We start from the raw sequence: 72,089 nt of genomic DNA on the forward strand, positions 1-72,089 counted from the left end.
ATGATTTATTTAAAGTTATACTTTAAAGAATGCAAATAATTTGTGGTAGCTCAATATATTCAAGAAACAATCAGGAGCTCCTACTCAATATTACAAAAACACATTTGGGTCATTCTTCAAAAGGGTATTTTTTCTGTCACACGCCTTTTACAGTAAAAACTTTAAGGAACAATTCATTTAACAATGCTTTTTAATTTCATCAAAAATATATCTATTTAAACCTGCCAACAACTTTTTAATAATAATTTTTATTTTAGTATATTTTTGGTTCACAACATGTGAATTCTCACCTCTGTGGCATGTCACACACATTGTGTGACTGTTTATCTTGTTTAACAGCTTGCTTAATTAAAAGTATATACTAATTTATTTATTATTCCTTTCACAAGTGTCTCAAATACTAATTGTTTAAGCGTATTTAATTTTTTAATACTGTGTTTTAGTATGTTTTAGAAGGATAAGGAATCATGTCACACAATAAATTCTCACCTCCGTTGCTCAAACATAAAATACCATTCCTCATTAACACATGGCAGTAATGACATCAAATTTTATTTTCCATGATACAAGGGTTTTTTTCAAGTTTATTTTCAGCCATAAAGAAGTTGTGAGGTTTTTGTCGAAAAACAAGAAGATAGATTTTGCTTTAAAAACTAAGTGTGGTTATTGTGACTTCTCACCTCTGTGAACTTGAATTTCAGGGATATAAATTAATGTAAAAAAAGAAGTGAACATGTTTTCATATGCTTGCCATCTGCAGATTGTATTAAAGACAAAAAAAAAATATTTCCCTGAAAAATGTATCCATTAGGCCTATATTAATGGAAAATTCCTCACCTCCGTGACAAACCTTATAAATGGCATTATTTCTAAGGTGAAAATAAATGATGAAGGGGGAATACATCAATCTTAGGCACTCTACCGAAATTATAAATTGCCAGTATATTCTCAAATTTACTAAATACTATTTTTTAAACAAACACACATTTGAACTAAAAAGATAATTACTAACTAAGCCACACTTTAATTAAGACAGCTTAATATTAGATTCCCACTCATCATTAAAGTGGCTCATTGTTTGCACTATTAACAAAATTATTTATGGTTGCTTCTAGTAGGTAACTTTCATGAAAGAATGAAGAAAAAGGAAACCAAAAAGTTTTGAAATTGAAAAATATTTGCGTTCAAAAGTTATTTTCTAGAGAATGACCCATTTAGGACTTTTATAGAAGTTATTATGGGGGGGGGGGATGGAAAGTTTCAATAGTTTTATAAAATGAGAAATGAGTTTCTTAATAAGCTACTTTGCTGATTATATCTAGTGTGCAATAAATTTTAACAATTTAAGTAGTCTCAAAGCAGTAGATGAATGAATACATTGTTAATAAATAAATACTAAATCATAACTTTAAAAAATATATACAAAATTAAACCATAAACAATGTTTTCGATCAATGACAGCAAATGATTTTCTGATCCTTTGGCATAAAATTTGCACACAACTTTGATGAATGCGACGCTATATTTTTAAAATTTCTTCCCCCCAAGTGGAGTTTTGTTTATGTATCAAAATTAAGTGCATCTATATAAATTCAATAAAAGTCAATTTGAAATCAGTACAAGGTATGTCTCAATTCTTTCCGGGGTTAGGAAAGCTTATTAAAACAAGCACATTAAAAACAGAAACAACCTTGGTTTTACTGGAAAAAGAAACTGTACACATTTTGTTTCATAAAGAATTGATATGTCAAAATTTTGTAATGAGGCAGATATCAAATATTCTTGGTTCACTAGCTGTAACATGTCACGATCAATGACAGCAAATGATTTTGTAATCCTTTGGCATAAATCTACAGTTAGGGCAAAACTAACCTGGCACCATTGTAAAAGCTATGCAGATCCTAATCACAGCATTTCGATGCTGCTAGTTTAGGTTTGTCCCAACTATAGTGAATACTGTGGCACATGGAGTACAAACACACGATCTTTAATATAACACCAGAAAAAACTCGCATGGAGTAAGGTCTAGAGAGCACGGGGGCCAAGGAAGAGAGCAATTGCCATCATCAGAACCTCATCCAACCCAAAGAGACAGAAGCTCATTATTGAGGAAATGGTATCTCTCAGATAATGGATGGGGGGGGGGGGCATCCTGTTAGGAAATGACTGATCATTGATCATGACATGTTATTACAGCAAGTGGAACAATAATTGGACTTCAGACATGATGAGTTTCTTCCTCCAGTAAATTCAACATTGTTGCTGTATTGGTAATATGTTTATTCCAATAAGTCCTCCAAGCCCAAGAGGGAACTGTGGCACACCCTGTATGACTATTTTTAAATACATTCTAATAACTAGCATTTTATGTGCTCAATTTGTCACACCGACTTGTATAACATGTAAAAATCTGGATTATTGCGTCTAACAGTAAATTCTAAATTTATTTCTTCTACTGTAATTATAACAATGTTAATGTACAGGGTTTATAAACAGGGTTGGCAAAAACCCGGGTTTTTTTTTTTAAAGCCCATGGATCCAGGGTTTTTTGGGTTTTTTTAAATAAAACCCAAAAAAAACCAACTGAAGCTGGGTTTTTTAAAAGAAATGTGGGGGGGGGTTGTCTTTTTTTGGGGGGGAAATGTGTGGTACTTTTAGCATATGGTAGCAAAAGTATATGGACAAAGCACAAAAATTGTCTTGGGGTAAAAAAAGCTGGAAAACTAGTTAAAATTCAGTGTTTTCTGAAGAAAAGTATAAAAGACGACGAAACCCAAGAATGGTGAAGTTTTAGATTTTTTAGTTTCCATGATTACCAAGTTAAGGCATTAAGGCAAAGTTACCTTCTTGAGTGATAAAATCTATTGTTCGTTTTTGATTACTACTTTTTTTTTTTTTTTTTTTTTTTTTGCATTTTACTTTATTGTATTTCATTTTATTATGCAAAACTACTGTAGAACCTTAAGTAGTTTAAATCCCTATTTACTGAATTCCAGCTTAATCAAGACATTTCTGTGTATTTTATGTTGCCTGTTTTTCTATTTTTGTGTACAGAGTAAGAAATATTAAACTTTTTCGTAAGATAATGAAAATACTGGACATCCTATTCTGTTTTCTGTCCAACCATTTGTAAAAACCTGTTAATTTCTAAAAAATATACCTTGTTTATTCAAGATTTGTGACGTGTTAGGTTGCAGAAGATAATTCACATGAAAGCCTTTTAGCTAGAGTAGTTTTCTCTGTACAATCTACAAATATTGAGAAAATCAGACGTGACAGGACTTAGTCAAGATAATTTGAGTTATTTATTGACCAGTTAAAGAAAAATGTTAAATATATATTTTTAAAATCTTTGAAGTATTTTTTTAATACCGTTAAGAGTTAAGAAATACTATTAAAGTTCAAAATTCATTTTTTATGTCCATTGTCTGTGGTAAAGAACAAATAAAACAGTTTAAATTGTAAAAGTATTTAAATTAATTATTTTTTAAAAAAACTTCTCAGAAAATTTTAAAAAACCCAAAAGTGGGCTAAATAATGAATGGGGTTTTTTAAATGGGTTTTTCAAAAAAAAACCAATTGGGTTCAATCCGGCCAACCCTGTTTATAAAACATCTTTTATTTGAGGTTTGAATTTCAAATAGACTATTACAAATTGAAAGTTATCAATCCTTGAATATATGTAGCACTTGAGTACTAGTATTATGCTTATAATTATCACTTGAATATTAGAATATTTTGAACAAACTAAATTGCTACATCTGAAATCGATACAAAACCAGACTTTCACAGAGTTGGAAAGGAAAACTAATTTTATACCACACTTCTCTACAATATTCAACAAATCACACGAAATCATATCATGGGAAGTTATTGAGCACTTGGATCATACTTAAGAGGGCACTTGAGTTAAAATATCAATGAAATTCATTTGAACAAATGATGTGCTATATAGCATATTTCTTTTATTTAATTTTTCATAACTTTAAAACCAAGAAATATACTCACATCTGTTAGCTTTTGCAACAGCTTTCCTAAAGCCAGTGGATTCAGCATTAGTTTATTCTCAGAAGCATTAATATTTGCAATTAATACATCTAAGTAAGAAGCAACAGCCTGCTGTAACTCTTCGAGGCACCTAAATACACATGGAGAATTTGCAATACATTTAAGTATATATAGGAAACAAATGCCTTATAATATAAATAAATATAAATTGATTTTAATAAAATTAATTTAACAACATTAATAGTTCCTGCAGATTGTTCAAGTTTCATATTGAAATATTAGTTATTGAAAGTAAATATTTTTGTTTGAATACATTCATTAATTTTTGAGACATAGCATTCATGCCTAATGAAGAAGGCAGTTGATTGCTCCCTCCCCCCTCCCAAAGAGGAATTGGTATCAAAAACAAATCAGGCACAATTAACATGGGGAAAGTAAGTGGACCAAATTTCATTTGATTTTGCTCAGTAATTTTTGAGCAAGAGAAGCCACAAATAGGCTCCTATACTCAACTCATACACACAGGCATAGTCCAAAAATGGTCAAAATGGCCTTCACTTATCTCAAAAGGTATAATTCACTAACATTTGAATTTAAAAATTTTCCAGGAATATAATACTTTCTTCAAAATATAAGCTGTAGAAGAAAGTAAAAATGATTGATTACTCAAAAAAATAATTTTCCAAGCTCCAGAATAATTTTTCATCAATCAAATAGAAGGTTTCTGAACAACCTTTTGCCTAATCAGTGTTAGGTTTCTTCAGAGCACAAATGAGACAGTGAGAAGTAAAGGGATCTAAGTGGTCATTTTCCAAGTTTTAGTAAAACGCGTTTAAAGATAAGGTCCTAGGTAGGCTTTCATTTTTTTTTTTTAAATCATGCTGTACAGCAGCACCTACCATGGCTACTAGTGCTACCTCTTGCCCCAAGACAGAAGACAGGTTCCCCTACTATTTTTACTGGTTATCTCCAATTTTTTAATTTTGCCACTTACATCCCTTTACTTCTCACTGCCTCAAATGAGTTTAAATCTCCTTTGAATTTACTTGTGCTCAGAAGTTTGTACATACCAAACAAAACATCATCCTGAATTTCCTAAATTAAACACAGCCTATAAGCTAAGTCAAATACTGTGGACACTTTAATTCTCTAAATTACTTACTCGGGTAAAGGCTCTGAGACATCACAGCAGAAAATTATCATGGCTTGAAGACAGCTGAACATGTACTGGATTAAAGGTGAAGGGAACATAAGATAATGTACATTAACCAGGGATGCCAGAGCCACTAAAGAAACCTTCCAACAAAATGTAATGTAGTATTATTGTACAATTTAGAAAAAATAATCAAATTGAAAAAAAAATTTGAAAAACATTTTCAGTTATGTTAAGAAGTTCTTTGAATCACCAAGAAAATAAACATCAAACTTAAACAGATAAGAAAAAAAAAAAGCTGCTGAGAACCAACAATTGAAAACTGCAGAACTTTGTACCGCAGAACTTTGTTACACAATGTCTTGGTCATATAATATTATATACATTTTTTGCATCTTTTAATTTGATAAATTTATGACTGTTTTAGTTTAATAGTCTAGCTTGACGTTCCAGCACTTTATGTTTTTATTCTGTTATAATGTGTATTGATGTGATTCCAATGAAACAAAATAGAGAATGAATGCTTCACTTGAAAAGTACAGGAACAGGAGATAAGGTGTATTCAAGATAAGGCTAGGAATTGTTGTTGTCACACCTCCCCCCTCCCTCCTTCCCAAATAATAATATCCCCAAAAGCACCTATTTTAGAAATTTCTCATCTTATTTCAAAATCATATGCATTGTTTAGCTGAGCATTTTTGATTTGAGATAGTAAATAATGATTTTACTTCTTTTGTTTCTCAGCAATCTCATGCTCGAAAGCATTCTTTCTTCCTAAATTTGAAGCTACTAGTTTCTGTTGATTTGGGCAACAACTTGGTTGTTGCCCAACTTCCAAGAAAACTATGTTATTGTGTTAAGTGAGATCTTTATTTATTTTAAAAAGTATTGCACACTACAGAGAAAATCCAATTACAGTGACAAATAACTTAAAATTAGCAATTAAAACAAATTATACACTTAAAACATTAAAACATCTAGACTTAAAATTATAAAATGACGTGTTGAAAATATCCAAACCACGACAATAAATGTTAAAAAGTTTGTAACATTTAAAAAGGCAAAAATTATCAACATAGTTAAATTTAGTAAAAATATTTTTAAAACATGAATTTACATACATGTCTCAACATGCAGATTTCTAATCATTTAAAAACATTTAACTTTTTTAAACCCTGAAATTCCAGGATTCATTCATTTAAAAATCCAGAATTTTAGAGATGCTCTGGAAAAGCTACTTGTTTTTAATTCATAAACAAACAATAAATATATTTTTGAAAAACATGATGTGAAAACTACTGAATTCTTACCTGTTTCAATTTTAAATCACCCAGCTCAATCTGCATGCAAAATATTTTACAAAGGCGATCAGTTCCAGAAGGCAAAAACTGTGTAACATCCAATATCATTTCTTTCAAAATAGATCTAAACAAAAATTCAAAAAACTCAGAATAACAAGGAAATGCTTATAGTTACATTCAATAATTATTTATTTTATTAGAACTACTTCACATAAAACACTTTTGTGAAAAAATAATAAATACATATCTGCTTATTTTAAAAATCTTGGAATCAAAGCATGTGATTATAAGAACTTGCAGCTTATTTATATGCCTATCAAGGGTACTAAAAAATTCATGTTTCAAAACAAAAAATAAATAAATAAATTACTAATGAAAAAACTTTACTTAGAAAACAGAAACAGACAGCTATAAAAAAAAAACTAAATAAATAACAATTCAAATACAAATGTGAGGAAGAGCATCAGGCTCTAGGGCGAGCTAGGCTGTTCCTAGTCAGTTTATCTGTCCCCAATGAAGATAAATCTCTTAAAACTATTCACTGCCCTGCTCATTACAGCTTCTTATGGTAAGCTGCTCCAAATGCCCCATACATACTAAACACTTTTCAGGTTTTACAGCTGCTCACAAAACATTGATTGCAGTTATAGTAAACTTGGCTAAACAACTCACAATACATGTTTTCTTTATGTTTGCATTTTTGAAGCACTTAAATGTTCTTCATATTCCTGAGTCCTATGGTAGTTGCCTCGACCCTATCAGATCAAGTCTGGAGAAGACTGGAGGTGTCTGAGGACATGCACACAGTTTTTAATTTATGTAGATGCTTATGAAAACAAAATCAGTATACCTATTTTTAAGTTAAATTTGAGCTTTGCACACAAAAAGTTACAAAATCTCCTACATTTTATGCAGTTTTCAAATCAAACACAATAAAAACTCCCAAATAGAAAAGCTTTTGACACATACGTTACTTTTTCTTGTAATTTTTCACATTCATCTAGACTGGAGAAAGTGACTGGAATATCTATTAAGTTCAACTCTTGGCCTTCCTGTAAAAATTTGGAAAGAGCTTTCAACCCACTTGAATTGAGATATCTTCTTATAACATTTAGATAGCAAATTTGAAACATTTATGCTTTTAGAGAACAAATTGCCTTAAAATTTCACAAAATGACTTTAAAAAAATAATCTATATTTCACTAAAGACAGGTTTTCTTATAGTAAGGTAATTTCTTGAGATTTTAAAACGTCGATATACAGGGTGTTCCGTTTTAACCTGCAAGACCTTTATTTACGCAACTGTTAGTCCTAGATGTATACTTCCAATTGCAAAAACGTTCAAAATCAGATGCAGAGTTAAGATATTGAAGCCGCAATAAATTTGAAAAACTACGCTCTATGCACACATATAATTTTAAACCCTTGTTAATGTCTATATTTTCCCACCAAAAGGTGTTATTGACAGCGAGTGAAAAGTGGTGTAGGTCACAAAACGCTGCATTTCACATCTTGGTGAATATTGATCATTACTGATTTCAAACTTTTTGGTTGGAATTATTTTTCAATGGAGATTATTTCCCTAAATATAAGTTAGGGGATCTAGAGCCAGGATAAAAAGTTAAATTTTGTGTTTTTTGACTAATTTTAATTTTTACTTCAAACTTTCAATATCTTAACTTTGCATTTGTTTTTGAACATTTTTGCAATTGGAAGTAAACATCTAGGACTAACGGTTGCAAAAATAAAGGTCTTGCAGGTTAAAACGGAACACCCTGTATACACATACCAGTGATGAATTGGTGCCAGAATGCACCAGAATTCCATTCCGTTAGTGCTTTGATAATAAATAAAAAATAATTCGCCTTTCTCATCAAATTGATCATGATTCACTCAGGATTCAATTATTTCTTATTGGCATTCTGGTACTGGAAAATTTATGAATTCAACCCTTATAAGTACTGAAGAAAAAATTTTAAACTAGATTAAATTTTTTAATTGAATAATCATTAAATAATTTCTCATAAGTTCTTATGATAAAAACTTTAAAAAATGACAAAGACTGAATACATTTTTTTAGATAGCTATAAACATTGTCATATTTCTTAAAAATTCTGAGATTTTTTTCAATATGGTTGCTAAGAAACAATAACCAAGTTTAAACCACTCTTTTAATGAAACAATTGAATATTTATTTTCTTCTATCTCTAAATTGCTCTTGGTGAAGCAACAAACCTTTTTGGGTTTTAAGCTACCTTATATTTCAAATTTCATTAAATAGAGCAAAACTTCTAACTTAACTTAGGTCTTAAACTTAAACTGGTGGTTCGAATTTGAACTGATAGTTCAACATACATTGCACAATAAAAAACATTTCTCAAAATGCAACTGACACAATTCTTACTGATCCTAACATAAAATGATCTTCTGAACCCAAAAATGATTGCCCCCCCCCCCCCCCCATCATTTACCACCTTTTTGGAGTTAGCGCCTCTCTTTTTTTTTCAAGCTTTCAATAGTTTCATGTCCATTAATTTATTTAGAGTAGAAATTAACATTATAATAACCTTTCTTTTTTTTTGGGGGGGGGGGGGGGGGTTGAGAGCTGCAGTAACTCTGTCCTTAAAATATTTTTTAAACCATCAAATAAATATCATTTTTCCTGAACTCATTTTTTTGGTGTAAAACCAGAGCACTGGCCCTCCATCTATGAGCCCCATTTCCGAACAAATTTTCACATGGTGAAAAAAATGTTTTGAAAATATTGAAAGCAATGCATGTTGCATACAAGTTGCTTCAGAGATCTTCAGTAAAGAACCTTCTTGTATTGCTTATATTTATTCAATTTACATTCACAGAAAAAATAAAGACTAAAAATGAAATTAAATACTCTTCAAATATAGCATTAGTATATATTTATGCTTCTGGGGTTGCACATCCCCCATTGTTTATCACTTCTTGATATAGTAATAAATCATAAGGGCAATAAAAAATGCACAAAAAGTTGACTACAAACCAAACAAAAGAATATCAAACATACCATGGAATTTAACGATTTTTCAGTCTGAAAAAAATTTTTTATTGTTAAAGTTCCATTTCCAACTTCACATAGTCTATCAATAAAGGCACTAAGATCTAATAAGCAAAAAAAGACAATAATATATTGATTAAAATAGAAGTACACATTAAATTGCCATTTTTATTGTACATTTAGAAAAACATCGGACATTCATTTTATATGTGGTAAAAAATTAAAGACATAACAATTTTAAGTATTACGTCTTTTAATTCTTCTTTTCCTTGGTTATTAACAAATTAATTAATTTACTTATTGTAAGATATGTTAGAATCATGTAGACTGAAAATATCTTTCATGTTCTTTAATTTTACAAGACTAAAAGAATAAAAAGGAAGAAAGAACAGCAAACACACTACTAATAGGCAAACATATTGGTCATCAAAAACAGGAATATAGAACTTAAGAAGTTCAATGTTTTTCACAGAGACTGAAATGCAATTCTTTATACATGAAAAGCACATCCTGGTTTACTTATTTTCCAACATAAAATTTAAGACGCTTCAAAATACAGTGGAACTTCAGAAATTCACCCTCCCCCCTAGGGGGATTCCAAATAATCCGAACAGCTTGGGAAGTGAAGGCCTAAAAATAGATTTGAAAAAAGGAAAATAACTAGGATTCTAAAGGTAAGTTAATTTTTTATTGACAGCTAGTTTTAACAAACATTTGAATTCAATGTAAAATATAGTTACATGTACCTTATCATGTAGCACTAAATTCAGTAATAATTCGTTGACATAAAATGAATGTTTGATGACTCTGTGTTGCACCAGCAATATTCCTGCTACTATAACATAGATAACATATTAAGCACTCATGCTTTATCAAGGGTAAAATTGCTTCATCTCTACAAAGTATAAAATGAAGTCCCCAAAAAGCGTCTGTGTGTTTGAACTCGCAAAACTCGAGAACTACCTGGCTGATTGCGCTGAAATTTTCAGTTTGTTCCTATAAGTCCTGAAAAGGTTTGCAGATCAGTTCCAATAAAATTTGATGAATAGTTCTTTTTTTATTCCAATAACATTTCACATAAATTCTCAAATATGGAGGTGAAAAATTACTTGCACATATTAATATTACATATCGTTAGAAAGGGTAGAATTTTCCGCGTTCTACGTAATTTGTTTCAATACTCTAACTGTATTACGGCGGGAGTTACTTGCGTTTTTGGCTCAAATTTTTTTAGGCTTAGCTGAAATTTAGGCACAACTTTCTTCATTAAATAAATCAATAAAAAGCGAAGGAATTGTGCCACAGCTTTCTTTTTGATGCCAGTGGAAAAAGTGACCTTTTTTACTCCAGAACTAACTCGACTTATGGTCCAAAAAATAAGCTTTTACCTTGAAAGGAAAAAAAGTTACAAGCCTTTTTAAATCAAGTTTAAGAAATCTCGATTTCATTCAAACTGCGAACCATTTTCTTTCGCATTTTAATTCCTTAAACTTATTTTATTTTGTGTTTCCATGGTTATGCATTTTAAATCCAGCTTTCTGGATTTAATTTTTTAAAAGTATTTTAATATCTGTCGTCATTGTTTGGAAGAGAAATCATGATGTTTTTTTTTATTTATTTTTTATGCCTGATTGTTGAATATACGTCACTTGACACAATTTTTATTTTCAAGGTGGACCGGCAAAGCCGGGCAACGCAGCTAGTTATTAACATAAAGCAAACATTTCCAGATCACTATTGAGCTAATAACAAGAAATGAAATAGGCCATACGATAAATCCAAACTCTAAGGAATCCAAACAAGAAACAACCCAGGACTATTTCAGATTCCTGAGATTCCACTGTAGTTTTTAAGGCATAAAATAGAAAAATTAAAGAGTTCTTTAAACATTAGCCTTTAATAGATAAGTTGAAAAAACAAATTATTACACCATGTGTATCTTTGAATGCTCTTTATTTCCTTAATTCATTTTTTTAAAACTAATTATTAATCTGTTTTAAAACAGAGAACATTTGAATAACAACATTATTCTAGCATTGAAAATAAGGTTTGAAAAAAAAAAAAAACATACAATATAAAGGCCACTGCAAGAACAATTTAAGAATATAGTTATAAAGTAAAAATAAAAAGTTACAAACCTTCCAATAGAGACATTAGATGTAAAATATACATTTTGAAATTTTGAATCCTGTGCAATTTTATAAACTGCAACAAAGATACAAATAAATTTTTGCACTGGTTATGCACAATAGATGCTCCTTCCTCTTTCATGACCTTTAGCAACCACATCATGGTCCACTCCGTAAAGGCTACAGAAAAGTGTTTTGTGAAATATTACAAAATTAAAACTCTATTAATTAGGATTTCTATACACAAGAACATTTCGTGAAAAATAATAATAGTAATAAAATATAAAATATGTGGCAAAAATTTAAGTAACAGGATGTTTCATGAGAAACTTGATACAGCAAACATGTACCTGAGTTTGGTAACAGTGAATCGTGTTCATAGTGGCAACCCGTTTTCAACGTCAACATCTTCCAGTCCTTTCAGCCATTCCTAGACCTCAATGTTGAAGATCTAGATCAGTACTTCTCAACCTTTTTTCAACTTTCAGATGGGCAGAGCTTTTTAAAAAAAACTTGCCAACCGGTGATGTATTTTTCTTTTTTATGATTTTTTTACGCCCTGGTGAAGTTTCCCCCTCCTCCCCCTATCTTTTGAGGGGGAAAAAACTTTCGTTTAGTAAAAAAATTTTGCAAACGGCTGAGAGGTTTTGTCTTTTTTTACAAAATAAGAAAAACAAAGGGCAAAAAAAAATTCTTTTGAGTGCAGAGTTTAAGAACTGATTGTACTTAGATTTAGAAATGCTGAAATATTTGAAGCGCTATATTCGAGGAGCTGCTTGATTTTGGAACAAGAAAATTGTTTTTCTTTATCAGCTCTATATTTTCAGATCAGCGCTGCTGTAATACCTATAATGGGCAGTTTTATTTCCATTTTGTGCAATTTTAAAGCAAGTATAGGCTTCTGAAACAATTATTGCTTCTGGCATATTTGCTCTATTTTCAATCAATCTACTTAAAGGAAAATTCCCTAGATGGTGCAAGAATGTGGCAAGTTTAGCAACAATGCTTCAACAAGTCAAAGTCAATTTGTGAGTTCTTGCCTTGAATATATTTGCTTCATGCGATGCATGCAGGGTTGGCTTTTTCCCGTCCAAAACTTGTTTTTCCCATCCCGCCGGGAAAAAGTGGTAAATACCGGGATAAAGTGGTAAAAACTTCCTAATAACTACATGTAAGAAATATTTTGGCTTTCTGAATCTGATGTGTAAAATACATGTTAGAAATAAATAATTATTAATTAATCTTGGGTTTTAAATTATTCTGTAGGAAAGGAATATAAATAAATAAGAATTATTGCACAAAACATAATGTTTGCCCACAAAAGTTTTTAACAATAAATAATTTCCTAAATAAATATTTTAGATCACAATAAAATAAAATCATTAAACCTTAAAATACCAGGGTCATCAAGAGAAGCAATAAATAATGCGTTTAAATTCAATAAAATTTTTATTACATTTTTTTAGTAGACCTATTAAACAGAGATTTTGGTTTTGTGTGATATTTACACGAAATGTTCTTTTGCATCATCAGTAACAGTTGTTGCCAGATTCTAGTTCAATCAAATGGAATTTTTGAAAAATCAGTCGAAACATTATTCTCTGAAGGCATTACAAAAGCACTATGGTGGAAGAGTTCAAATAAAATTTCTGCAATTATTGGAACATCTTAAAAGATGTCTGTCCTGCATCATCAGCATCTCCCAAACGTATTTTTTCTAATTTTTCACTCATCCGAAACAATATTAGAAATAGACTGGGTTTGCAAAAAGCCTCTAAATTAGTGTTTTGTTACATGATGCTAAAATTCAATGTGGAAGTAGAAGATGAAGAATATGAATAGGATTATGATTTGTAAACTGTATTGCGCACATATTTATTAATAAATCCACTTCCATTTTTGTGAACTTTCCTCTTTTTTTCAATCTTTTAAACTATTATTTTAGATCTCAATTTTGATATTTTTAAAGACTATTTTGAAGTTATATTTTAAAAATCAGTTTTTCCCATGTGGGAAAAACATAGTATTTCTATCGGGCAAAGGTATCGGGGGACTCTAGATCAAACTTTTTTTTTTTTTTTTTTTTTGAGGCCCTTTGTAGTGAAACCCTATAAACAAACATTTACTAAGAACCAAGAGTGACAATTTCAGGGGTGTTGAGTTGGTCAACCATTCGTCCAAAATATTTGTTCGAGCTCAAGAAATCCCACACCTTAAGTACACATAAGAAAATGTAAATAAATAAAGGATAAAACCTTTTAATTTCCCTTTTTTTTTTTAACTTTAGAATAGAGAAATTTTAGACATTTTGAGGCCATTAAGAATTGGAGGCCCCAAGGCAACAGTCTAGTTAGTCTGTTCGGTAATCAGGCTCCGAATTTTTGTTTATTATAATACTGTTACAAAAATTCGGTGCAAATTCAAACTTTCTTCGAAATGACAATTCCAATCTTGATAAAAACACAATTAATTTATTTACAAATATTAACAATAGAGCAGGTAACAATTGCAAACATCCAGTAATTAATCGAATATCGTTGTTAAACACTGTGCATTATTCATTACACCACGCATTCAAATTCAAAATACGTAAAAAGAACCAAATTTGAAAATCACAGCAAAAGCGCTAATACATTCACACACAGCAGTGAAAAAACGAGAAAACAGTTAGAAAGCAAAACTGATTCTCCACTCATTCACAAGACGCCCGCCAGGCGTTTTATACCTAGTAAAGAAATATCCAGAAAATTCTAAAACGTTCTACCAATTACTCATATTTTCTTTTTATTCCATTCACAAATTTTATCATTCAGAAATGGAGGGACCATATACTTCATTCCAATGTAAGGGGTTGAATCAAGAAACTATTTATAGGTTAAGTTCTTACGATAATTTTAGATGAAAATTAATGAAATAACCGTCAAATTTAGCCAGATTACAATAAATTAATCATAAAAACAATTACTATTTATAAAATGTGTAACAATACTAGTAAAAATTCTATGTTTTGTGCTCTGTTTCATCTATGAACTTAATACTAAGTATTTCACAAAAATTTTATATCTTAGAAATTTGAACTCCTAGGCAAAAACTAATTCATATTTGAGTTCAGGGCACAGAATTCATATGAAAGCAGTTCTCAATAACCTGTCACCAAAATGACTGTTCCCCTGTGTAACAATAAATGAATTAATAAATATATAAACAAAACTTTACTTGTTCTTAAAGAACTGTTACAAAAAGGTTTTTAATTTTTTTCGAATAAGAAAAGTATTTATCTCAATATAATTATACAGAAGTAATAAACATTGTTAAAAAATCATAGAAAACTACTAAAAAGAATCACAAAATTCATGTAAAAGATGTGGTATAGGATTATTATGATCGGGTTTTCTTCTGTTTCATACGTACTTTTTGATTTTCTTATTGCTGAACTAAGTGTTCTTTTTATTAAACATAATGATAATAAGGTAGCTCCAAATTTTAAACTTGAATTCAAATTTCTTGATGGAGATACTGATACTGCTTGAAAATGTGAATGTGACTTACTCTCAAACACTATAGCTTTTTCTGAATAGTTACGTATGTGGAAAGAAGTTACGCAAACCACAAAAAATTGAGAGTTGGATGGAAGCTTTCAAACTTTCCTCAGCACTTCCAAACATTCAGCAAAATTTAAATATTCTTTGTTTTGTACCAGTCTCAACTACCTCCATGGAAAGGTTCCTGCTTTTAAAAAAATAAAGACATTTTTATAACCCATCGTGGGTTAGAAGAGGTGAATTAAATTTCATATGTTTGTACACAAAAATATAGTGCTTACATGTATTTGTAGGAGGTATGTTCAAAACTTTTAATTACAATTTATTCTCGCCCTTTAAATAAAGTTTTTTTCTGGCTTCTATATGCATGTTTTTCTTTTATTTGCATAGTATCATAATGAATTATTTTTATTAGTACTATCACCCTCATATATATAACAGCTAATGATCGAGTAACGCTCCTGATGTCATCAACAATGAAACTCGTGCCACAGCATGATAATTTGATAATATGTTTTGGTTATTTTTAACATGCAGCGAAAGACTTTATTGTAACAAGGCTGAACTGGACTACTTAACTGTTTTACTGGTAAGACTGTGTCCTTTCAGGGGAATAAAGAAACGAAAAAGTGGTTAAGAATGAATGCTATCTACTGGATAGGGTTCATTCACTGGAGTTAGGGTTAACATTTCAACCATCAAAATATCACCAAACAGGCCATTGCTTCGTTCAAATGTAGAAGCAATTTTAACCCATCATATCTTGACTGGCGATTTTCTAGTCACTTTGTGTGTCTAGTCACAAATTTACTTTGTGCCCCCTCCCCCTGTCTTTTTTTTTATCTGCCACTGCCCATGACCAATGTGTTTGCTAGATTTAAAAAATAAAATTAATGCATCATTAAGAATAGAGTAAAATCAAATAAAGTAAATTAATTTACCAGCAGATAAGTTACTCTCAATCTCCTGCTTGACTTCTGAAGATGACGGATTATCTTCATTTTCACTAGCAAAGCCGCAACTTACAAATATGTGGGGTATTTCTTTAAAAGAATTTTGCATGTGGTGAAAGAATGAAGATAACATAGCATTAAATTCAGGATTAAGACCTAAAATACATTAAGAAGTAAAATTAAATTCAGTTAGAAAAGATTTCAACATCAAATAAATAAGTATTTAAAGCAGTTCAAAAAAATACATATCAGCAAATAAATAATAATTTTTATGAAAGCTTAATTTTAATAAAAAGAATGGAAAAAATGAACACAGTAGGTACCCCTGTATAGGGGGGGGGGGAGATTATGGAGCAAGTTGTGCCATCAATATTTTTTTGGGGGGGATTTTTTCTTTCCCCAAATAATGTTTTTTTTTTGGGAGGGGGGGGGGGGTACATGAAATTTTTGGAGGAACAAAAGATATTTAAATTTATTCAATGCGAAATAGTAAGATGCATGGACTAATATTTTTTGACGTACTTCTTCCAAAATTAAGTAACCACGTCTCTTTTTCAATGAAGAGCTCCTCAGAGACGGGATATTGTCAGAGCGTCTGTTTAAAAAAAAGTTCCGATGGTTTGATTTCATTTTAATTTATCATGACTTTTTCTAGAACTAGCACAATTCTGTACTGTGAAAACGTGTAACAGCAATGAAAAAAGGGGGTTAGAAATGGGAAAAAAATATTTTTTTCGTAAGAATTTCTACCATTGTGCTCCAACTAATCATAGCTTCATTAACAACAGGAAAATCGATAAGAACTAGTTTTAAAATTTTCCAATAACATAATTTTTAGCCCTTGTCTGGACAGTAATAATATGTTTTCTTTATAAACAAGCAGAAGCGGCGATTGGGACTGAAAAGTGAGGGAAGGTAAAAAAAAAACGACAGCTAAAAGCTATAGGACTTTTAGCGGCACAAAAAAAAAGAGAAAAAGAGAGAGAGAAAAGTAAAAAACTGTGCTAGGGCTGGTTTTCAGAACAGATGAGTGGTAATTGATCAAAACCTATCAACTTATAACTCACGTTCTTATTAAGATTTTGTATCACAAAATTTGATGAATTTTGTACACAATAGATTTCCTCATAGAAACACTTCAGATATGAATTAGACTTACATTATTTATCCCAAAGTATTTTGAGATGTCACAAACACTTGGAATAATTTCATTGAAAACTATGGCTTGTTTTCAAGTAAAACAATTGATTTACTAATATCTAAACAATGAATACATAAATTAAAAATTACTGCTTGTGCTAAACAATGTTTCGTAAACAGATATACAAAGTAAAATAAATAATTATGTTCTACAAATTTTAACTTTTCTTTTTTTAATGATTTCTAGTTTTGGTTTATAAACTCAAAAAAAAAAAAAAAAGAGTAAATGAACCATAAAAAGTGGGGAATCGCCGCCACTGTAAACAAGCCTGAGTTGATGTAGAATTTTTCATTTCACTTTTACTTCCACGTTTTCTATCATTTACAAAATTACAGTTCCATCAATTAATCAGTAATGATTTTTATCAAATATTCAATACTCTGCTGATGGAAGTAGAGCAGTTTATCTCATAATATCTCAAACCATTTTTACTTTCTTCTACATCTAATACATAGAAAGAAGTTAATTATTCCATCCATGAAAGTTTTCGTATTTTTAAGTTTGTGTGTTGAACAGATGAAACATTTTGACCATTTCTGGAAAATATCAATCTCTGTGTACTTGTGTGTGACTGATTTTTTGTGGTTATGCGTATTTAGGACTTCAACTTTGAAAAACTTTCAGAATAACGCCCCCTCCCTATCATTGCAAGTTGTTAAAAATTTCAATTTCAAAAACATTTCGGGAAAGAGTCATGAATCCTCTTCTTCAGTGACATTATTGAAAGTTTGACATTTTTCCAATGGAATTCCCCCCATCCCCAGTTCTCCGATAATATTACTAAAAATAGCCTTAAAATTTTGTTTTTAGGGCGAAAATTTCGAAAAATGGTCCTGAGGTGATCTTCCAAGAACTTCTCACCCTAACACTATCGAAGGTTGGCTTAAATTGTGTTTTAGAGCTTCCGTTTTGAAAAACTGCCTGCCCCTAACAATACCAAAGATGGCCAACAATTGCATTTTTAGCACTTCAGTTTCAAAAAATCCCCCCCCCCCTTCTTGCTAACATCACTAAAGGTCATCTAAAACTGTATTGTTGAATGGCTGTTAAATTGCCGCAGGAGGATTATCAAGAATAACTGCAAAGCGTTCTGCCGTATAAACTTTTTTTTTAATTCCGGGGAGAGCCCCCGAACCCCTCTGGTTTTGCACTGGGAGGCCGGCCTATCTAATCTTCCCTATCCCTAAGAGTACTACAGGTGGTCTAAAAATGCATTTTTAGATCTATAATTTTGAAAAAGTTCCGGGGAAGAGACATGAATCCTTCCTTTTCTTGAAATAATCGAAGCAATCTTCAACGGCGTTTTTAGAGTTTTTTAAAAAATGCGGCAGAAAGGCCACCAAACTTTTTTCTCTCTGACATCACGGAAGATCGTCTGAAACTACATTTCCAGGAGAGAAACCCCAAAACCCCCAATTTCTCAGTCAATATTATTCAGGTTAATATTGTTCAAATCTAGTAATGAATCCCCCCTAAATTAAAAGCTGAATACTCTCCCTTTCTCACTCTATTTATAAGTATATTAGGGGGAAATGTGAAGGAAGGCTCGTTAAAACTAATGCCCCTCTCCCATGATTTTTGATCTCACGACGGTCCTGAAAAATTTAATGCTGTCATTATTTGATCTGGAATTTATAGATAAATTACAAATTTAGCCGAGACAACAAATCGCGCGAATCTGGTAGCTGCCACTTTCAAATTTAAAATCCGGAGCTAACGGCAAAATTTAGTAAAGGTAGCAGCGATTTTATTCACAAGATCCTAAATTTATTACAAAATGCTATTGCTTGTACTTGCTGTCGGAAATGTAACCAGTTCATTTTCATACTTGTTGTAAGTATATTCCTTCAGCAAATTTCTTTCTTTTTTTAAAAAAAATAAGTTTGAGTGATTTATTAAATGAATGCAAATTTAACTGGAAATTTGTGATTCTGAAAAGGGTTGTGTTTAACCTAATATAAAAGCAAGGGGGGTTCAAAAAATTTTGGGGGGGATTTTGCGCGATTGAGCTGGGGATGGGCACTCCTGGAGGTATAAAAATGTTCTAACTCTGCTGAAGTTGTAGAAAAAATATTTCAGCAAGAAAATGAATCCATTTCATCAAGAAAACAGATATTTTTATTTACTTCTTTTTCAAAATAAATACATCTCCTCATTTTTGAAACCCAAAATTAATTGCCTGACCAAGCCTATAAATTGAATTTAATCTGGTGGTAAATAATTAAAGAATTATCAATAGAACAGAGATTTATCATTATTATTATTATTTTGTTCTAGCCCCAGTGCAGAAATTTTGAGTAGTGCACTGTTTTGCAAAATTTTGGAAAAAAACCAAAAAAAAAATGTTGTATTTATTTCCATTTGTTCATGATTTTCAGAAGATTTGAATTTTCATTTTTTGTTTGTACAGCTTATTATTTTTTGCATAAAATGCAGTCAATACAAATACAAAAGTGATGACCAGCAACAGGCTCTGGGCCCAGCTAGCTGGTTCCAAGTCAATTTACAATCCCCAGTGAAGATCAATGGCCCTCTTAAAACTATCTACTCCCTTGCTCATTACCATCTCTTCCAGTAAGCTGTTCCAAGGTTCCACTACCCTGCTAAAATTTAAAAAAAAATCTTAATATCCATGTTAGCCTGAGATTTAAATAGATTAAAACAATGACCTCTTGTCCTGTTTTCAGTGCTAAACTTTAGCCTCGTAACATCTTTCATTTTAATAAATTTAAACAACTGAATCATGTCCCCTTGGTCTCTTCTTTGCTCAAGACTGTACATTTTTAGCATTCTAAGCCTGGAATCGTAGTCTAAATGAGAAAGTCCATTTATTAGCCTTGTAGCCCACTTTTGAACCCTTTCCAGTACATTAATATCTTTCTTAAGATAAGGAGACCAAAACTGAACAGCATACTCCAAATGAAGTCTTACCAAACTTCTATATAAGGGCAGAAGAACTTCTTTGGATTTGTTTGAAATAGATCTATTGATAAACCCAAGCATTTTATTGGCTTTGTTACTAGCTATGCTGCACTGTTGACTAAACTTTAAATCTTGACTTATTAAGACGCCTAGATCAGTAACTTTTTCTGCCTGATTAATGACTAAAAATTGCAAATAATAACTTGTACACTTATTTCCCATGCTATAAATATAGCACTTGACATTTCCCAACATTAACAGCCATACCCCATTTATCAGCCCTCTCCATAATATGATCCAGATCATTTTGCAGCTGATTTGCTTCTTCTTCATTTTCTACAATCTCCATAACTTTGGCATCATCAGCAAAACAATTCATGTTCCTAGAAATATTTTTATGACTATCGTTCATAAAAACAATGAACAAAACAGACCCTAACACTGATACTTGAAGAACCCCACTTAAAACCTCACTCCATTTAGAACAATTTCTGCTCACAACTACCCTTTAGTTTCCTTCCTGTCAGCCAGTTTTTTTACCCAAATGAAAATTTTCCCTCCTATTCCTATATCAGCTAATTTGCTAAGTAGAGCAACATGCGGTACCTTATCGAAAGCTTTTTGAAAATCAATGTAAACAACATCTACAGGCTTCTTATTATCTAAAGCCAAGGTAACTTTGTCATAGAAATGTAATAAATTAGTTGTACAAGAATTACCTTTCCTGAAACCATATGAAAACTAGTCAATAGATTATTAGTCTCTAAAAAATTTACTACCTTAATTTTTATTAATGTTTCAAAAATTTTGCAAACCACCGAAGTTAGACTCACAGGTCTATAATTTCCTGCACTTCCTGTAGACCCTTTTCTGAAGAGCGGTGTATTATTAGCCAGCTTCCAATCCTCTGGCACTGTGCCCGAGTTCAAGGTTGGCCGGATCAGACCCAATTGGGTTGGACTCAATGGGTTTTTTTGAAAAAACCCATTTAAAAAAACCCATTATTTAGCCCACTTTTGGGTTTCTTTAAATTTTCTAAGAAGTTTTTAAAAAAATTAATTAATTTAAATACTTTCACGATTTAAAATTCTTTTTTATTTTTTCTTACCACATTCAATGGGCATAAAAAATGAATTTTGAACTTTAATAGTATTTCTTAACTCTTAACGGCATTAAAAAAACACTTCAAAGATTTTAAATAAATATATTTAACTTTTTTCTTTAACTGGTCAATAAATAACTCAAATTATCTTGACTAAGTCCTGTGACGTCTAATTTTCTCAATGATTGTACAGAGGAAACTACTCTAGCTAAAAGGTTTTCATGTGAATTATTTTCTGCAAACCAACACGTCACAAATCTCGAATAAACAAGGTATATTTTTTAGAAATTAACAGGTTTTACAAATGGTCGGACAGAAAACAATAGAATATACAGTATTTTCATTATCTTACAACGAAAAAATTTAATATTTCTCACTTTATACACAGAAATAGAAAAACAGGCAACATAAAATTCAAAGAAATGTCTTGATTAAGCTGGAATTCAGTAAAAAAAGGGATTTAAACTACTTGAGGTTCTACAGTAGTTTTGCATGACAAAATGAAATACAATAAAATAAAATGCAAAAAAAAATGTAATTAAAAATGAACAAACAAACAATAGATTTTATCACTCGAGAAGTAACTTTGCCCTAAATGTTGGTAATCATGGAAACTAAAAAAAATCTGAAACTTCACCATTCTTGGGTTTCGTTGTCTTTTTTAACTTTCTTCAGAAAATGCTAAATTTTCCAGCTGTTTTTACCCCAAGATAATTTTGTGCTTTGTCCATATACTTACGCTACAATATGCTACAAGCACCCCACATTTTCCCTAAAAAAGACAAAAACTCACATTTCTTTTTTTAAAAAACCCAGCTTTAGTTGGGTTTTATTTTAAAAACCCAAAAAACCCCGGGTTCATGGGCTTTTAAAAAAAAACCCGGGTTTTTGCGAACCCTGCCTGAGTTATAAGAAGCATTGAAAATATTTACAATTACCTCTGCTAATTACTCTGCACATTCAACTGAAATTTTGGATAAATATTATCTGGTCCCGGAGCCTTAGTCTCTTTGATTTTTTTCAAATGAAGTAAAACGTAATCCCTGGAAAATACAAAGTCCTCAAGCTGTACTATAGCTTGTGTCTTACTGGAGTTAACTGTTAAGATACAGTTATCGTTAAAAACACTCAAAAAAAGTTATTAAGAACATTAGCAATATTACTATTGTCCTGAATTTTAAAGTTCCCTGCTCATCAACAAGTGGCCTAATATGACTATTTCGAGCTTTCCCCGAATTAGCGTAGGCAAAAAACCTCTTAGGATTCCTGTCTATGTTATCTGCCAGTCTTTGCTCAAACTCTCTTTTCTGAATCTGTGCCAAATACTTAAATTTACGCCTTGCTTTACAATATTGGAGCCTATCTGCACAGTGAGCAGTTTTTTTAAACCTATGAAAAGCGGCTTGCATGTAATTTAAAGCGTCTTTAGTTTCCCTGGAGAACCACATCGGCCAAATTTTAGTGTTGACACGAAATGAATATGAACATAAGCACACACAGATCCACTGATCCCACTATTCAATCACACTTAACTATTTTTTTTTCATTTCCAGAAAGTAATTTTTGTGCCGTAATTTTTTCTGTCCTTTGCAACAGAAAATAACAGGTTAACACAATTTCAACAACTCGCATGAATTATTTAAAAAGCATTAAATTATTTGATTTGAAAATATAAAACAAACCTTTGTCCAGGTCCATGAAATTATTAATAATAGTGATGTTGAGGGTTTCTCGAAATTTTCTATCAGAAAAGTCATCATGTTCTTTGTTAGGCATTTCCTACACAAAAAAGATAGTTTAATCTATATAAATAAAACAAATATGTGTGTATATGTGCATATATATATGTATGTATGTGTATGTTCCCTATACAAATCTAGTTTACGTCGGACCTCGACCAAATTTGGCAGGGAGGTACCTGGACTCCCGAGAAGGAATGTACGGGGATTTCAAATGCCAGAAAAGTATGGAAGCATTCAAATTTTAATTTTAAGAGCCTAAAATGGTATTAAATGGCTAATTCTACCCGAAATAATTATTCGATCAATTTGACTTTTCACGCTACTCAAAAAATACCCATAGAGTTTGTTCACTTTTTTGAATTAAAAAAAAAAGCTGTAAAATCACCGGGAAAAAATTAAAAAGCACTTTTAAGCCTAATGGAACTCCATTTTCATATCGGAAAACTATTGTTTGTGCGATCTCATTCTAATTTAGTGTCCAGAAGGTAGGACTCGACCGATGGCATTTTTTGGCCGATGGGCCGATGCCGATTGTTCAAAGATGGCCGATGGCCGATTGTTTTCCTCCAAATGGCCGATTGCCGATGCCATAGGCCGATGGCAAAAAAAAAGAAAATCTAACAGAAATAAATTATTAAGATTGTCAGGAATTTAAAGGATCATTAATTCTTTTCACTTTGCTTCCTTGCTCAGAATAAGGAATTGTAATCACAAAAAAAAAAATCAGATTTCAACCTAAATTTCTATTTTACGATTACCCAATTTAAACTTCACAAGTTTTTTCGGCACATGTGTACATGCATATGTACCTAAGAACATATATATGACAAAAATATCCATTTTGAACACCTCCTTAGTTAATTATCGCAAATTCTTTTGTGATGCCTTTATGCGCGAAAACTTGCGTCACTCAAAAACGTTATGAAATAGTAAGTTGAAAACTCATACTTACCATGATCTAAGAGTTCGAGGACAAGTTGTATAAAACCTTACCCTGAATAGTTCACATTACCGAAGTACATATATCTACAAAATAGTCACCTTGAACGACTATGCACTTATGCCAACATTCGTATAGCTTTTAGAAGGACTCCTGGAACACATTTGTCGCAACCTTCTGTAAGGCCTCTTGCGCTGCTGCTTTAACTTCATCGTGGGGAAGAAGTCGACTTTCATGTTGAGGATGCACGGCTCGATTGGTGAATACTCTGATATGACAAACAAATAACATAACGTTTCGTCGGACTTAACTCCGTGTGACTTTTACCTGTTCTCAGCAAAAAAACATTTGCATGGGAGCCGCTTTCTTCCGTCAGGAGAAGATAAAACTGCATCACAGAAGGTAGCGAAAAATGGCTTCCAGGAGTGTTTCTAAAAGTTATATGAACACTGGCGGAAATACATAGTCCCTCAAGGTGACCTTTTGAAGGTGGATGTGCTTCGGTAATGTGAACTAGTCTGGGTAAGGTTTGATGGTACAGCTTGTCCCTCGAACTTTTGGATCGTACTACGTACAATCTTTACAGGGTGTAGTTATGCTTCTCCTTTTTTGACTGCTGGTATGATGGAAGACAAAAAACAACAGTCCAAAAAAAAAAGAAAGAATGAAAAACAACGAGACTGTTTAATAACTAATTGATTTGTTTTCTTTTTTAACTGAACATATAACTAAGATTTTAGTAATATTGTAATAATGTATGGATTTAGGTACACTAAAGATAGTTAAAAAACATTAAATTATGTTGTTTAATCATTCAAAAAAAATAATAAGAATAAAACTATGAAACCGTCAACAAATTACGCAATTAAAGTGGAAAGAGTGCACGTAGACATTTTTTAGTCATCAAATTAAACAAAAAAGGTAACAGGTAAATTACAATATTAAATCCTAACAGGAATATTTTTATACTTATTTAAAGTTAACGAACAGAAAAGTTTGCATTTTTCATAAAAGCTATAACAGTGACACAAATTTTACGGAAAAAAGAAATAGCCATAAAAAGAGCGAGGTTCTTAAAACGCAGCCAAAATAAACAAACTCAATATTTACACCAAGTTAATCACTGAATACATATACTACTTGATCTGATGTTTGCACACGTAATATTGAACAATTTGATTGTTTAATCTTTTTTGAAGCACTAGAAACAAGTTCAAATTAAATTTTTCAATTTAACAATAATTTTCTGAAATTTAAAAAAAAAATGCATAATAGAAAATCCTTGAAACTTTTCTACAACATATTATTAAAAATATGATGAAAACAAAAATAACTTATTCATTGATTTTACATAAATACAGAAAAATAGTTACTTACAAATGAAAAAAAATCGATCGCTATTAATGAAGCAAAAAAGTAGGCTCATTACGAAATATAGGTGAAACAAGTATAACAAATATGCAAAATGACATTTCTTGAACAAAATAAATTATCGTTAAATATTTAAGAAATGCTTGAAACGACGAGGGTGGGTTAGGGGGGTCAACCTCTGATTTTGGAGTAATTCACAACATTAAACTTTGGCCCCAACTTCGGCCCCCTTTTTATAGTACAGAACCGCTACCACCAACGCCTCGGAAGAGTTTCTGAATCTACTTCAGCACTTCCGAAAAAAAATTCAAAAGTCCCTTTGAATTCCGAATTATGTCACCATTCAAAACGTCTTTAATCAATTTCTTACATTAATGCTCGAAATTCTTCCTAAACAATAGATAAAGCTTGAAAAAAAAAATCTCTAATTTTATGAATGGTGTTAGTTTTAAACAACTCAGAAGTACAACTAAAGTTTAGTTTCAGAAACTGAGGGAGTGGGAGGAGGGGCACATAAGTGTTCTCGGAAATACAAAAAATAGTCGTAAAAAATAGAGCTCAAAATAATCAAACATTGAGCAGAAAAACCCTTTTAATAGTTGCACCCGAGTTTGTTTTGATATGCAGTGGCGGATTTAAAATATAGCAAATGTTGCAATTGTGCGAGAGGTCCCATAACCATAGGGGAACCGTAGGAATTACAAAAATGCCTATGATAAATGTTTTACAACTTCTGTGATAGAGAAATAGGGCCCCAGAATGTATTTCGACGGGCCTCAAACTTGTAGCTCCGAACTTGTAGCCGAAGCGATACAGAAAAAACTGCAATACTGTGATTCATATTACAAATATCGAAAAATTAAAAATTACCGTTGGTTCAACGGGAATCTAACAAAATGAAACAAAACCGGTTTCGCCATCTCATATTTGTTTCCATGGTCTCCAATGCGGCAAAATATCACCAAATGATCGTCAGTCTGAGACGCTAAATTAGTTTTGCATTGAAATAAGTTATTAATATTCACAAAAAATAAGTAAATAGGCTTTTTAGAACACCCGATCGAAAACAAAAAGGGAAGTGCACAACTGGAACGTACGTACACCCCACATGTAAAATTTAGCATTCTACAGCTTACCATTTTTGAGTTATGACTTATGAGAGGTACATACGTACATCCAGCTGCAAGAAACAACGCAACAATTAACTTGTTCGGTACCTGAATGCAGCATTAAAAACTCTTTCAGGGGTGACTAAAATAGAAATTCATACAAAAATTTAAGTAAACTATTTTATATGAAAACGGTAACTCAACTTACTTTGTATTGAAAAGTAAAACAACAAAGGTCCTTTTTTTTCCCCAAAAAACATCGGCCAATTCCATCGGCTTTTCGATGTTTTTTAAGGCCGATGGGCCGATGTTTCCTGCAAGTTAGCATCGGCCGCCGCTGCCGATGGCTAAATTGTTGAACCATCGGCGCCGATGCATCGGTCGAGTCCTACTAGAAGGTTGCCACTTTTTTTCTTGGCTGCAACTAAATAAAATTTTGCTGTTGTTTTGAGGTAAAAATTTCCCCTTTTGATTATTATTTGGCGATTTATCTTCTTTCTTTTTTTAAGGATGTTAGTTGTATTTATAGAGGGTTGCGTTTAATTTATTCGGAAATTTTTGATTTGTTGGTTTTCTTTCTTTAAAAATGATTGTTTTGATGGGAAATTTAGCAGCATTTTTTCTTTTTTTTCTCTAATTGAAGACTGATTGCTGAACATACGTCACTTGACATTACTTTTATTTTTGAGGTACACCGTGCAAAGTCGGGCAATGCAGCTAGTTATATGAATAAAATTAGAACACTAGGTAAGCAATAGGCAATAAATGCTTCATTTTCTTTACTGGCGTTGATAGCTGAAAAGTAAATGAGCAAGTTAGAAAAATTTAGGTACCTGATTAGCACGTGATAAAATAATTTCAAAAAAATTAACTAATCTTTTACCAGTACTTTTATTTCAATTAACACTAGCATTAAGACAGTGTTCGTATAAGGATTCAGTGGGGGTCATTTTGGCCCTCTGAGAAGAAACCTGCATAATTCCAATCATAATATTATATATTTATAATAAATAGTTTATTTAAAGGATGCAGAGATTTTAGGAACATATAATGAAATAAAAAGTTCAAAACACCCTTAAAATAACCAGCAATGTTTAAGAGAGCTAAAATAGTCGCAATAAAGCTCAACAGGCTATCATAGCTGCTCAGCACTTCGAGCACTGCACAAATCCTTTTTATAGAAGCCTAAAGAGAGAAAACCTACGAGACCGAATTTCCAGAGGCTCCTTCTCAATTCTCAAAGACCGAAACCTTTATTAGCTAGGATCTGACATCCTTAAACATTGATGTATTTGAAGAGGTTGTTTTAAATGATCTTGCAAAACCCCAACAAAAAAATAAATATAAGATTACAGTAAAATTAATGATAAATATACTGTGCTTTTCCCCCACTATCTTTGTTTTAAAGTCATAGTGATATCAACACGAATCATAAATTATTTTTAAGCAAGTGTTAAATGAAAAATTACGAATCCATAGAAACTATTTGATTAAATGTATTGAATGTTTTTGTGCTTTAAATGAATGTGAAAGAAAGCAACAATATTTGATTTTGAAAACCCCTCCCATAAAATTTATCTGGCTGCGCCACTGTAAGTAAGGTATTTTATAGGGTAGGAGAATCGGTTACATGCATAAATTACATGCAAAAACAATAAAATTAAAGTACTACAGTGGTTGCTGTTTATTTGAATCATGTTTGTTCTGAACATTTTTGATTCCAAAGAACGGCCAATTCAATAAAGCTGGATTTGGTTCTGTTTTCGAAAATTATTCATTAAAGCGGTCAATTCAATTAAACGCCGTTCACTGCATACTCTAGTGTGGAAAGATAAAGGGCAGTATCTGCAAATTTACCTTCCTGAAAACCAAACACATCAATTGTTTCTTATAAATTTTCATTACATTCATCATAATGAGATTTGTAATATTATTCATTACATTTTTTTCCCTTCTCTTTCCTTTCCGAAGGATGCATCCTGCAAATTGGAAAACAATATATATATATATATATATATATATATATATATATATATATATATATATATATATATATATTTAAATCTATTGTCTATTTAGCTTTGTTGTACAAGCTTTCTCATTTGGTTTCCTCTGAAAATTAAGCAAGAGAAAAACTTCTAATTCTAACAATTCCCTATTGTTAGTAGGTATGGTATCTAAAACAAGCTTCTCCAAATATCTGGAAAACTCATTTTTGCATACTGCCCTTTACTTTCCTATGGCAGTAAATGAGAACTAGCTCCCGACTGAACTACATGCTAAATGGAAAGATTTAGAAAAGATTAGCTTCTCTGATTTACCAGAGGTTAAAAAGCATAGAAACGCTGGACTAATATCTTTAATCAATGTTCCAAAGATCACTTTAGTATTTCATAGCTGGGGCATTCCATGGTATTTTTGACATTTATGTAGAGTCCGTAATGTGACCTTTTTTGCCATAACTTTTTAATTTACAGTTTGAGTAGCATATTATTTTATTTTGATCTTTTCCTACCAACACACCAGCTCAAATTAAAATAATTTGCAAATCAAACAGTAAATTAAAAAGTTATGGCAAAAAAAGGTCACGTTACAGACTCTACATAATGTAAAAAATACCGTGGAATGCCCCAGCTGTCATCATCAAAAGCTGGAAAGTAGGGAGGTTTTGCACAAAAAATTCATACAAAAAAATTTTGAGTGCAAAAGATACTTTTAAGATACAGAAAGGATTTCGAAAATTAAGCTTGTAATGGGACGCAAGATTCAGCTTTCGGAAATATGACAGGACAGAGGACATAAAATTCGAAAGCTAAGATTACTATTATTACTTTTTTGAAGTTAAAAAACTGCGACTTTTAAATTAATAAAAACAGTTTTGAAGCAGGCATACGTTTGTTCTCTCTTATAATCGATTAAACTTTCCTTGCAGAACATTTGACAAACGAAAGATCAGTAAAAAAAGTAAAATTCTCTAAATACTGGTTTCAAGTAAACAGAATATGAACAAAGCGAAACGTTTGACAGACAATAAGGTTGAATGGAAATATTTCACGTACTCTACTGCACTCTTTCAAAAAAGTTTATTGATCAATAAAATATTTGATCTAATATTTTGAAAGATAAAAGTTGAAGGTAGAGAACTGAAGATAAAATTCGATAAAATACACCTACTTAAAACAGTTGAAAACAAATTCCTGTTTTCTAGCTTTTAAAGTGACATCAATAAAAGTTTTAGAGAATTTTTAAGTTTAGTATTAACTTCATAATTGCACAGAAGGAATTGAACGAATGAATTTTTTTTTTTTTTTTGACGAATTGAAGGCTTTGTTCATGCAAATAAGTCAACTTGTTATACATCTACTTCACAAGTTTAGGCTTATTAAAATAATTAAAACTTATTGTCAAGTTTTAACTATTGATCGTAATTATAAATCCAAACAAACCAAACTGAACCGCGGTAACTTTTGTCAAGTTACAGCTACAGTTAATTTATTTATTTAAACATTTTCAAGTTACCCCGGTTATAGTTACTACGTGCGGAAGACAACTTATGTGACAACTCTGCGGTCGCTTGGGGCAATCGCTGTGGGATGTCGAATTCAAGTGAAACATTTAGGACAATCGCAAGTTGGAAGTCGGGATATGAGATACTGGTCGATGATAATCGCAAGTATATTAATCAATATCAATCAATGAGAGTATTACTTTCGAGAGAGGGGTGAAAATCGTGATGATGCAATATTTGTTTTGATGGTGAATCTCATATGTTATGGATATTTTCTGTGCTATTTTTTTTTAATCAACTTCTAGCTCTTCAATTGGAAAAAAAAGCAAATTGAATAAAAAATGTTGCCGTTTAAGAAATGCGTCATATGTTCCTCATGTATGTTCTATTTGTTTTGAATGAAACGCATGATGTTTTTGACGTTTGAAGGAAGAGGAAAAATTGATAATAAATCTCTGACAAAAGGATCAAAGATTTTCAACACACAACAACAACTGAATTATGCTTAGAGAATTTTGAATTTGAATTGCCTACTGTAATATCTGTTTTGAACATATGTTACTTTTCCGAAGTTGAATGCATTTCCACAAGTAATTCGCAACTCCAATAAACTATAGGGGGGCGCTGCAGCCACTGTCTAATGGCGGATGAAAAAGGTAAAACAAACAGATGCCGTAACTTATAACTTACTTTGAAGTTTAATGAATGAGTAACATTTCATTGTGTTTGTGGGAAACTTTTTTTTTCTATTCCTCTGAAATTACATTACACCACAAACTCTCTGAAGCCTGTAATTTTCTCCAAAGAAAACTCGTGGAACGGAATATTTTACCTTTTTCTTTAGTATTGTTAATCACCGCAAGGTAGCGTATTCGAGCTCTGGAGTTGCGAATAAGTATATGCTAGTTTGTTACCAGTTCCGTGCAGCTTCAAACTTTCTTTAAATGACGACACAGTTCTTGAGAAAACACAGGAGATTTATTTACAATTATGTACAAGAAATATCGTTAAATTAACCATAGCAATTGGGCAAATATCTATTAACACCGTAAACTCAACGGTAAAACACGTATTTACATCAAAATACGCAATAACACAGCGCGAAGTGCCTCACAATAAAGAGAACAACGGTCCAGACGAATCAGACCGTTAAAAAGCACAACTGACTGCTCTCATTCACAAGACGCCCGGAGTCTTATACCGAGCGAAGAAATATCTAGAAAATCCTACTAAGTTCTACAAATTTCTCATATTTTCTTTTTATTCCATTCACAAATCTTATCCCGGGGACCATATACTTCAATCGAATGTAAGGGGATTGTATGTATATTACAAGAAACTATTCACAGGTTACGTTACTAAGATAATTTTGGATCAAAAATAATGGAATAAACGCCAAATTTAGCTAGATTACAACAAATTAATCACAAAAATATAATTACTATTTATAGAATTTGTAACATTGTCCCCTTCCTAAGGTCTGCACGTCCCGGGCAGTACAATCCCCAGAAAGGATGCCAAACTTATATCACAAGTTTACAAATACGCACATTAAAAAAATAACTAATCAAAGAAAACACAATAATAAAGAAATATTACTAAACATTAAAAGCAAAAATTATCTACAACTTTTATGTTATCAACCATGGTTGCTTACGTAATACTCATGAACTATGGCCATACTATGGGGCTAACCCATCATTTTGTACAACAGGTTTTGCGTTAGGGGATTTTTGGATCCTCACTACGACGTCATTCAGTCGGTTAATGACTTTATAGAGTCCATCCCAATGCGACTGCAATTTGGGTGAAAGATCTTTCCGTCGGATGAGGTTCCATAACCAAATCTTGTCACCTTCGTTGAATTCATGTTCAGTAAACCTTGTGTCGTATCGGGTCTTCATCTTTTCCGCCGTGATGTTGATTCGCTCCCGTGCGAAGTTATGCACTTCATCCTACCGGGCCTGGAGATCCTAGATATACTCCTCAGGCGATGAAGGCGCATCCGGAGGACGACCGAAGCTCTCATCCGAAGAGTTTATGAGATGGGGCATATCCGGTAGTCTCGTGGACAGCACTGCGGTAGGCCATCAGAAACAAAGGTAGCTTTTTGTCCCAATTCTGTTGATTTCTGGAGACCATAAGCGAGAGATTATTCAGGATTGTGCTGTTAAATCTCTCCACTATGCCGTCCGATTGTGGGTGTAGTGGTGTTGTCCTAGCTTTCTCAATTCCGAGAATTGACATAGGCCCTTAAACACAGTAGAGATGAAATTGATCCCTTGATCAAAATGAATCTGCAAAGGTGTTCCATATCTCGAGATCCAATGCTGGACTAGAGTCTCTGCTACGGTGGTAGCTTCTTGATCTGGAATGGGATATGCTTCGGGCCATTTGGAGAAATAGTTAATGGAAACGAGAATGTATTTGTTCCCGTCCGCAGTTCTCGGTAGAGGACCCAGGATGTCGATCCCGATTCGTTCGAAAGAAGCTCCAACGTTGTACAGATGTAGCTTCCCTCGGCTTCTTTTCTTCGGTCCTTTACGGGCAGCACCGGCGTCACAAGAAGGCACCTTTTCTCCAAGTCATCCTTCGCCTTGCTCCAGAAGAAACGCTCCCGAACTTTATTGAGGGTTTTCAAGACACCAAAATGTCCTCCAACTGCACTACTATGTAGTTCCTTCAGCACATCTGAAATCCTTGATTGAGGAAGTAGTATGTTAAATGTCCCCTAGATGCCCAAGATGTTTACCGTCGTCAGATTCCCATTTTCGGTGTAGTACGCCGTTCCGTAAATGGAGTGAGTTCCATAATGTTCAGTATCTTTTTCTTGCAGGACTGAAGATGGAAACGTCGTGCCAGCTAGGTCCCTCACTGTCACTTTCCATGAATTCCAAAATTGGTTTTATGTCTGGGTCTTCAAGTTGATCTCTTCGAACTTGGTCGTCACTCCATGGATCAGATTCTGATGATATTGAAGTCATTCACCTGATAGGCCGTAGGGCTAGTCGTTCCATACTGTTTCTCGATTCGGGAACAATAGTGGCAGTTCTCAGGACCTCCTTGATTAAGCGTCTGCATTACCGTAAGACAACCCTTTTCGATACTTGATCTCCATGTCATATCCCTGGAGCCGCTGTATCCACCTGGCAATCTGGTCTTCCGGATTTTTGAAGTTCAAAAGCCAAGTCAACGAAGCATGATCTGTCCGAAGCAGAAATTTTCGGCCGTAGAGGTAATGATGGAAGTGTTCTACAGTTTTGACAATGGCCAGCAACTCCTTTCTGGTCACGCAGTAATTTCGCTTTGACTTTGATAAGCATTTGCACCAGTAAGCGATGACATGTTCATTGCCGTCAATTTCTTGGGATAAAACAGCTCCGATGCCCTCGTGGTTCTTATCAGTGTCGAGGATGAAGGATTTTCCAGGCTGAGGATATGAGAAAATACGCGTTGATGTTAAAGCCTCCTTCAGTCGCAGAAATGCATCTTCGCATTCTTTGGACCATTCAACCTTTTGCTTGCTCTCTGTCAGCTTATGCAAAGGTCGTGCAATGTTGAAAAAACTCTTCACAAACTTCCTGTAGTACGTGCAGAGCCCGAGGAATCTTCGCAGCTAATGGACGTTTTCGGGACGACTCCAACTCTTGACCGTAGATACCTTTCCTGGATCCGTTCGTACACACTCAGAAGAGATGATGTGACCAAGATAGTTCACTTTTCGACGGAACAAAATACATTTGGACAGGCTTAACTTCAGATTGGCTTCCTTAATATTTTGCAGCACCTTCCTAAGATTATAGTCTGATGTTCTTCGAAACTGCGTCCCACGATGATGATATCGTCTAAGTAGACCAGACAGGATTCGTAGGAAAGTCCTCTTAACACTGTCTCCATAAAACGCTCGAACGTATTTGGTGCATTGCAGAGGCCGAAGGGCATCACTTTAAACTGCCATAAGCCTTGTCCAGTTGTAAACGCCGTCTTCTCTCGGTCATCAGGGTGTATCTCTACCTGCCAGTAGCCGCTCTTCAAGTCCAAGGTTGAAAACCACTTGTGTCCAGAAAGAGGGTCCAAGGTGTCGTCTATCCGTGGATGTCTTTCTTGGTGATTTCATTCTGCCGTCGGTAATCGACACAAAATCTGGTGGAGCCGTCTTTCTTTCGGACCAAGACGATCGGAGAGGCCCAAAGATTGGACGAGGGTTCGATGACGTCATTCTCCTGCATCTCTTTCAGGAGGGTCTCAACTTCTTCCTTCTTGGTGAACGGTAGTCGTCTTGGATGCTGCTTAATAGGGGGGTGTTCTCCAGTGTAGATCCTATGCTGCGTTAAATTCGTACGGCCAACATCATCCGCTGTAGACAGTGGCGGATACAGCCGGCGGGCAACCGGGAATTTGCCCGGTGTGCTGGTCATGCTTTGGGCCGATCAACTAACAGCAAAATGTAAATTTTGCGAGCATGTGTTAAGAATAACGCAAATTCGTAAAACACAGCCTCAGCTCCTCTTTACGCATGGGCTAAAGGTTACGGGTGGAGGGAGGCAGGGCCGTCACCAATAGGGGAGGGGGATTTCTGAAATGGGGCTGTCCAGGGCCTGATTACCACACAGGCTGACTAGGCCTAGGCCTGGAGCTGGCCGCCCAGACCATGTTCCTATGGGGCTCCACATTTTTCAAAGAATTATGCATAGCATTGCAACGATATGAAAAATACATGTATTTAAAAAAATAATAATAATAATAAATATGACTTATTAATTGAAAAAAAACTTCTTTAAAGGGGAATTTTTAATCATCCTGCCAGTAGCGAATTTTCTTGGTCACGATTATGAGGAGGCCCAAAGGGGATTCATAAATGCACATAAGTAATTTATACATAGTTGTGTAAGAGGCCTCCAAAAGTAGGGGCCTCCGAATTAGTGTGGGCTTACTTTTAGTTAGTCGGGCACTGAAGCTGCCAATATATTTTTAGTGCTGTAATAAAATGTAGACGAATAAATTAAAAAAAAAAAAAAAACAGGGAAACCTTAGCGGTCGTAAAAAGTTAAAATACTTTTGTTTTCTTTGACGCTTTTATTTATAAATGACAGTTCACAATTGCTCAAAAATGCAACTTACAACAAGGGTCGACGTGAGGTCATGTCAGCTTAGTTGGAGAATAGGGGCCCGGCTCGGAATTGAACTCGTGCAGAGAGTAAAATATGCTAATGGCGAAAGGTGTAGAAGGGGGCCTGTGAAAAAAATTGACCTATGTCATTTTTTTCCCTTTTTGCTCTCGGCGACCCTGTCTATAACAATTGGAATAAAAGTGACAAAATATTTTTTTTCCCGTAAAATTATTTTAAAAAATGCGAATTTAAAATCCCATTCAGGAGCATGAAAGACTCTACATTATTAAGATTATCAAATCAAATGCCAAAGGCAGCTGAAATGTGAGTTTCAAACATTTTTTGACGAAACATAAAGTATTCTGTACGCTGTACAAACTCACGGATTCGGGTCCCTCAGTTTGAAAAGAAAATAAGTTGATAAAAACCAATGTTGAAAGAATTCCGGTAGTCCCCAGAACCTCCCCCCCCCCTCCTAATATCATCAAAGATCGCGTAAAATTTAAATTTTTGGTCTTCAATTTTGAATAACTTCCTAAGAGAACAGCCGAATCTACTCCCGCCATAACATGGAATTACAGTTTCGAAAATTTGCTAAAGGAAAGCACTCGAACCTCTCCCATTTTTTTAACATTCCCAAAGATAGTCTAAAACCGTATTTTTAAATTAACAGTATCAAAAATTTTCTGGGAGAGTGCCCCATCCTCTCCTCTCTCTCTCGGCATCATCAATGAAGAACGTTTTAAATCTCGTTTTTAGTGCTTCAATTTCGAAAATTTTCCGGGGTGAGCCTCCTGAAAACTCGTTTTCCTAACATCACTGAAGGTCAGCAAAAATTTCGTTTTTGGAACTTAACTTCGAGTAACTGTCGGTGCCCTAGTCTTTACTAAAAAAGGCTTTTAAGACTTCAATTTGAAAATTTTCTGGTGGATGACCTCGGAATCTATCTCGAATTAAAATCACCAAAGATCTTCTAAAACTGCGGTTTCAGAGCTAATGTTAAAAAAAAAAAAATTCAGAGGAGAGCCCCCGGAACCGCTCTTCATAGCATATACTCGAAGATAATTTGAACTTCTGTTTTTGGATTTCCACTTTCGAAAAATTGCAGCAGGAGAAACCCTGAACCTACGCTCCCCTGACATCACCAAATATTGCCTAAAATTGAGTTTTTAAGACTACAATTTCAAAATTTTTCCGGGGGAGAGGCCCCCTGGATCCCCCTATTTCAGACTCAATGTTAATCTTTCCATTAAGTCTATATTGCTAATACTTTAATGACTCCCAGAAGTCTGAAAGCTAAGTCCACTTTCTCTCTTTGTATTGATACATGCGTTTGAAAAAAAAAATATATTAAGGGGCTTCCAAACTCGTACCAGACTCCTCCCACCAGGTTTTTGACCTCGTATCGAATGTGGAGGTCGTTAGAGTATGGCAGTATAAAAAAGGGAATGTTTATGACAGGGCCCAGTAATGTGTGTTTGTGTCGAGGGACCCATCACATTCTAAGACGGCCCTAGTCTTTCACCCATGTGTGTGTGTGTGCGTGTGTGTGTGTGTGTGTGTGTGAACATCGCTAGATCAGTTTCATATATAACAGGGCAATTAAGTTACTCTTTATGATTGCAGAAAAGGACATGCTAGCCGAGCAGTGCTATCATTACGGAAAAGAGGACTTCGTAATATTAATAAAATGGAGATATTCGCAATTTTAAAATACAGACATTTATTATATGAATCTTCAAGTGCAGGATATGTAACTACTTGTGAGTTCATTGATGACCCTGTCAAAAGAAGTTTCCTCTTGCAAAAAACAACAACTGATGTGAAATTACCCACGGATCCAGCTTACAACGCTAAACTTGCAATAAATTCTAAAACACTGGGTGATCTGAAAATCTTCTTCGTTACATTCCAGACGAAAAGAAAATGGTGACCGAAATGGAAATGGAAATGGTGATGAAATGGAAATGGTGACTTGGCCTACTACAGGATGAACATCACCTGGATGATTGATTTTGTGTGTTTTTTTTCTTTATAATTTAATTTTTACTTCTCATAATTTAAGTGATTCACTTTTGTAATTTTCAATTAAATAAAGTAATAATTTCTTACTAGTTTCAAAAGTTGTTTGCTATTTTTATCCCGAAAAATTTCGTAAGTTTTAAGAAGAAAATAAATCCAACAACTTCTGCCAGATGTATAGAAATTCTAAATAGTTCCAATATTTTTTTCACGATACTACATTACACTTAACTGAGCTCTCAAACTCATGTACAAAGCCGGAAGATATTGAATGAAATTTACGAAACTTATACAGTTTCTTTTTTTAATTTCCAGAAAATTCGATTTTTGGACTTATTACCTTTTCAAATCTGTCGATTCAATTGAGTTTTTAGAGTTCCGACTTCGAAAAATTGGTGCTGGAGGGCTATGGAACATCTCCCATGCCTAACATTATTAAAGATGGTCTAAAACTGCGTTTTTAGAACTGAAATTTCAAGAAAGTTCCAGGAGAGATCCCCTGAGAACTCCCTTCTCCGTACCATTACCAAATATCATCTAAAACTTCTATGGGAGTTTAGTTGCTGCGTAGGACCACTGAACCTCCTCCTCCCCCGATCATTACTGAAGACCATCAAAAATTGCACGTTTTAAGACGACAATTTCAATAAAGTTACATGGGAGAACGTCCGAAAACTCCTCCCCCCCCCCTCCATCCTAAAACCATCGAAGGTCGGTTAAAACTGTCTTTTTGAAGCTTTAATTTCAAAAAAATTCAGGAAGATACCCCGAACCCCCCTTTACCTAACATAAACGAAGACAATCCACAATTGCGTTTTTGGAGGTCTCAATAGCGAATAATTGCCGCAGGAGAAACAGCAAGCCTTTCCTCTGCCTAGCATTACCAAACAGCGTTTTTAGAGCAACAATTTCGAAAAAGTTCTAGGGGAAATCACTGCAAGTTGCAAGATAAAAGCTTTTACTTTAAAAAAGAGTGAGAGAGAGAGAAAGAGAAGTTAAAGAACAAGAAAATTCTGAAGAACCAATAGATAGTCTTACATATTGATCAGAAAGAAACAAAAGAAAGAACTAAGGACGTAAAAACAGAACTTGATTTTCGACTAAGTACTGGTGTCAAGCAACATTCGGTCTCCCAATGACATAAGAGGCAAAGCACAAGGCAGTAACGTTTTTCTACTAAACGTTTTTCTACTACTTTAATGGATGTAATTAACGGTAGTTAATTATCTCTTTTCTTTATTAACCTCTTTTATGTCTTAAAAATGTTTTATTTTTACTTTTTTCTTCATTTTGCCAAAAAAGAAGTCTAAGGGAGTTAGGTCGGGAGATCAAGGAGACGGAGAAACCGTTACTGACGACAGTGGCGCACTTAGGAGTTTATCAAGGAGGTGTTTCAGAGTCTAAATTGGACAATTCTGATATCATACCACTCTAATAGGACGCCAAACATCTTCTTTTGTTTTATCTATACTGTCCGGAACAAAAAAAAATTTAATGGATAAATTTAGCATTAATTAACCGAATAATATAAATGAGAAATACTAGTCATTTAAATTACCAGAAAACGCAATGACTTATTTATTTACTTTCTTCATAACTCAAAACATGTTACTCAACTATGAAGTAAAAAGTCTTAAAGCAAGAGCTATTAAATAACTAAAAACAAACTATTTAAGACGTCAATCTATACTAGAGGTGGGCAATGTCGTTCTTTATAAATGATCTGTTCATTGCAGGATCGTTCATTCTTTTGATCCGTTCATTTAACTCGTTCACGACTTCGTTCATTTAAAAACGTTGCATGTAATCTCTCTGCACGATGTACTCACGTACATTTGAATTGTTTCATTCAGTCAGTTGTATTCTTAGAAGGAAAAATAACTAAAATAATCTAAAAGAAAATATGCCAAGGAGAAATTAATCAGAAAACTTTATTCAAGTTTAGATGTATAAAGCAATTCTAGTATATTTTAGAAGATATTTTTCAGTTGCCGAATGGTAAAATGTGTTTTTCTGCAGGGTTGGCAAGTTTTTGCCATGGGTGGAAAAAACTATGGAAAAACCGCAGCTTTTTCCACTTGGCAAAAATAGGTTTTAGCCAGTTTTTGCCAAAGTGGCAAAAATATAATTGACTAACTACTTAAAAACGCAGTTTTTCAGTTTTTTGCCTCTTCAAATCTTTATACATAAAGGACTAGTCTCTGTCCGGATGTCCGGGTTAAACTTCAAAACTACTGGAGGGATTTTAACCATTTTTTCACCATTGATAGCTACATAATCGGGGGAACAACTTAGGCTATAATTTATTGCTAAAAAACTCAGTTTAAGAACGTCGTGATCGAAAGCGGTAAAAGTCATGTCATTTCCACATCAAATGATTAAAGATTAAACCCACTGTTTCGAAAATTCGTTGCCTAACAACAGCAACATTAAAAGTAATCATAATGTAAATTTTGAATCAAGGCCTCTCTGGAGCAAGCATGACATTGCTTTCTTAGGAATTGCATCCTCATCTTTATACATATAGGACTAATCTCTGTCCGGATGTCCGGGGTAAACTTCAAAACTACTGGAGGGATTTTAACCATTTTTTCACCATTGATAGCTACATAATCGGAGAACAACTTAGTCTATAATTTATTGCTAAAAAACTCAGTTTAAGAACGTCGTGATCGAAAGCGGTAAATGTCATGTCATTTCCAAATCAAATGATTAAAGATTAAACCATGGCCCCACTGAATACTTAACGGCCGTGGCAATCGCTGAAACTCATGGCAACAAAGAGGGCGCCACTGGCTACCCCTGTTTTTATTTCCACTTGGCGTGATTGTGAGCGTTGGCGCCTTGGCATCTGTGATTACGTGATTTCTCGACTTATTATCGGGCGTTCGTCATTTGACGAAAATTTTAATTTCAAAGAAGGAATGAAGAGAAAAAGTGCTAAATAAACATTGTATTACAAAGGTGAAGAGCATTTCTTATTGTTATTTTAATATCATATCAAAAATTATGCGTAATAAAAAATCTAAACTAAACAGAGAAAACATATGATTTTTATTTAAAATTAATGCGTAATTCTTAATATATTTTTTCAAACGCCTTTTTTTTAAAGCTTTGCAAATAATTTTCAATTATTTTTTTGAAAATCCCCTGGGGTTTCCTTTTTGGATACAACAGTTCTAAGATTGATGATATATGGCAGGCAGCCCCCATTTCTAACTTTACATGCTCATTTACATGCGAATTTTTTCTGCTCAATAAATTACATCGGAAAAAATAAAAAAAAAAAAAAAAAAAAAAAACACGCTCCGCAATCTGTAAATACATTCATTTCTCAAAACTTAAGAGGGTCATTCATTGCCCCTTTTGACGCTGATGGGGATTAGAGGGGGGGTGTATAGGAATTTACGTTAACAATTGCCATTCTTTCCGCTCGTAATGTAGTGTATATTTTACAACGAATAGAATTTAATTTAAAATGTACGCTTGGGAACAGGCCCGACATTAAAAAATTTCCGGAAGGGGAGGGGGCAAAGGTGTTGTGTTCGGGAAAAAACAACAAAATACGAGCAAAATGCCTAATTTTAGTATGTTTGTAAAATTTAGGGATGTCATAATTGCCCCCCCCCCCCCCCCCCCGTGATATCCCCACTTGACAGGCCTGGTTAGGAATATTCTTTTTCAAATGAAGAAAAACAATAGAAAAGTTAAAACTATGATGGCAATTTAAAAAATGAACCATTAACATAATTTTAAAAACATTTAAAATCAGAGTGTAACTAATACATGGTTTTACGACGGGTCCGTGGTTCTCGCACCAATATTGTACGGACACCAAAATAATATCATTTATCTATTTCCCCTTCCATTTTTAGCACATCTCATGTTATAATAACTTTAGTGTAGATTTTAGTAGTATGTTAGTGCAGTGGCGTAGCTAGACCCGACTTTCGGGGGGGGGTTACTTCTTTTATATATATATATATATATATATATATATATATATATATATATATATATATATATATAATATATATAATATATATAATATATATAATATATATATATATAATATATATAATATATATATATATATATATATATGTGTGTGTGTGTGTGTAATCGCTTGGAATTTTTTCCTTTCTCTTCTCTCTTCTTTTTCTCTTTTTTTTCTGAGACTAACTTTTCGGGGGGGGTTTTGTCCCCAAAACCCCCCCCTTAGCTACGCCCCTGTGTTAGTGCACAATACGCATAGAGATGCGCAAACGCTTAGTGCACAAAAGCTATTTCGAAAAAGTGCAGATTTTTTTTCTTACAAAAGGAAATTCATAGCATAATCAAAAAATAAATAAAAATAACATGGAGCTAGAAAAAACTTTCACTTTCCCGAAGCTTAGTTTTTAATTATTTTTTTTAAATGTCCGATTTTGAAAATAAGGCGTGGTCTTTATGACGTCACAAATGATGTACTTTGGCGCATCTGTCTACCGCGTTTCTACGTTTTGATGATCAAGAAGCGAATTACATATTGCACTCTACGCTTACTATCAATCATATAGTTGCCAACACTTGTGAGTAAAGAAACTAATTGAATATTGTGCTCTGTGAGTGGCATCAGTGAATGGCATTTCATCATTTGGGATGTCATCGGCAGAAGCGTAAACAATGAAAGCGCACCGATTAATGCATTTTTTTTTAATATTAAACTTGGTCAAGTTATTTTAAAAAATGATCAGATCCTATGATTTTAAAAATGTTCTTTCAAAAAAAAAAAACTTAAAATTTCGGAAACGACCATGTTGCTTCACACGCTTTGAGCATTAAAAAAAAGTATATATATATACACCCAATCCTCTTTTTATGCGGTGAATAGGGACCGCATAAAAAAATCGTGTAAAAAAAATGCTTGAAACTTCACCAGTAGCTTTAAAAAGTTTTCGCAACTGAGTTAAAAAATATTTTTTTATGCGGTGGATAGGGACTGCATAAAAAATGTCTCACGTAGAAAATACCCAAAATATTATATTTAAACGAAATCAAAATAAACCAAGCGATGATAATTTTGCCGACTCCCGAAAAATTTCCCGAATTAAGAAATTTTTGGAAAGTCACAGTGACTTCCCATCGGATGCCCCTGTCGACCCTTGATAATACTACCAAGCACTCGTTTGATAAATAATTTTCGCTCGTTTTATAAATAATTTTAATAAACTACACAAAAAAAGGACCGCACAAAAACAGGTTTGGGTGTACACACACACATCGGAAGGCGCACAGACCGGAGAGCGTTCACTTTAGCTCAGGTTCTATCCCCACCCCCAGGCTCCCATCTTACCTATAGCATCCCAGGTGCTATTACTTCAATATATTTTTCAATTGTTATAAAGTGTTCACGCAGTAAATAATTTTTATGATAAAGGTCAGATTAGGCCATAAAATATTTATTTTACTTACGGCCTCGTATTACCTATTCTAAAAAATCAACAGTCATATTATGACGGGTGCAAATTTCTTGGTCATTTATATTTCTTTCCATTTGTAGAAACAAGAAACCCAACGAGTAGGATCCTATCACAATTCATGATCGTGAATAACTTAATTCGAACTCATCAAGCAGCCAAAGTTCAAATTATTATTATTTTTTTAAATTTATTTTTAACATTTAACAAATACATGCAATAGGGAAAGAAACTCCTCAAATATCTACACATGAATTTGTGAAACTAATCTTTTTAAAAAAATGGGGAGCAGATTATTTTACAAAATATCAACAGTGTTGATATTTCGTAAAATCCTAGCAGGGGAGAGTTCCGTACAAAATTTATTTTGTCGTTGCAAAAGCAAAACAATGATATGATTTTTTTTTACTTGCCATTTCTATGATATTTTTAAACATACATTCAATTTGCGATAGCTCGAATGTAAAAAGACCGACGGAAAACTTCGACTTATCGAAAGTTTGACTTAACGATAGTTTTGGTTTTTGATATTTTAATATTAAAAACCATCGAATACTTTAATTAATATGTACATATAACAGACAAAATTACAGAACTTAAGTTTTTTAGCACAATATGCACAGTTTAATCAAATGTATTGATAGAAAAAAATCAACAGCATGCTGGAACCGCTTGAATAGAGCTGATTCTACTTCAGGAAATGTGCACATCTTCATTCGTTTCAAATTCGGATTGCAAGTGAAGGTGAAATAATTATTCTCCCATAGTCACTTCTTTTTTTCTTCTTTTTCTTTTTTTTTTTTTTTCGTTCTTTCGAAATAATTTAGAGTAATCTTAGAAAAAACTTCGAGTTGAAAGAAGTTAACTTCGAGTTATTCAGAATAATTAGAATGGAATTAAAGACTAAGTTGTCAAGACTTGATAAAAATTTCGAGTTATAGTAATATTCGATTTATCGGACTTCGAAGTATCGCAAATTTACTGTACTTTTAAGAAAATTAAAATATTTAGCGATGTAAAATCCTGTAAACATTGAATTCGTCATAAAAAAAACTATTTTCTACACTTTAAGCATGAATGAGAAAGGAGCTTTGAACTAGAAACTTTGCAGGAAATTCGATCGCCAAGTTTGGCGAAAATTAGGATATGAATTTTCTGTTGGAAAAATAAAATACACACACACAGTAGACCGTCAAGTATCCGCAGGAATCTAAGATCTGCTTACAAATTTTTGTAATCTTGTTCTAATAGTATAGCATTAGGAGCAGCTCTAAATATCTAGCATTTCTTAAAATAAAAAAAAGTGGGGGGGGGGGGGGTAATTTTCCGTGATAGGTACGTAGCGGAGCGATTAGTTTCAATTTTATTTATTGTCGGGGACTATTTCAAGTTACATATGAAGTATTTATTTGGCGATACCATAAACTATTTTGTCTTTTTCAAAGACTTGTAAGCGAAGCGATAAGCCTTAGAAACAAGATCTAAAAGTCCATTAAAATAAAAAATAATCCTCTGAATAATTATGTTTCTCCATTAAGCGTAAAATAATCCATCAAATGATACACAAGCTATAAATGAACATGTAAAATTAAATTAAAAGAAATTGCCTAACCAACTTTAGATCCACCATTTACGCATTAAATAATCAGCTAAATAACTTTACTAATTCGATTCGAATTGGTTTTTACGGTATATCTCTGAGCATCTTGCGAAATATTGATGTTTGTTACATGTTCCATTTATTAATTAAAATAAACAAGCTTTGAAACTTGTCGTTGATTGGTGGATGCAACCGTGGCTTGTGGCGCCTCCTTGCGGTCAGAATGGGCAAATATGAAGTTTTGAAGTTTTTCCATCTAGTGTGGCCATGTTCAAGTACAGAAATAGTTGCCCCGGTTTAACACAAGAAAGTCAAAAATTGTCAAGGCCTGGTAAGCGCCAGCGCATTCAGTGGGGCCATGATTAAACCCACTGTTTCGAAAATTCGTTGCCTAACAACAGCAACATTAAAAGTAATCATAATGTAAATTTTGAATCAAGGCCTCTCTGGAGCAAGCATGACATTGCTTTCTTAGGAATTGCATCCTCATCTTTATACATGAAGGACTAATCTCTGTCCGGATGTCCTGGGTAAACTTCAAAACTACTGGAGGGATTTTAACCATTTTTTCACCATTGATAGCCAGAGGCGTAGCTAGACCCGACTTTCGGGGGGGGGGGGGGGTTACTTTTTTTATTATATATATATATATACATATATATATATATATATATATATATATATATATATATATATATATATATATATATATATATATATATATATATATATATATATATATATATATATATATACACATACATATATATGTAAACTTTTTTAGTTAAAAAAAAATAATAATAAGATGGAGGTGAATCTTACATACTTTGGAATGGGGTGCCCCAAGCTCGATACTTATGTCAAACAAAACAAAACAAAAGCAAAGAATTTATTTATTTATTTATTTTTTTTAATGTTTCGGAAAATTTAACTTTTTTTTCCCTCCATTTAATTTAAAGTGAAACTTTCTAGCAACGGGTCTAGTCAAAACCAGTCTATCCAAATCAAATATCTTGGGGGAAAATCAAATATCTGATGAGCGTGTTCCGTTCATTTTAGTGTGACTGCTTAATATAGAGGCTAACACACATCTAAAAAAGCTGGCCTCCCTGAAAGCTAATAGATGCATCCATTTCCGCCTGTAAACTGGATGTTTGACTTTCAATTTCATCGGTGGTCAGACTATTTTTACTAACTTGGTTCGCACTAAAAGCATGAAATAAAATTAAAAAAAAAGACTTCTTGATTATAACCTGCAAAAAATGAAATGGCTTTCATATCGTTATATTTATACGTTGCTTTTTATATGTATTTACATTTATGCTAATTCTAAAGCAGTTAATAATAAAATTTGAATAAAAAAAAGGGAAGAAATATAGGCGGGGTAGAAAGTTATTTGCACAAAGCTGCATACCATCTGTTTCTCCTCTCAAGTTTTTATTTTTAATTTTATTAGCTGCTTTAGAATTTACATAAATATCTATTTGAGAGAGCAACAGCAATTTTCGAGTGTTATAAACAGAAGTCTTGTTTATTTTCTACTTTTTAATGCCAACCAAGCTAACAGAAATAGTACAGAACAGTCTAAGATTCATTTCGTTTTTAAACATTTTATTCATGTAATGCTATGCAGTTTTTCTTTTAAATTAAAATAAAATTTCCTTCAGATGGGTTCGATGGGATTAATGCTGCTTCAGCAGACTGTACTCTTGGCTTCCTTAAGAGGTTTTCCATCTCCAGCTCAGTCACTTTCCTATGCCGGACTGATGAGTGCTAATAAGCACGAAACTGCAGTCCTCGGCTGGAAATGACTGAGCTGGCGGTGTATTTCATGCATTTCTGCTTTAGTCCTGGCTAATGAGCGGTAATTTACTGAAAAACCTTATGTCTCGAATTCCGGCTATGCTATCATTTTCGGATTCGAAGCCCAATGATTTTTAAAGTAGCAAGCAAAAGCATTTTCTTCAACTCGAAACAGAAAGGGCTGAGGGGGCAAAAAAGGGAGAAATGCGTTCCACGAATAGGTTTTCTAGGAAGATTAACAAAAGGACAGACGTTTCGAGCACTTTCTTGGAACAAGAGTAAAGGAGTGAAATTCACAGGTTGAGTATTAGTTGCATTATGGATGAGTATTTCAAGTTAATGGTTAATGATTAAAGGTCATTCAAATTAAAAGCCATTTTTCTCTGTTATCTGGTTAAGTACTGTTCTTTGGTTGCTCTCTTTCTTAAAATTATGATTCCTTATAGAAAATCGAGATGATAGAAGTGAAAAGAAAGTTTAAGATTTTTCAAGTAAAGAAAAAAGGAAAATCCTAGAATATTGGCCAGGTTAGATTTGCAGCAATTGCTAACCTCAAGAGGATAAATATAATTAATTTAAAAAAAAATCAGGCACCAAAAAAGCAATAAAAGACTTTTTCTTGAAAAAGATATGCTTAAAGTTTCTTTTACTGTCAAAATGATTCCTTAAACTCGCAATGAAACACTTAATACTGTAATAATAGAATAGAGACCGAACAAAACAAATAAAGAGGAATTTTGATCAAAAACCCAGATTTTCTTTATAGTATCGATTCCAAATTTTCACCATCATATTCCAAATTTCTATAAAGTTTCTTAAAGCCCTCGTATCTTAAAACCTCTTTATCTCGATTTTTTTCCTTCCTGTCAAATTCGAAAAATACAGATTCAACTGTATGTAATATTCCCACTGCGCCGCTCATAAAATTAAACATGTTTAACAATTTGCAGAATCTATGACAAAAAAGGCTAAATATGCGTGGATTTAACAAATCAATCTCATTTCTAAAGCGAAGTGTGAAATTTCACTCAATTATCAAAAAAAATGTCGCAGCAGAGTGAGGAGTCTTTACGCTTGAGGGTCACTCATGGAGTTGGTTTTCAATGACACTGGGGGGGGGGGGGGGGGAGCGAAGTGAATTTTTCACCATAGTTATTCAGAAAAAAAGCTGTTTTGATTTTTTGGAACTACTTTGATATACCCCCCCAAATCGGAAATTTGGCGACTTTTTTTGTTTTTGTTGACACAAAACTTTGTTGCCACAAAAATTGTTGCCACAAAACTTTAAAAAGAAACTCAAAAAATGGTACAAAATGCAAGAAAATACTAAATTTGGCAACAGCAAAAACCTAAAAGCTGAAAACACCTAAATTGGCAGCACCAAAATAAGAAACAGCAACCCTAAAAAGTCCGTAGGAAATGCCAGATTTGGCGCGTAATTTTTGGGGGTGTATATCAAAGTTATACCGATTTTTTTTCTTTTTCTTCTCTTTTTCTTTTCTCTTCTTTTTTTCTCCTTTCTTTTTTTCTCTTCTCTTTTCTTTCTCTTCTCTTTTCTTTCTTTCTCTCTCTCTCTCCCTTTTTTGAGCCAAACATTTCGGGGGGGGGGGGGGTTTTGTCCCCCAACCCCCCCCCCCCCTTAGCTACGCCCCTGTTGATAGCTACATAATCGGGAAACAACTTAGGCTATAATTTATTGCTAAAAAACTCAGTTTAAGAACGTCGGGATCGAAAGCGGTAAATGTCATGTCATTTTCACATCAAATGATTAAAGATTAAACCCACTGTTTCGAAAATTCGTTGCCTAACAACAGCAAAATTAAAAGTAATCATAATGTAAATTTTGAATCAAGGCCTTTCTGGAGCAAGCATGACATTGCTTTCTTAGGAATTGCATCCTCATCTTTATACATAAAGGACTAATCTCTGTCCGGATGTCCGGGGTAAACTTCAAAACTACTGGAGGGATTTTAACCATTTTTTCACCATTTATAGCTACATAATCGGGGAACAACTTAGTCTATAATTTATTGCTAAAAAACTCAGTTTAAGAACGTCGTGATCGAAAGCGGTAAATGTCATGTCATTTCCACATCAAATGATTAAAGATTAAACCCACTGTTTCGAAAATTCGTTGCCTAACAACAGCAACATTAAAAGTAATCATAATGTAAATTTTGAATCAAGGCCTCTCTGGAGCAAGCATGACATTGCTTTCTTAGGAATTGCATCCTCATCTTTATTCGCAACTCCAACGAACTATAGGGGGCACTGCAGTCACTGTCTAATGGCGGAATTGAAAACTAAAACAAACGCATGTGGTAACGAAGAAAATGCTAAAAGTGTTGTGATTTTTGTTCGTATGTATGATTTTTTCGCTTTATTCATTTGAAAAGATTTTTCAAAGTCTTTTGGTTATTCTGACCCATATAGAAAGAGATTAGAAACCAAAAAGTATTACGAAAGTAAACAAAATTAATGCAGAACACACAGTAAGTTGTTCTGAAGCAGCCATTTTCACGATGTTGAATTCGGAATTCATAAATTTTTGGTTCGCTTCGAACGGCATTTTCATTTTGTACCGTTTTTTCTATACATTAGTACATATTAAGTTCAGTTTCGTGACATTTCCAGCATTTGTTGACATTTTTGTCACATAGTGCACATACGTGGCAGACTGTCAAGAGTAACGTTTAACACTAGATAATTTATTTCTATGACTATATGATTGGATATCCAAAGAAATCATGCATTTAATTCATTCGTCATGGAAATGATTTACCTGATATGCGAAATCTTGTCAAGATACATTATTCTTTCACATAATTTTAAAACCATAAGCCTATAAACAGATTTTTGGCGAACTTTTATTTTTTATTGTTCAAATTCTTAACGTTCTTTCTGGATTTTTCAATCTGTTCTGCGATAAATATTTTCAAGAAAATTTATTTGCATACTGTCTATTTCAGTAGGATACTGTAGTAACAAAGGTTATTTAAATCATTTATGTGGAATTAGGTTAAGGAAAAGTGTCCAGTCAATGTTGTTAAGTTCGTTTTTTTTTCCATCGAATTGAAAAACTGATTCAAATTCACTCAGAACAAAATAAATAAAATGTGTACTCACAGTTTATATATGGTGGTAGTTTTCTTTTCAGTTGATTGACCATTATTTCTTTTTGCTTATCGAATTCTGTAATCTTACTATCATTTTATTCCACTCATGATAAAAATTAAAAATGGTTTAACTAAAAATGCGAAAACTCGCCAAGGCTACTTTGCTTGCACAATACTAAAACTACTATAACCCTAAACAAATTTGGCGAAACCTTTCAGCTGAGAATAAAAGGAATAAAGTAAATTCTTTCTCGGTTAAACATTTTTCATTTTGTTCTACGATAATAAATTCAAGAAAATATTTTGCATACTGTCCATTCCAACTAAATGCTGCTGTAAAATATGATTAGTTAAATTAATTTAAGATTAAAAAAAAACTCATATTCTTACAAATTCATACAAAACAATAAAAAAATTTACCTGGTATTACGTTATCCAATTTTGTTAATCCAGATTTTTCTTGTTTACGCTTCCACCATTTAATACTTTTTTGAAAGAAATAAGAAAAACTAACATTATTTTGAGAAGCTCGAGAATACTACTAAGAGACGAATTAATTTCTGTAGCTGAAAGCAAACTAAGACACATCGATTGCGTTAATAAATACTCAGAACAAACTGCCTGTGTTTACGTCAACAGACACACGTGATGCGCAACGTGGCAATGTTTTAGGTGCAGACGCAGTTTTATAAATCACCGCAAGGTAGCGTATTCGAGCGCTGGAGTTCCGAATACATAAAGGACTAATCTCTGTCCGGATGTCCGGGGTAAACTTCAAAACTACTGGAGGGATTTTAACCATTTTTCACCATTGATAGCTAAATAATCGGGGAACAACTTAGGCTATAATTTATTGCTAAAAAACTCAGTTTAAGAACGTCGTGATCAAAAGCGGTAAATGTCATGTCATTTCCAAATCAAATGATTAAAGATTTAACCCATTGTTTCGAAAATTCGTAGCCTAACAACAGCAACATTAAAAGTAATCATAATGTAAATTTTGAATCAAGGCTTCTCCGGAGCAAACATGAGTCTAAAGTCATTTAAACATTTGGAAACTCACTTTTTGCACACTTAGGTAAACATGGTAGAGAGCATTTTTTCTTTCTTTTCTTTTCTTTCTTTTTTTTTTTTTTTTGTGTGTGTGTACTATTTAAGTAAATAAAGCGCACAATTTTCTTTAGTGATCTTTGTTTTTGTTAGATATATTTTGGAAATTCTTCAAATTTTTATATGCTTCACTTTGCGCTTTCGTTTCTAAATGAATACTCTTTCGTTCTTTATACTTATTGCTGTTTTACTTTTATGGGTAAGGAGGAAGCTCAATTTTTAATGTCGTCAAAGCGGTGTGTTTTGAGTTCTTTCAGTTAAAACAGAAAACAAAAGAAAGTAGCGATTGTTTCTCACAATTATTACTGACCCAGGCAACGCCGAGTATTTTTGCTAGTTGATAAATAAATTTTAATAAAATTTTAATTTTTGTTAATTTGTTTTCTGGTTAAAAAAAAGTTTATTGTTTAATTTGTTTTCAATTTTAAAAATTCAATACTTTGAAAACTTTTATTTTTAATTCTTTTTGAAATTGAGAAAAATAGGTCGCTCGTCCAATGGACCATTAGCTACAAACTTTCATTTGTTCGTACTTTTAGTAGTCGTACTAGTCGACATCTTCTGTCAACAAGTTTAAACATCTTAGTGGAATCAGGAAAAAAAATCTGAATAATTTCACAATTAATAATAAATTTACTAATCTAAAAGGCATTATTTGTTTAAAAGTCAAAGAGCTGGAGCTGGACTCATAAGCTGCAACATTTTAGAGCGGATTTAAAATCACTTGCTATTTCTTTTCGATTTTTTTTTTTCAATTTATAAATTAACATAGTTAATATTAAAAATTATAATTGAATTTTTTTTCTACAATGTATTATGTTATTATCTTCCTCAATTTACATAATGCAACTCATCTTAATTTGTAATAAGGTTTTTACCTAATTACTTTTTTTTTTTTTTTTTTGGAAAGAACCATTTTTGCCATGGTTCTTTCCAATGTCTCGGCAAAATTACCAACCTTGGTTTTCCATTTAAAAAATCGTAGTTTCAATCTTATATTAAAAAAAAAACAAGTTATAAAATTTTTTCAGCTACAGCACTGTATATATAATTATAGTACTGTCAATAGAATATGTATAACGGAAAAATAACAACAAATATATCGGTAGCTCAACCGGAATACCGGAAATCTTAATTTTACTCACTCATTAAGACTCACCTAAAAATTATAGGGAGCTTCAAAATTTTTCCATAATACCGATGAGAATAGGGGGTAAACACAACACTTTTTTAAATGGATAAGAAAATTGGACAGTAAAAATCAGTAAAAAATCAATATAGATGGTAGTTGATAGGGATATTATAGAAGACAAAAGGTTCGTCAGAAAAGTGATAAAAGTTATTTTTAGAAACATTTTTGGCGACAGAAAGCGTGACAAGGGCTTAAGCAGGTGCGTGGGACGAGAAATGGAATTTCCAAAGATTTTGTTAGTAGCCCAAACAAGTTACACTAACCATTACTAATGGATGCATTGGAAAATTGCAAATCAACTGCAACGATTGAAGAAAAATGATAATAAAACAGAGTAAAAAGGTTCGAATGAATTTTTTGTACTGCACTGAGAAAAAGGAAAATTGAGATCGATTGTGAGCTAAATTTGAAAATGAGTTTGATTTAAAAAAAAAAAATACAATTGTATCACAAGTTCGAGGTCATCTCCGGAACCACTGCACCTATTTGAAAAATTCCTTCACTGTATGAAAGGTGCTTTCTTACTGAGTGACATAGCTTATAATTCGAAAACATCCGATAAATAGTTCGTTTTTTATTCCAATCTAGGCCCAAATTTCACATAAATTCCCGAATATGGGAGTGAAAAATTACTTGCAGATATTAATATTATATATCGTTGAAAAGGGTAGAATGTTCCACGTTCTGAACAATTTGTTTCAATGCTCTAACTTAATTACGGCGAGTTTCTTTCCTTATTTTGCATTTAATTTCTTTAACTTATTTTGTTTCGCGTTTCCATGATTACGCTTTTAGAATAAATGTTTTGCATTTTAATTTCTTAAAAGTATTTTAATATCTGTCGTCATTGTTTGGAAGGGTAATTTTGCATGGTGTTTTTTTTCCTTTATTTAAGCCTGATGGTTGAATATATGTCACTTGACACAATTTTTATTCTCAAGGTAGACCTGACAAAGCCGGGCAATGCGGCTCTTAATGTTTAAAGATTTGAAAGCTATTTTAATATCTGTCGTCATTGTTTGGAAGGGTAATTTTGCATGGTGTTTTTTTTTCTTTTATTTAAGCCTGATGGTTGAATATATGTCGCTTGATACAATTTTTATTCTCAAGGTAGACCAGGCAAAGCCGGGCAACGCAGCTCTTAATGTTTAAAGATTTGAAAGCTACTGTTAAAGTGATTTTATGCTTTTTTATTTGTTTGGTGATTCATTTATTATTGTTAAAGCAACCAGCTGATGTGTGCATCACATGACTTCCTTTTACACCAACTTAATGTTATTTCCCCACTATTGGCAATTTTAATGTGATTCAATAGTGAAATCTCTAAATATCACCAACAATGGCCAAATTGAAACCAGATTAATAAAAAAAAAAGATTTTTTTTAATCTCCAAATTTGCCGCCAAGATGGTGACTAAAAGACTGGCCATATATCGCCAAGTGTCCGTCAAATTATAACACCACTTAAGTTTGCATCGAAATTAACAATGATTTTCCCCCAGAAAGGGGCAAAAGACCCTTTTAAAAACACTCGATTGTAACCAAAAGGGGTGGTGCACAACTAGACTCCACTAAGGGTCTACGTACCAAAATTCAACTTTCTAAGACATACCGTTCTTGAGTATTGCGACATACATACACATATCCGCACATACGGACGTCACGAGAAAACTCGAGAAAATTGTCAAAAAGGATATTTCGGGGATCTATACGTTCTTAGACACTTATCCACTTGTGGTCGAGTTGAAAAAAAAACTCAACATTCATTCAGGTGTGAGCAAAATGGAAATTAAGGCGATTTTTGAATGATTTTTTTTTTTTTTTTTGCGAATACAATACTTCCTTCTCAGTAAAAGGAAGTAAAAATATCCGCTTCACTCGCAAAAGGGCTGGGTTCGAGTAGCGTGGTCGCTTAGCGCGTTAGGCACTGAGCAGTTCAGTCTAGGATTATTGTTTTAAAGCAATCGTAAATGTAATTCATAATTTTGGCGATTCATTTTGAAAGAAAAGAAACTTTTGATTTATTTTTTTTATCCGAATGAAATGTACGACATTTTCTTCTTTTTTTCGGACGATGATTTTTGAATGTTCCATTGGATGGTGTTTTTTTTTTTTTTTTCGTTAGACGGATGGATTATGATAGCATGGTTGCTGGGCGAGTTTGGCGATAAACAATAGAGTTGCGGAACTATTTTCACATTTGAAAGATATTATGTGATGTCTTTTTTATTTATTTTGCTAAATATTTTAAATTGCAGTAAAAGCCGCTTCACTCACTAAATAGCGTTTTAAAGCAACTGTAAATCTAATTTAATGATTTGACAAAAAGTTTTAAAATCCAAAATCCAAAGAAACTTTAAAGGTTTTTTTTTTTTTGGAAAAGGTGTGTATGCATTTTATACAAAGAAAAATGATCATTTCCCATCAGAGGGGAGGGGGCGTCAATTCTTTTTTATTCAACGGACTTCCATTAAATTTTTAGCACGGGCATTGCTGTGCGGGTACTGCTATATATTTATAAAACGAGTGGCGAGAGTATCTTCAAGTGACGAAAGTGATTTTGAACTACTTTGCTGCACGAAAGTTATCGTGTAGCCAGAATACAAAGGATAATGATTCCCCCAAAAAAGGGGCAAAAGACTCCTTTAGAAATACCCGAATGCAACCAAAAGGGAGGTGCACAACTGAGCCCCGCTAGGAGTTTACATACAAAATTTCAACTTTCTAGGACTTACCGTTCTTGAGTTATGCGACATACATCCGCACATACATACGTACATACAGACGTCACGAGCAAATTCGTTGTAATTAACTGGGGAATCGTCATTATGAATATTTCGCGTGTCTATACGTTCTTAGACACTTATCCACGTGTGGTCGAGTCGAAAAAAAAAACTCAATATTCATTCTTGGGTGAGTAAAATGGAAATAAAGGTCGTTTTTTGAGTGAAAATTTTTTCGCGAATACAATACTTCCTTTTTTGTAAAAGGAAATAAAAATGATCGCTTGTGTAATTTTATAAATCAGATAACAAAAGGTTTGGCGAGATTCCAAGCTGCTGCGGTGTCTTGAACATGTTTAAAGCAGCAGTTCCAAGTTATTTCCCAAATTTCTGGGGGGTTTTCTACGTGAGACTTTTTTATGTGGTCCCAATCCACCGAATAAAAAAAACATATTTTTGAACTGCGTTTCATAAACTTTTTTACAGCTACTCCTGAAGTTTTAAACGCTTTCTTATCCCTATCTGCCACACAAAAACAGGTTTGAATGTATTACATCTTGTAAAACAATTACAATAATTTGCTCCTTGCTTGCAGAAAACAAATTGTGTGGCATCTCACAGAATTCGGCATCTGGAAGCAAAATTTCGTATCGCAAATTCAGAGCAAGTGCTTGTTGTACATACATTACCTAACTCTTAAATCACATTTATCACTCGTAGCAAAGCAAATACGAAGTTCATAGATAACAATTTTATGTCATACCAAAGGGTGAAAAAAAAGATAAAACACAAATCGGATGTTGCGAATATTACCTAATGCACGTTATCTCGGAAGAATATTTTACGGGTGAACTATAACACTTCTTTATTATCAAGAATCTGCTTTAATTTTCATGCAGATTACGCAATTAAGGTAACAACGCAAACAGGTGATAAATGGTGTATTTTGAGCTTAGTAATTATTCGTATCCCAGAGATAATGAAGCTGGTAACAATTCAATTTTATCAAGAGCATTGAACACTTTCAATAGCAATACAGGAGTAGGAGAAGGAATTACGAGTGCACAAGAACTAAAAGGCTAAACCCAGCTCCGAGTGACTCCGAGTGAAATTATAACACCACTTAAGTTTGCATCGAAATTAACAATGATTTTCCCCAAGAAAGGGGCAAAAGACCCTTTTAAAAACACTCGATTGTAACCAAAAGGGGTGGTGCACAACTAGACTCCACTAAGGGTCTACGTACCAAAATTCAACTTTCTAAGACATACCGTTCTTGAGTATTGCGACATACATACACATATCCGCACATACGGACGTCACGAGAAAACTCGAGAAAATTGTCAAAAAGGATATTTCGGGGATCAATACGTTCTTAGACACTTATCCACTTGTGGTCGAGTTGAAAAAAAAACTCAACATTCATTCAGGTGTGAGCAAAATGGAAATTAAGGCGATTTTTGAATGATTTTTTTTTTTTTTTTTGCGAATACAATACTTCCTTCTCAGTAAAAGGAAGTAAAAATATCCGCTTCACTCGCAAAAGGGCTGGGTTCGAGTAGCGTGGTCGCTTAGCGCGTTAGGCACTGAGCAGTTCAGTCTAGGATTATTGTTTTAAAGCAATCGTAAATGTAATTCATAATTTTGGCGATTCATTTTGAAAGAAAAGAAACTTTTGATTTATTTTTTTTTATCCGAATGAAATGTACGACATTTTCTTCTTTTTTTCGGACGATGATTTTTGAATGTTCCATTGGATGGTGTTTTTTTTTTTTTTTTCGTTAGACGGATGGATTATGATAGCATGGTTGCTGGGCGAGTTTGGCGATAAACAATAGAGTTGCGGAACTATTTTCACATTTGAAAGATATTATGTGATGTCTTTTTTATTTATTTTGCTAAATATTTTAAATTGCAGTAAAAGCCGCTTCACTCACTAAATAGCGATTTAAAGCAACTGTAAATCTAATTTAATGATTTGACAAAAAGTTTTAAAATCCAAAATCCAAAGAAACTTTAAAGGTTTTTTTTTTTTTGGAAAAGGTGTGTATGCATTTTATACAAAGAAAAATGATCATTTCCCATCAGAGGGGAGGGGGCGTCAATTCTTTTTTATTCAACGGACTTCCATTAAATTTTTAGCACGGGCATTGCTGTGCGGGTACTGCTATATATTTATAAAACGAGTGGCGAGAGTATCTTCAAGTGACGAAAGTGATTTTGAACTACTTTGCTGCACGAAAGTTATCGTGTAGCCAGAATACAAAGGATAATGATTCCCCCAAAAAAGGGGCAAAAGACTCCTTTAGAAATACCCGAATGCAACCAAAAGGGAGGTGCACAACTGAGCCCCGCTAGGAGTTTACATACAAAATTTCAACTTTCTAGGACTTACCGTTCTTGAGTTATGCGACATACATCCGCACATACATACGTACATACAGACGTCACGAGCAAATTCGTTGTAATTAACTGGGGAATCGTCATTATGAATATTTCGCGTGTCTATACGTTCTTAGACACTTATCCACGTGTGGTCGAGTCGAAAAAAAAAACTCAATATTCATTCTTGGGTGAGTAAAATGGAAATAAAGGTCGTTTTTTGAGTGAAAATTTTTTCGCGAATACAATACTTCCTTTTTTGTAAAAGGAAATAAAAATGATCGCTTGTGTAATTTTATAAATCAGATAACAAAAGGTTTGGCGAGATTCCAAGCTGCTGCGGTGTCTTGAACATGTTTAAAGCAGCAGTTCCAAGTTATTTCCCAAATTTCTGGGGGGTTTTCTACGTGAGACTTTTTTATGTGGTCCCAATCCACCGAATAAAAAAAAACATATTTTTGAACTGCGTTTCATAAACTTTTTTACAGCTACTCCTGAAGTTTTAAACGCTTTCTTATCCCTATCTGCCACACAAAAACAGGTTTGAATGTATTACATCTTGTAAAACAATTACAATAATTTGCTCCTTGCTTGCAGAAAACAAATTGTGTGGCATCTCACAGAATTCGGCATCTGGAAGCAAAATTTCGTATCGCAAATTCAGAGCAAGTGCTTGTTGTACATACATTACCTAACTCTTAAATCACATTTATCACTCGTAGCAAAGGAAATACGAAGTTCATAGATAACAATTTTATGTCATACAAAAGGGTGAAAAAAAAGATAAAACACAAATCGGATGTTGCGAATATTACCTAATGCACGTTATCTCGGAAGAATATTTTACGGGTGAACTATAACACTTCTTTATTATCAAGAATCTGCTTTAATTTTCATGCAGATTACGCAATTAAGGTAACAACGCAAACAGGTGATAAATGGTGTATTTTGAGCTTAGTAATTATTCGTATCCCAGAGATAATGAAGCTGGTAACAATTCAATTTTATCAAGAGCATTGAACACTTTCAATAGCAATACAGGAGTAGGAGAAGGAATTACGAGTGCACAAGAACTAAAAGGCTAAACCCAGCTCCGAGTGACTCTGAAATTTAACTCTTGTCACATGCGACTTTCCGAGATTCGGACCACAAATCAATGTTTTTACTTTTTGCCCCCCCCCCCTTCTCTTTGCGAAAGTTTCGCTTTCTGTTTTGCTAGAATTGGTGAGAGTGCAGCTAGAAATTTTTCAAATTATGGTTTATAGACAAAAGTTTCTAACATTGCAAGAAGTTATTGAATATTTCCAAACAATATCTGATACAGATAATCCGCAGATTCAGTTGTAAACATTTTACAGTTAGTAATTCTAGATGAAAACGGAGCAATATCAGACGAAGAAGATGCAAACGAGAATGGTTTCGAAAAAGCAGGGTTCGTTGATTTAAATCAAGTGATTTTTCAAAAAAAATCATTGATTTAAATCCATGGATTTGAATCAATGATTTTTAAATCCATGGATTTGAATCAATGATTTTTAAATCCATGGATTTGAATCAAGTAATTTTTTTAAACAAAATCATTAATTAAAATCAGCTCATTTTATTTTTATAAATTAATTTTGCATTTTTAGAGTGTGAGATTTTTTTAGTGTGTAAAACAGATTTTCATTCTTGCAACATTGCTTTTACTCCAAAATGACAGTTCAATTCAGTACAACCAAATAAAAATTTACAGTTCTTATATACCGTAAATGCTATAGTTATGATAAGTAATTGCTGAACATTCTTCTACACTTAAGCTTACATTATGATGTAAACTTTATTTTTAAGCAAAGCATAAAACAAAATCACTTCTTATCTAAGTATTATATAGAGGTGGGCAATGTCGTTCTTTTTAATGATCCGTTCATTAGAGATTCGTTCATTCTTTTGATCCGTTCATTTAACTCATTTGAACGACTTCTTCATTTTAAAAAACGTTGCAAGTCTGCTCGCTGCAAGACATACTCACGTACATTCGAAATGTTTCATAAGATCAGTAACATTCTTTGAAGGAAAAATAACTAAAATCATCTAGCAGTAAGAAAATATGCCTAAGAAATATGAACCAAAAGTAACAACTAATATATTGGTACCTCAATCGGAGTACCGGATAATTTTATGAAAAAAAAAAGACTCGCCTAAAAATACTAAGAAGTATCAAAATAATACCACAGTATCGATGAAAACTGAAAGAAAAAAAAAAGAAAATAACGCAAGACTTTTTTAAATGGGAAAACATTAAACAGTAATAATATTTAGCAAGAATTTCTGGATATTGAATGTAAAATAAGCGACTTGGAAATCGCCTAGCAAGTTTAAACTAAAACGAAATCAATGGTAGTAGAAAGAGATGTTATTGAAGACAAAAGAAATAAATTTTTAGGAAGAATTTTAGAGACAGCGTGATAAGAATTTTAGCAGGTGCGTGGGACAGGAAGTTAATTGTTCAAACATGTTGTTAGTAGCTCAAACTAGTTACATGAAACATTACTAATGGAAACATTGGAAAATTGCAAAGGAACTGCAACGAGTAAAGAAAAATGGTGAATAAAACAGAAAGAAAAAAGGTTCGAATGAATATTGTGTACTGCACTGAGAAAAGGGAAATGTGAGATTGTTAAAAATTTGAAAAGGAGGGTATTTTTTCGAAAATCAAGGGCAAAATCAAGTTTTCTCTTTGTGTATTTACAGAACAAAATATCTCTTTTTTAACCGACTTCAAAAAGGAGGCGGTTATCAGTTTATACCGTATGTATGGGTTTTTTTTTTTTTTTTTTTTGTCCACTCACAGCGTCTCACCTAGTGAACCGATTTTGATGATTCTTTTTTTAATGGATAGGGGATGGCTCAACTTAGGTCCCATTACTTTGTTTGACCATATTTGTTCTTTAGAAAAAAAGTTATGGGCAAGAAACAGTAAATTTTATGCAATTTCCCTATTAAATGATTAAAATGATACTGTAGCGAAGTTCACACTTTTCATCCGTGGATAACGGTGGCTCAGTGGTATAATTCTCGCCTCCCAAACGAGCGACCCGGGTTCAAATCCCGACTAGGACGACGTGAATTTTACTAAATTTTCGTTTCTACTGTTTCCCGTATTTTCTCGAATGTTCTATTACTTTCTGTATCTTTCAAAGTCTGGAAAGTTCCAGCACTTTCTCAAGTTGTATATAAGGAGATGTAACGTTCATTCGTGGTTCTGAATAAAGATCTCGAGTTGAGACTAACGAGAATTCGCTTCATTTGGCTTTTACATTGTCTTTGCTATCTTCATCTACGCGACAATATGAAATTCATTGTTATAAAAGTTTGGTGCCATACAACAGTAATAGTAATTGTAATGATAATTTCGAATAAAGACTTTTCTAAAGCAATACAGTGATATAGAGCCGCACTTCTTACTAGGTAACTTCCTACTTTTACTGAAATATCTACATTTACACTAAAAAGAATGAAATAAAAAAAATTTGAAAAGAAAATAGAACCGACTTCAAAATTGCTCTAAAAAGTGAAAAATAATTTATTCTTTAAACACCATCGATAATACTTTTAAACATAATTTTTGAAGTTGGCGCAAAAACGATAGATAAGATCATTCACAGCCATAACTCAACTACAAGTTTAACCAGGCCTAGTTTCTTCACTACCACATACATTATGCATTGATAACAGCATATTTGAGTAACGATATAAACGTTTCGTTCCTAACTTTGGATGATTTTCTGAAAAAAATATGAACGAAGCATCGTTACTCTGGATTTTACTTTTTTGTTTTTGCGCCAACTTCAAAAATTATGTTTAAAAGTATTATCGATGGTGTTTAAAGAATAAATTATTTTTCACTTTTTAGAGCAATTTTGAAGTCGATTCTATTTTTTTTTTCAAAAAAAAATTTTTTTTTTTTTTGTTACATGCTGTAATTTCAATAAACTTGTGATCAGAATATAATATTTAGGTTAACTTTTATCTTTTGAATGTCTAGTTAAACTTTTTATTTAAGTAATTTAAAATTTCTTTTCAGCCATGAAATAGGCCCATTTCTAAGGTGACAATTTGATGTCCTTCCGTTGCCAAAATACCACATCTTAGTTAGTTCACCAAAAACCTATTAGGTATAGAAACGAATGTTTTTTTTTTAAATGCAAACTAGAATTATGTCCCTTGTCAATGAGGCATACTTATAATTTGAATAGATATTTAATTTATACGGTTTTTTAATGATAACGGAAGGACTAAAAAATACTGTAACGGAGGGACATTTATCTATAAGCTGATACAAAAGAAAATTTTAGAATGCTAGTCGAGAACAAACTATTGTTTGAATTTAAAGCATAAATAAGAAATACTTGTATAAAAATTATGTGTGCTTTCATTTAAAAAAAAAAAAAACTTTTATTAAAATAAAAAAAAAAATGTTTCGTGATTTTATTTTTTCTATTGTATGTGATGAAAATCATGAAAACTACACTTAAAAATTCCTAAGCATGTGAAAATCATTTTTCTATGAAATGTTAATTTATGCGCTTAAAATTATTATTATTTTTTAAACTAGAGCTGAAATTGTAATGATTGAACACTCCTGTATATGACCCCAATTTTTTTTGATAGAATTTCCCCTTTTATAGTTTGGCTGACCTTTTCGGGAGAACATGATAGCGTGAAAATCATGTTCTAAAAATGTCCTTCCGTTACCGTTTTTAGCCTACTTTCCCAGTAAAAGTCAGAGAAAGAAAAAAAAAAGCATGAAAGAAGGCTTAATGCATCTTAAAAATATCCCGAAAAAAAAATTAAAATAATTTGAATTCTGACATTTTGAATTCAAATTATATATTTCGCAATCACGAGTTGCGACAGTACCCTATTCATTGGAGTTATTGTTTCTAGAAACGGCTCCTGTCCCCCAAGCTTGCCCCTCCTCCTGGGTGGTTACGTGTGTATAGTTGTGTGTGCATGCATTTGTTGGCTTGTGTGTGTGCATAGACCTGTGTGTGTGCACGTAGGCGTGTGTGTACCGGACATGGACGCCTCCGACCAGGAAAAGCGGATAACTCACGACCGGGGGACAGCCGCCGCGCCGCCTGCAGAGGCCGGTGGGCGGTGGTGCTGCAGAGCCGCTGATCCAAGCTGAAAAAGGAACCACAACGTCAAGAACGGTCAAATGAGAACAATAAACAATCGTGATTGCTCAAAAAAAGTCAAAAATAAATAAAATAGTTAGATAAATATTGAAAAATTAAAAATTGGAAAGTAGTGTATTGAGATAGGGAAAAATGTCTGTCGGTCTGTCTGTCTGCCCCCCCCCCCCCAATAACTTTTGAATGAATAGTCCGATTCGAATATTTTTTTTCCTTAGAAAGATCTTGGCGAGGACATCTCATTCCCATAATTCATTTTTTTCCCGTATTTCATTGTCGCTTGGCGTGTCAGGCGCTGAGCAGTTCAGTCTAGGATTTTTGTTTTAAAGCAACCGTACATGTAATTCATTATTTTGGCGATTTGTTTTGAAAGAAAAGAAACTTTTGGTTTGTTTTTATCCGAGTGAAATGTACGACATTTTCTTCTTCTTTTCTGACGGTGATTTTTTGAATGTTGCACTGGATGTTTTTTTTTTCGTTAGACGGATGGATTATGATAGCGTGGTTGCTGGGCGAGTTCGGCGATAAACAATACTTACGGAACTATTTTTACATTTGAAAGATATTATTTGATGTCTGTTGTTGTTTATTTGGCGAAATATTTTAAATTGCAGTAAAAAAAACCGCTTCACTCGCTACATAGAATTTTAAAGCAACTCTAAATCTAATTAAATTGACGAAAAGTTTTAAAATTCCAAAGAAATTTTAATAGTTTTTTTTTTTTAACAGGTGTGTGCGCATTTTATACTAAGAAAAATGATCATTTCACTTCAGAGGGAGAGGGGGCGTCAATTTTTTTATTCAACGGACTTCCATTAAATTTTTAGCACTGGCATCGCTGTGCGGGTACTGCTAGTACGAAATATAGTTCGAAGTACACATATCCAAATTATTAAGACTGCTAAAATTAAAATATTTAAACAAAATATTAAATTGAATATTTAAAACGTTTTCGTTGCTAAGCATTTTTGTCATGTATTGAACTATACCATTTCCACGCCCCCCCCCCATTAAAGTTTTGAGTTAGAGAAAAAATTGTATTTATTATATTTCGAAGTGCTTTTTGTTGTTTTTCGATATAATATGCACTGAACTATAAACTTTGCACCCCTCCCCTGGAAAACTTTGAATTCCTTCGTGAATATATCGATATCTGGAGAACGATATATCACGGTATTAAATTTCTGTAATCGCCCAGTCCTACTTCAGAGTATAACTTCCAACACATTCCATCTTGTTTTCGCCTACAGAAAACCAGATTTTTCTCTAGTATTAATATTATAACCACTAAATGCGTTCACTTATTTACAAATAGGTTGTAGTTAGTAGTAATTCGTGCTGAAAATATTTCATTTTAAATTTAGTCCATATAGCCTCATTACTATTGCAGCATTAAGACAGCTGCTGAATAACGCACAATTATTTAATTTGCAGATGATAATCTTAAGAAAACTTCGCGAAAACTTGAAATAGTGCATCGAGGAGATGTTGTTTTCTCTGTATTGATATTGTACTGGTTGAGAAACGACTTTTACAGAATTTATTTATCGAGAACTAACCTCCTTCCGAGCTGTCGCGGACAAACTGGTTCGCTTTTTAATGCCGTTAATTTCATTTCTTCCGGCATTCCAAACAAACTAAGAATCATGAACAATTTTTACCATATGCCTCAGAAAAGGGATTGATAAATATTTCATGCATCAGCCAAGCCAAGTGCAAGTTATTTTTCCGATCCTATAACTGAAAAATATCCTAAGTGCAAATGTATTGCAGTCTTACCGATATTGTCAGAATAAAATAATTAATTAAATTGTTCTTTTTTTTTTTAAATTTAGATGTAGAGTAATGTTTTAACATTTCTCGAAATTTACTCACATTAAATTTCTCTAAAGTTTTAAGCATAATGAATGCCGAAAAATACAAGTAGTATTTATTCGCTTTTTTTTAACAAGTCATTGGGTGCTTCAGGGATGAATAAGTATATTTTACAGTAGGAAACGCAAGTGAGAAATAACTGCATTCTGAGTTGCGGACAGCTTTACGTGAGAGAGGAATTATTTTTTCCTTAAAAAGCTGTATTGGTACGGTGTTCCGGCATCAATTAACCCTGCATACTACACATCAGTTACCATATCAATGGAATTTTACTTTAAATATTGAAAAAAACATCACTTTTTACAGCAAAAATAATATGTTAATTAATGTAAACAAAGTCTACACCGGTCGGAGTACAGAGATCTCTTGCGGGCAAGCAGGGGCGCCCCGAACTTGAATTTTTGGGAATGCGTAAATTCTCAATTTGCCGAACCGATCTCCACAAGTTTTGTGGATAGGATCTCCAACAGATCGCCAAAAGATGATAATTTTGCTGAATGGAACACGAAATTTCTCCGAATGATGATAATTTTGTCAAATGAAACTCCAATTTTTGCCGAATAAAACTCCAAATTTCGTCGAATGATTATGATTTTTCCCAATAAAACTCCAACTTTGCCGGATGATAATATTTTTACCGAATCGTCTGACATAATTTGCCGAATAAGGACATTTTTGGAATGGGGGACTCATCGAGCACCCCTGCGGGCAAGTTGACACCTTTGATATTTTGAGCAATTAAAAGAGCCTGATAAGATCTTAGAGCAGGAATCAGTAAAGGGAGGGAGCTAGTGCAATCATTGGCAGAGCAAAGCGTGGGCAAAGAGTTCAAGTCATGTGACTCAACAACGACGATTGGTTGACACGTTTTGCGTAAAACTAGCAAAGGAAACCCGATTTCTTTCAGTGCTTTTCTTTGAAATCTATCACATGACTTGGGGGTCTTTCCTTCACTCCCTCCATTTTATCTCTTCTCAATGAATAAGACGTGCTATCGAGTAACTGGTTTTCATGAAGAATGGAATAATAAGTTAAATTTAAGCCTTGGTCTAAAGAACAGATAAAAACATATTGTTCTATCAAATGCATGGTTCCTCATTTATTTTCCAAAACGCAACTTACACTTTGCTTGAACAAGCTATTTTCCCTGCATTAATTAGTTCATAAACATTCTTTGTTCAATAGTATGTATGTTTACTGGGAAAAACATTCCAAAAACTCCTTTCATTAATTGTCTCCGAAACACACAGCGATGATTAATTGTCACACAATGCAAGTTCGCCGCTCGAAAAGCATGTGACAAATTTACTCCAAAACAATTAGGTTACAATGAACCCAAGACCAAGGAGCAAACTGAGAGAGATGGAAGCGCCCGAACTTCCGAGTCGTTAATAGGCTTCAATTGCCGCCTCGACAACAGCGCGGAAATAATGAACCGGAGAAAGAAAACAGCGCCTGTTACGTATTAAAAAGCATTATGTAATCCATTGCATCATGGGAGCAAACACTCGGGCGAAAAAGAGCGCGCAAGGTTATTCACGCATCGTTTATCGCCACTCTTGGCGTCATGCTTTTCGTCTGATAGTTAACGATTTTCCCCCTTTTTTTCCCTGGGAATCGTGCGTAAGCTGAAAATCAGTTTCGAGAACGAGTTTTTCGCATCACGACGGATGGTTGTAAAATTGTAAATGTATTCCATTTTTTGCATAGGCGCCCATATGAATGGCCCCCTTTTTAGAAAATTAGAACTTTCTTGTTTTTAGTACTTTTTTTTTGCAAAAATGTAAAAACATTTCTTTGTCAGCGATTAATGAATAAGTTATTAAAAATGTCAAACTTTAATATCTCGAATCTGTACTGAAATCGGTTTCCATGCGGAAAATATCCTGCTAAACCATGGGGAAAATATCTGAGCCTCCCCCCCCCCCCTTTAAAATTTTGCATATGGGCGCCCATGACTTCTTCTCCTGCTTTCAATAATAATTCATTTTGAATCAGTGCTGCGGAGTAGGAGTCAGAGTCGTGGAGTCGGACTGATTTTGGGAAAAGGAGTTGGAGACGGGTGTCAAGACCTTTAAAAATCCAACTCAAATTTTTGATAGGGCGGAAATTCAAAATTTGCGAACGGAACCAAAAATTTTGCCGAATGATGATAACTTTGCCAAATGGAACTCCAAGCTAAAACACAACTGTAAACTTTTTTAACAATAACTTTTTTTTTTGAGCAATCACGAATTACTCATTGTTTCCACTTGACCGTTGAATGACGCCCGTGGCCTTTGACTTTATATTTCTGTGCTTACAATGCAGGTGTCCATGTGTCTTGGAATCGAGTTATTTATAAACGGCCTTCTCGCATGTTTGCATTTATTTTTTATTGTAAAAGCGCTTTTTTTCATAAGTTTGGTTTAAATGTTACTAAACAATTATTTAAAAATATTTTGTATGAACACTTTTTGTGAGATAAAGTTCTTGATACTTTTTGATTATTTATTTCTTCAAAATCATATTTTATTTTGCTATTAAAATATTTCATGCAGTTTTGTTAAGAATGAATTGTAGATCTTATTGTTTACCATTCCAAGATATTAATTTTAACTAGTGGGTAGAGCAATATTTCATTGAAAATGATAAGTGTACAAACACTTTTGAGAGCTACTGTATAAATTATTGTATTGAATAGAATAGTACATGTAGAGTGGGAGAAGAAAAATGTATCAACACTTAGAGGGAGGGAGGCATATTTGTTTAGGAAATTAAAAATGGAAAACCAGCAAAACAATTTTTGAATTATTTAAAAAAAAAACACTTCCTTTACCAGACTTATATTAGTAAAATTCATGAAGAAGAATGAAAACACACAGCCATGTATCATTCAAAGTTGAAATTAAAAGCTTAGAAGTTCTATGCCGTTTATAAAGGCGTTGTATTTATCATCTGGGTTATTATAGATACTGTGAAATTTTTTATGTAAGTTTAAATCCGTAAAAATGTTTTGGTCGTTTTGTCAATGCGGTTGTTTCCCTCAGTCAAAAGTAGTACTTTTTGTCACTAAAATTGATAGAATATGCAAAAAAAAAAAAAAGAAAAGAAATTAAAATTAATTTGAATTCTGAAATTTTGAATTCAAATTATGTTTTTCGCAATCACGAACTGAGACAGGACCCTACTCATTGGAGTTATTGTTTCTAGAAACAGGCTCATGTCCCCCCCCCCTAAGCCTGCCTCTCCTCCTGGGCGGTTACGTGTGCATAGTTGTGTAGGCTTGTGTGTGTGCGTAGACCTGTGTGTATGCACGTAGGCATGTTTATGTGTGTGTGTGAGTGTGTTAGCGTGCGTGTGTGTAGGACATGGACGCCTCCGACCAGGAGAAGTGGATAGCTCAAGACCGGAGCAGCCGCGCCGCGTCGCCTGCAGAGGACGGTGGGCGGTGGTGCTGCACAGGCTTCTGGTCCAAGCTGAAAAAGGCACGGAACATCAAAAACAGTCAAATGAGAACAATAAGCAATCATGATTGCTCAAAAAAAAAAAAAAAAAAAAAATGGACCCAGAAAATACTTTTATTTTCCCAAAAGTTATTTTTTAATTAATTTTTTAAAATGTCCGATTTTTGAAACAAGGCATGGTCTTGATGACGTCACAATTGATGCACTTTGCCGCATCTTTCTACCGCGATTCCACGTTATGATAATCAAGAAGCGAATTAAAATTGCGCTCCACGCTTGTTATCAACCATATCGTTGCCAATACACGTGAGTAAAGATGCGAATTAAATATTTTGATCTGTGAATGGCAACACAGAATGGAATTTCATCATTTGTGATGTCATCGGACAGAAGCATAAACATTGAAAGCGCGCCGATTTAAGTACTTTTTTTAAAATATTAAACTTAAACAAATTATTTAAAAAATGGTCAGATCCTATGTTTTTAAGCATGCTCTTTTAGAAAAAAAAAATACTTTTAAAATTTTGGAAATGACCCCATCGTGTAACGAAATAAAGGAAGTACGTTTTCGGAAACAAATATCAACAAACGAACATTTTCTTTTGCAAATAAAAAAAAAACGCTAGTTATAAGCCTAACGTGGAGATGGCTCAAAGTTTAAAACCACACAGAATTCTAAGCCAAATCGAACGGTTCGTTTTCAATTTTAATGTGTTTCAAATACAACAATACACAAAAATGTAACCATAAACAAAAGAGAGGGCGCATTACACATACAAATTTTAACAAATACTAACCTTTTTCATGAATCCTTTAGGATAATAGCGGTAGAATAATGGGGTCGATTCCAAAATTTTAAAAGTATTTTTTTCTGAAAGAGCATGCTTAAAATCTGGGATCTGACCATTTTTTAAATAATTTCTTTAAGTTTAATATCTATAAAATCGGTTAAACTTAAATCTCGGTGCTCTTTCATCGTTTAACTCTTCTTCCGATTACATCACAAATGATGAAATGCCATTCAGTGTTGCCATTCACGGTCCAAAATATTTAATTCGCATCTTTACTCACGTGTATTGGCAACGATATGGTTGGTAGCAAGCGTAGAGCGCAATTTCAATTCGCTGCTTGATTATCATAACGTTTAAACGTAGTAGGAAGATGCGCCAAATTGCATCATTTGTGACGTCATAAAGACCACGCCTTGTTTGAAAAATCGGACATTTTAAAAAATTAATTTAAAAAAAACTTTTGGGAAAATGAAAGTATTTTCTGGGTCCATGTAATTTTTTTTGCTCATTCTATCTATTTCAATGACTAAAAGTAGTACTTTTGACTGAAGGAAACCACCCCATTGAATAATTTAACGAGCGAGTACAAGAGTTAAACGAAAACTCCCAGGATGCCCTGCAATGTGACGAAAATAAAATGAAGTAATTTCGTCAAAAATTTGAAATTTCTGGTTTTTTCAAATATCACGTGATTTGGTGACGAAAGTAATGTCAAAAATAACGAAATAGTGCTCGAGGATTGCAGAATCGTCGAAACTGAGAGTTTCATTTTTGACAGTGATTACAGCATAAGAAAAAAAAATAGCATCAGGTTTGAAAAAAAGTTCTTGATTGAGCTTTAAAAGTACAAAATTTTGTCAAGTTTCATCCCATGCAGATAGATTTGTGAGATATGGACAGTCAACACAAACTTCACCAAATAATAATACGCTAGCTATCTTTACTACAAAACTGAAAGTCTGGATCTCTAGATGTCTGTGACGCGCATAGCGCCTAAGAAAGTCCTGCCGATTTTCATGAAATTTGGCACAAAATTAGTTTGTAGTATGAAGGTGTGCACCTCGAAGCAATTTTTCGAAAATTCGATTTTGTTCTTTTTCTATTCCAATTTTAAGAACATTTTACCGAGCAAATTATCATAACATGGACGAGAAAATTACCATAACATGGGCGAGCAAATTAACACAGCAAATTAGGAGAAATTCATCATCCATTATTTGTAAATAGACAGGTGACCCAAATGACCTTTTAGTTTTCTACTATGAGCAAGGTCATGCGGGTGCCACTAGTCCAAAATAAAAGTTTTAAAGAGATAGTGTAAACTTCCAGATGAAAAGAAGGTTTTTTCAACTGGAGTAAAAAACTCCAATACGTTCAAGTTTTCGCCAGCAAAATTAGCGAAAACGCTGGCAGTCAACACTTACCTGTATTACAATCACTTGTTCGAAATGACCACTGGTTCATTTTCCATTAATGTAATTTCATAAGACTAATAAGTCAAATTTTGGTATTTTGTGAAACACACATCGTACTATTTTGAAATGCGGCGTTCTTATTTCCGCGTTCTTGCATCTATTCACACTGTTAAAAAAGTTCCTGAAATTTTACGGTAAAAGTTACTGGCATCCCTGTTGCCAGTAACTATTACCGTAAAATCCTATTTTACTGTAAAATTTTACGGTAGAATAGTCGAGAGTTAAAAAACTGAAAATTCGACCTCGGGACCTTCGATATGGCAGGCGGCTTTGCTGCCCACCATACGAGTTGGGACACATCGAGTAAGGGAAATACGATGTTATATGCTTTGTACTGTAAATCACGTGGTGTATCAATTGGCGCTGCAATCGTTTATTTTCTTCGGTACAATTTGCTGTAATTTTTTTCTGTACTGTAAACACTACATTTCACAGTAATATTTACCATAAAAGTTTCCTGAATTTTTAACAGTGCAGATTCAATTCAACAATTCCAGAATAATGTTTCGGAATGGAGTGCTCATCCCTTTTTTTTAATTTCTCTTTCAAAGCTAACCCTTTCACTTTTTTTCGCTGTTCTTTTGACTTGCAGCTCAAACTGCACCCCCTCAAACTTTTCTGTTTGACACACTTTTCTCCGTTTTAACTATTCCACTAGGAATTGGCTATTTATGGTGACACTGATCAAACGAAGAATCGTCAGTATCGTACATTTCGAGAAGGCAGGATAAAGCCCTTCCACGAAAATACCCGAAATTCAAGACTGTTAGGTTCGCGTTTAAAGCTATTCTTAGCATTTAACTAGATTAAAGCATGAGTGCATGTGTAGCGATTGTTATTGTTTGTTTAAAATTAAATTCTCATAAAATGCAGTAAAAATGAATAGAAAGCGCGGCATTTGATGTAAGCAGAGAACGAGAGTATAGACAAGCACCATATTGTATTCTAAAATGTGAGTGTGTCACGGGAAGCCCTGAAGGCTTTGTTAGAGAGCCTTATTTATTTTAGAGAGTATTCTAAAATAAAGAGTGAAACCACAGTGGATGATTATTTGATTAATCAATTGATTATAGTGAGCAAAGAACGATCGTCAAAACATTTTATAGGGCAAAAACAACAACATACGTGCAAAAATGCCCAATTTCGTGATTTTTCTAAAATCTAGAGGGGGATCAATTGCCCACCTCTTCCGGATTTGAGAAACATAATGTATTCAGGCATTTTTGTTGCGTTTTCCCTATAAAATGCATTGAAAACATACTCTTTGCCTCACAGTATAACGATACTCTCTTTAACGATAACCATCTATAACATTTCTTTTTTTTTTTTTTTTTTTTGCCCCAGCAAAATGTCAGCATAAATAATCAAACTGTCTATAACGATAATCTGTCTATTACGATATTTTTTTTCGGTCCCAACAGTATCGTTGTAGACAGGTTTTACTATAGTATTATCTGGATATTTCTTTGCTGAGTATAAAAACCGCGTGGCATTTGAATGAGGGTTAGTCTCGTTTCAGTCATTGCTCTGGAAAGTGTGTATTAGCCTATGCGCTGTGTTTTTGCGTATTTTGATGTAAATACGTGTGTTACCGTTGAGTTTACGGTGTTAATTGATATTTGCCTAATTGCTGTGGTTAATTTAGCAGTTGTTAACGATATTTCTTGTACACAGTTGTAAAGAAATCTCCTGTGTTTTCTCAAGAACTGTGTCGTCATTTAAAGAAAGTTTGAAGTTGCATCGAACTCGTAACAATATTTTAGAATTGTTGGTTTTACCGGAAGGAATTTCAGTTTCATATTTTAAAATGGGACACCCTCTATACTTCAATTTAGTGATATAATTAGTACCCTGTTATGTTTTAACAGGCCTGAAACTTTGATTAATTGTTCAACAATTAGTGATTAGACCCAGGAAATTCTTTCATTTTCCCAAAAGTTATTTTTTAATTAATTTTTTAAATTGTCCGATTTTTCAAACAAGGCGTGGTCTTTTTGACGTCACAAATGAGGCAATTTGGCGTATCTTTCTACTACGTTTCCACGTTATGATAATCAAGCAGCGAATTAAAATTGCACTCTACGCTTGCTATGAACCATATCGTTGCCAATACACGTGAGTAAAGATCCGAATTAAATATTTTGTTCTGTGAATTGTAACATTGAATGGCATTTCATCATTTGTGATGTCACACGACAGAAGTGTAAACAATGAAAGCGCACCGATTTAAGTAATTTTTTTAAAATATCAAACTTAAAAAAAATATTTAAAAAATGGTCAGATCCTTTGTTTTTAAGCATGCTCTTTCAGAAAAAAATACTTTTTAAATTTTAGAAACGACCCCATTGTTTCGTTCAAATGTAGAAACAATTTTCACCCGTCATACCTTGACGCGCGATTTTCTAGTTTATTATAACCATTGCATTTAGTCTTCTCAGTGGTGCTCATTAGAACTATTCATTATTTTAAATCATCTGTATGAAATAAATTTGAAACCATTTTTTACCTCCTCGTTTTAAATCATTTATCATTAAGTAAGAAAAAAAAAATAGTTGATTGATTTTTTACGAACATTTTCCTCGTGCCTCATTTAGATATTAAATGAATGCCTTTAAAGAATTCAATTTTGTTGGCTTTTTAATGAATGCTAAGAATGAAATTTGAAGAAAAAGCATACTGTCAGAGCAAAAACAATATATCGCTATTACAGTGGAAAAGCATCTATTTGGTATTTTTACATTGCAATGAGGTCTTGAATTATTTTTATAAATTGTTTGCACATTCCAAAAAACG

General features: G+C 33.2%; 1 long non-coding RNA gene across 1 annotated transcript; it reads right to left on the minus strand.

The window, feature by feature from the left end:
• Positions 1 to 16,135: 16,135 nt before the first annotated feature.
• LOC129223772 (uncharacterized) lies at positions 16,136 to 29,778 on the minus strand. Its single transcript, XR_008580647.1, has 3 exons — positions 29,679 to 29,778; positions 23,025 to 23,121; positions 16,136 to 16,273 (listed from the first exon to the last, which is right to left on the minus strand). It is a non-coding gene; the product is annotated as an uncharacterized LOC129223772 (long non-coding RNA).
• Between the last annotated feature and the right edge of the window lie 42,311 nt (positions 29,779 to 72,089).

The sequence above is a fragment of the Uloborus diversus genome, chromosome 6 (assembly GCF_026930045.1).
Source record: "Uloborus diversus isolate 005 chromosome 6, Udiv.v.3.1, whole genome shotgun sequence".
Lineage (NCBI taxonomy): Eukaryota > Metazoa > Arthropoda > Arachnida > Araneae > Uloboridae > Uloborus > Uloborus diversus.